The sequence below is a fragment of the Miscanthus floridulus genome, chromosome 11, assembly GCF_019320115.1.
Source record: "Miscanthus floridulus cultivar M001 chromosome 11, ASM1932011v1, whole genome shotgun sequence".
Taxonomy (NCBI): Eukaryota; Viridiplantae; Streptophyta; class Magnoliopsida; order Poales; family Poaceae; genus Miscanthus; species Miscanthus floridulus.
Window position 1 is genome coordinate 33,663,505 of NC_089590.1, and position 72,089 is coordinate 33,735,593.

The 72,089-nt window shown below is 44.5% G+C and overlaps 1 protein-coding gene and 2 pseudogenes across 1 annotated transcript; 1 reads left to right on the forward strand and 2 right to left on the reverse strand.

The window, feature by feature from the left end:
- Positions 1–6,874: 6,874 nt before the first annotated feature.
- On the reverse strand, positions 6,875–7,772 carry LOC136494828 (protein indeterminate-domain 16-like). The gene has a single exon (XM_066491004.1). It carries the CDS (start codon positions 7,679–7,681, stop codon positions 7,094–7,096), a length of 588 nt encoding a protein of 195 aa, XP_066347101.1. The 5' UTR covers positions 7,682–7,772; the 3' UTR covers positions 6,875–7,093.
- A 5,041-nt stretch (positions 7,773–12,813) lies between these two features.
- On the reverse strand, positions 12,814–14,652 carry LOC136491774 (probable L-type lectin-domain containing receptor kinase S.5; annotated as a pseudogene).
- A 7,185-nt stretch (positions 14,653–21,837) lies between these two features.
- On the forward strand, positions 21,838–23,389 carry LOC136491775 (carboxylesterase 15-like; annotated as a pseudogene).
- The last annotated feature ends 48,700 nt before the right edge of the window (positions 23,390–72,089 follow it).

Genomic DNA, 72,089 nt, shown 5'->3' on the forward strand with positions numbered 1-72,089 from the left:
GCAAAGTGTGCATCCACCTTCTCATTAGGCTTGTCATAGTCAAGTTAGAGTTCGTGCTTGTTACTCTTGGTGATCGTCATCACCTAGACGGCTTGGTGGTGATTGAGAGCTTGGTGATCATCCAGAGAGCTTGTGGATGACCCAAGCCAAGTTGTAAGCGGTTGTGGGTGATTCACCGCGATAGAGTGTCGAAGAATCAACCCGTAGAGAGCACTTGATCCTTGCATGGATCAAGGGGGAGCTACACCCTTGCGCAGGTACTCCAACGAGGACTAGTGGGGAGTGGCGACTCTCCGATACCTCGGCAAAACATCGCCGTGTTCCTCCCTCTCTATTTACTTTGAGCATTTACTTTGTGTAATTCAATTTTTGTCTTTACATTTATAAAATTGATGCTAGAGTAGGATTGGAACTTAGGTTGCAAGTCTTTTGTGCGATAGAACAATTAGAAACACTATCTGGGCACAAGGGGTTAATTGGGCTAACCATAGGATTTCATTATTGCAAAGAAATTTAGAATTAGCCCAATTCACCCCCCCCCTCTTGGGCATCTTGATCCTTTCACCGGTAATGTCGTCATCGAGCTCGGAGAAGGATGCCTTGGAGCCCATCATGTGGCTACTGGCACTAGAGTCTAGATACCACCACTGCTCCTAGTCAGCGCCCACACGTCCGAGGTGGACTTGGGCGCGTGATTCGTCGAGGTTGACAGTCTTTAGGGCCTTCCCAGGTCCTTCCACCATCGTCGTCTCTTCCTTCTCCTCGGCCTCAACATCGTGCAGTGCACAGAATGTCACCATCAGGATAGTGGCCTCATCCTCATCATCAGCTTGTGCCAGATGAGCCTCAGTCTTCTTCTCCTGCTTGCGGTTTGTGCACTCCCGTGCCTAATGGCCCATCTTCCCACAACGTCGGCAGACGTTGGGGTCGACTTGCTTCTTCTCCGAAGAAGTCTTGCCGCGGTGCTTGCCATCGCCACCGCGGATGGAGGAGGCTGCCTTCTCGGAGTTCCTCCGAGCAGCCCACTCCTATTCTGTCAGCAGGAGTTTCCTGTTGTCCTTTGTTGCTATCGCCTGCTCCAGGCGCTCGTCCATCGCCCGCAGACGGCCTGTCACATCCTCAATGGTGAGGGTGGACAAGTCCAGCATCGTCTCTATGGAGAGAGCGATCTGGATGTACTTTGTCGACACGGAGTGGAGATACTTGGAGACCGCCTCCTCTTCATCGATGGTGACGCCATGGCTCTTCAGCTTGCTGATGAGCGTCTGTAGGCGGAGGAAGAAGTCCTCCACCGTTTCACCATCCTTGAACTTGACATTGGCGTACTCCTGCTTCGGAAGCGGGGGGTCGTCGCCTTCTTTGCGCGGTCGGAACCGACGCGCATCGTCGCAATAGCCTCCCACGCCTCTTTAGCCGCGCTCTTCGCCCCCAATGGCTCCCTGTACTCCGCTAGTACAGTAGCGAGGATAGTCTCCAACGCTAACATATCATCTTCCTCATTGTCGGTGCCCTTGTCAACAGCATTCCAGAGCCGTCAGGCTCTGAGCTTAACCTTCATGGTCATCGACCACTCTCCATAGTTGGTGCGAGTCAACGTCGGCCAACTAGTGCCGCTGACCTCCCACACCGTGCGAACAACGACCTCCGGTCGTGGCTGGGCAGCCACAGCAGTGCCACTGCTGTCGCCCATCTCTGAACCGCCCGTCATCGCCAGCGGTTAGTCTGGCGACGGCGCTTGTACGGCTCTGATACCACTTGTTGGCCCATAGGATCACCGGCTCAGGTGAGTGAACCACTCACCAATCTTGCCGAGCACCCGCTAGTGTTGCTGAGCATCCACTAGCCATGCCGACCACGAATAAGTGTTGTCCGTCCCACGCACTATGGCTAGAGCTAAAGGAAGAAGGAAGAACAGAGCATACACACATAGTACAAGACACCAGCGTTGGCCGAAGCCATGTCTGGGAGATGACAAATCTGAACTCTCTTTCCTAAGTTACCGTGATAGTCTATTTATACAACTCTATCCATCTAGTCCTAGTATAGCGCACATGCTATAACAGTAACTAGATAACATACAGGGCTGACTCTGCACCGGCCTCTATATGTGGCTATAGTGCTGCAGGTGAGCCGTGCGGCGCCTGCGCCTGCAGCAGCTATAGTATCACAGCAGGGGTTTTTTCGGTGTCGCTTTCCCTTGATGTGTTCATATAAGATAGCAGTAGATTATTGGTCACCTGCACGACTGGACCCTCGCCTGCCTACATTCATTGTCACAGCATTTCGCTCTCACGAGCAGCGTGTGCTGTAAATTTTCTTCTCTTTTTGTTGGTTTGGACAATGAGGGCACATGATCTTATCTCTCTGTGCCCCCAACAGCATTAATAGCAACATGGTAGGATTTTGTTGAGCAAGCCTGCATCAGACTACTTCAGTCCATTTTCACATGTGCTCTGACATTCATTCTCTCTCTGGAAAAGAAATATTATGATTTAGTGATGATGAGTCTAGCATTTGAATGGATCGGAGTATCAGTTTATCTTCCTGTGAATGTAGACATCTCTGCTACTGCTGTACTATGGAATAATATGTATCTGTCCAGGTCAATCGTAGTTCAGGCTATCAGCTTCTTTTTGTTTGATTCTTTGGAGGGGAAAGGTACATGTGTGCTAGACTGCTAGTTAATCACCTGTTAGTTCCTGTCCTATAAATTCCAGTTTTGGATCATAGCTGCTGTCATGTACTCATGCTTCCTTTTCATATATATATATATATATATATATATATATATATATATATATATATATATATATATATATATATATATATATATATATATATATATATATATATAGAACTACTATCCTGTAGCTGGCTGCAGAATAACTTATTCTGTAGCCACTTTGAGTTACGATAATTACTATGTTAATTTACGAGATTTACAGTAACTCCTTACTAAGTGGTTTACTATAACGTTATGGTAAATATTCCCATGTGTTATAGTAACCCAACTATCGTAAATATGTATTGACATTATGGTAAATTAGTATATAAAATTATGGTAAATAGAGGTGGCTACAGAATAAGTTATTTTGTAGCCGGCTGCTGAATAGCCTCTCCCTATATATATATATATATATATATATATATATATATATATACACTTTCCTTTATTTTATGATATAACTTATTCCATATTTACATGCAATGCAAGGTCTGGTGATGAAGCCGGATCAGATGTAATCTTTTGGTGATGTCTACAGCAGTATAAACACAGAATTTCATGATTTACAAGCTGACATTGATCACCCAAAATTCTGACAGACACGGATGAAAGGACCGGGCGGGGAGTTCAGGTGATTTCTTTTCACTGAAACTATTCACGTTTGCACTGCCTTTGCACAACCGAACATGGAACGTGGGTATCAGTAGCAGGACATACACACACACACACACACACACACGTGTAGCTGCAGCACCATGCTTTTATTTGAGTAACTACCTTAGTAGTAGCTAGGTTGATTAGATTTTGCAAAAGTTGTTCAAACTTGAAACACCACATATGAGTGCTCAGCTTGACTTTGCGCATCTATCATATCCTTTTGAGGGATTAATCTCCAGTGTCGTCGTCCTAAATGTAGTTACCTAGCTCTAAATTGTAATTTACCTCGGCAAGGAAGCTGGCTTTTGCGTCAATGATAGGGTCAATAATGCAGGCGTGATTCGTCCAATCTTTGCAGGGAGAAAGACGGGGGTGGTTTTCAAAAGGCAAAAAAGAGCGAATGTGCAACATATATGGATGTGATCTTCGCAGTAGCATCATGATCTTCTTTTTGACGCAGTGTGGTACCTTCTGATGAAAGGCAATTGACTTGCATTGCGTTCTTGGGGAGCCAGCAGCATGCAGGCTTGCTGTAGGGAACTAAGCGCAATGAGAAGTGAGGGTAACTTTTGTCTGGAGCTCCTTTTGTGGTAATGCATGCCTGTGGAGGGCATTGGTCCCAGGTGATGACGCAGCGATGACGACCGCCGGCCAGCGACTTGGGAGGTCAGTCAGATAGATAGATAGATACCTATTATTAGTTCCAGCTTGCATGTCCCTCTAAATCTTGCTCTTTTTTTCTTTTTCATTTCCAAGACACCTGGAAAATACTCTAGGTGCTAAAGTTTAGGGGTGTCACAGTGTTCGGATAGTAATAATAAAATAAATTACACAAGTCCTCAGTAATCCACGAGACGAATTTATTAATCCTAATTAATCCGTCATTAGTATATGTTTACCGTAGCACCACGTTGTCAAATCATAGACTAATTAGGCTTAAAAAATTTGTCTCGCAAAATAGTCGCAATCTGTGCAATTAATTATTTTTTAGTCTATATTTGATACTCCATGCATGTGTCCAAACATCCGATGTGATAGGGACTAAACTTTAGGAGGAGAAACTAATTCATGCATGTGTCCAAACATCCGATGTGATAGGAACTAAACTTTAGGAGGAGAAACTAAACAAGGCCAATATAAAGCCCCTTTTGGCACGGCTCATCTAAAACGGCTTCACCGGTGAAGCCAGAAAAAATGGCTTTTACCGGCTTCTAATTCATTTTAACCCCGGTTTACAAAACGGCTTCGCGCTACAGTGCCTCAATTTACGCAAAATAGATGAAGTCAAAGCCGGCATAAGCGGTGCCAAAGAGGCCCTAAAGCTGATGCTGCTTAGCTTGCAGGTATGCTTGAGGGGCTATAATCATAGACTCCTAGTATGTAGTGCCTGCAAGAGCTGACCTGGGTAGCAGGTGAATGAAAGGTGAGTGAGCATGCGTGTGTTTAGTTCCCACCCTAAAATCTAAAAAAGTGTTACAGTATCCATTACATTGAATCTTGCGATATATGCATGGAGCATTAAATGTAGACGAAAAAAAACTAATTGCACAGTTTTGTTGGAAATTGCGAGATGAAAACGTTTTGAGCCTAATTAGTCCACAATTGAATACTATTTGCCAAATAAAAATGAAAGTGCTACAATATCCCAAATTCCCAAATTTGGACAGGTAAACACGCTCCATATAGACGAACGAAGAGTACTCTGGATGCACATGGGTTCCCTGCACTGTGGTTTCAGTGCTGAGAGCCCCCTGACCCCTGATAGCAGATAGTACAAGTACTGTGCGTGATTGTTCTTTTCGTCCCCGTTTGGTCTGGTCTGGTCCGTTGATGAAAAGGCCGGCCGGCACATGAACAAAGCCAAGGCAGCCGGAGGGCCGGCCAGCAACCACCTCTGTTCCTGATCGATCAACCCTGCCTGATCCATGATTCGTCCGCCTCAATCATTTGCTACCGCCTGCTTGACGCCCGCAATGCACGCAGCGTACGTTACGTATAGCAGGACATATATATATATATATATATATATAGGGAGAGGCTATTCAGTAGCCGGCTACAAAATAAGTTATTCTGTAGCCACCTCCATTTACTATAATTTTATATACTAATTTACCATAATATAAATACATATTTACGATAGTTAGGTTACTATAAGACATGGGAATATTTACCATAACGTTATATTAAATCACTTAGTAAGGAGTTACTATAATCTCGTAAAATAACATAGTAATTATCGTAACTCAAAGTGGCTACAGAATAAGTTATTCTGTAGCCAGCTACAGGATAGTAGTTCTATATATATATATATATATATATATATATATATATATATATATATATATATATATATATATATATATATATATATATATATATATCTGCTGGCTGCTGCATCGATATCCATGCCTGCATGCACCTGTGTATTCACCAGAACAGGATTATCCAGCATGCATGCGCTCGGATACGTACGGTGACCTCATCCATCGTCTCTGCATCTTCTGTCACCATATCAGTATCTGTTTATGCACGTACAATGCAGTTTTCTTTTTCTTTTTCTTTTTTGCAATCACAAGGGCACATATTCTTCTATTGTGCACCGTTGTATTGTCTCTCTCCTGCTGTGCATATATCTCGATATATAGCCAACAGGGTACAGAGGAGCTGAGATCACAAAGATTTTACTTCCTCAGCTCCGTGTACGTACAATATGCTAGCAGTAGCAGTAGTTATGTCAACCACCGGTGTAATGCATGTGTAACCATGGGAGAGGTATATATGTAGGAACTGCTGTGCTACATTATTCAGTTCTGAACATCCATTCAACTGAAAGCATGGAAAGAAAACTGTTGTGCTACATTCAGCTCTCTCCGTGGACATGACATGTGTGGTTATTACGCTCGCATGCATGTGTAAACACCATCTTCTTTGATCTTTAGGCCAGGTACAGTTTTTCTTTTCATTTTTCTTTGACATTACAGTGTCCAATGTACAGTTTAAGATCTCGAGTGACATAGCAACCATGCAGCATCTGGTACCTCACGGTCGACTGGAATTAGCAGTTTGAATACATGCATGCAATGCAGTCTGACTTGGCTGGTTTCCTTGCTCGCTCTAAACTCAACCAAAGCATCATGGGCCGGAACACTAATTTCAGTCAGACTGCGCACCTCAGAACAGGTGTTCCACTTCCACTCACGTTGTAACACACGAACAGAAAAAACAGATCTATATCTATGTTTTACAAAATATATTTATTTATATATAAACAAAAAAGGAACTCCACAGATTAATCTAATTAAGCCCATCATGGCATGGGGGTGTAAACCGCCATAACTCAACGTTTGTTCCATAACGCAGCTGTTCGGCCTTTATTTGTTCTTTCATGAAGCTTCTGTAAACTAAGAAGGTAATCAGAGAGAAGGAAGAATTTGCTCGTTGCATTGATGATAAGAAAGCGTGCATCAGACATAGGAACCAGACGGTCGATGATCCTGGATCTCAAGCTGAACATGGCATGGCATTAATTTACAAGAGCAGGGGGCAGAAAGCTTTGAAGAAAGAGAGTTACAGCAATGGTGGCGGCAACTAGCCATATCTATCCACCGATCACAACACGGTCGAACGGGAGAGAGGCAGGCACCCTTACACTTCATCAACAAGTGTAGTAGGAGCTAGTACACTAGTTATGATCTGGAGAGAGTAGCAGGACTAGGGGTGGAAGCGCTGCATGCAGGCGTGGCAGGTGATCTCCAGCGCCGCCGCGGACGACGCGGCCGAGCCGACGAGCCGCCTCGCCGCGATCTGCTTCATGCGCTCCACCCGCTCCACCTCCTCGCGGGCGCGCTCCCAGATGGCCCTGGCGCGCGCGAACTCCCGCTCCGCGAGCTCCAGCTCCCGCCGCGCCAGCTCCCGGACACGCTCCGCGTAGGCGCGGTCGGCGGACGCCATGCGGGCCTGGTCCGCGGCCTGCTGCTTCACGGCGCGCACGTCGGCGGCCGCATGCTGCTTCTGATGCAGCCTCGCGCTGGCCGGCGCCAGCACCGCCATCATCCCCGGCGCCCTCCTGACCTCGTTCGTGGGTGGCGATCGCGCACGCGGCGGCGGCGGCGCCGGTGTTGGGGTTGGGGCCACCGGAGGCCTCGGCCCGATGCTCATGGACAGATCGAGGTCCAGCTGCGGGTGCTCCACCGCGCTGCTGGCTGGTACCGCCGGCACGTCACGGAGGACGACTTGAGCTGCAGGCGCAGGGTGGAGGAGCAGCTGAAGCTGGATCTGTCTCTCACCTTGCTCCTCCATGGAAGAAACCAAGAGGGGGCCGGCGGACGAAGTGGCCACGCGGTATTTCTTGCTTGCTGGCCTCCTACTCCTTTGCTAGGTAGGTGTGGTGTGTTTGTTTGCATTGTAATATTGCTGCGTGTAGTATGGGTGTCTATATGTATATCTTCTCCTCTGAGAGAGATGGAGGAGCACTAGCTTGTGAGCAGATAGATGTGATTTTACCAGGATGCCCCTGTGATTAGTACTCCAATCTGAACCTATAGCTAGCTAGACAGCTAGTTAGGGACATCCATGGTTTAGGCAGCTGCTGATTTTACACTGTGTGGTCCAGAGAAGAAAGGCTTGGACAAACAACCATGTGGATGCGGCTAGCTGCATCAAATCTCTAATTAATATATGGCTACCATACTCTTATCGGTCTATATATATGCAGCAGTAGTAGTAATTCGCCTCTTTCCCTACGTACGTATATGCGATTAGCGATTTCGGTACTTTGTGTATAACGGTCGAGAGAATTTGTCGTTTGCGTACATGATAGGTATTCCCTTCGTCTCAAAATAAGTATCCATATAGTATTCATACTAGTCAAATTTTCTCAAGTTTAACTAGGTTCGTAGAAAATATTAGCAACATTTGTATCTCTAAAAAAGTTTATTACAAAAATATATTCAATGAGCTATCTAATGATACTAATTATGTAATATATATATATGTGTGTGTGTGTGGAGAGAGTATATTCAGTAGCTAGCTATATAATAAGTTATTTTGTAGCCACCTCCATTTACGATATTTTTTATCCTTAATTTAAGATAAAGTGAATACGTTTTTACGATAATTATGTTACTATAATACATGGGGATATTTACCGTAACATTATAGTAAACCACTTAGTAAGGAGTTACTATAATCATGTAAATTAGCATAATAATTATCGTAACTCAAAGTGGCTACAGAATAAGTTATTCTATAGCTACTAACTAGTTGCAGATTAGTAGTTCGCCACTGATCTTGTGGCTTCATGACCTGGTTTAATGTTTCCTTTATTTTTGAAAATATAATTCAGTTGTAAGGACAATTCATATAACTATGGATAGGTTATAAAATATATCCAAAAGCCTCAAAAATTTCTAGAGATGTGTTAAGATGAAAGGAGCTCAAATAAAATGTCCAAAGCTCAATAAACAAGTATTATTATAAGACTAATAAAAAAGTATTGTAAGCTTCAAGCAATATCAAACTCAGTGCAAGAATGGAGCTCGAGCGAAGCTCAAGACACTGATGAGATCATGTGTTGTGTTTTTAAGTTTGTAGCAGAGCGCCATGCGACAAATACCTTAGCGTGTGCCAGCACCGGAGCTCGTGGGCGAGCGCCCAGGGTAGCTGAGCCTTGGGTCCGCCACGGATTTCAAGTAGACCCACAATAAAAATAGGAAAATATGGAAGCTTGAAATGTACAAGAATAATCTATAATAAATAAAAGTTTAGGAATATTGTATGTTGTCCATCGCTAATGGTAAATGAATGGTATTATAATTTTTTGAGAATTATGTAGTACAACGCAGACAATCACACCGCACACATACTCACGCAGACAAATCATCGAGATTGATGAAGTCATCACCTATCGACGGGAATGTCGCCTACCACTGAAAGCACAATGCCGATAAATCCTAAAACATTCGTTGTCACAAGAAGTTGAACCTAGGACCTGTGGTGCTACTAAGGCTCTTGTAACCACTAGGCTACATGCCCTTTCACAAATGAATGGCATTATGGATTGAAGTAAGACCCTATTTGACGTGGCTTCAAATGGTTCTCCTCCTTGCATGCTACAATCCATAATGCCATTCATTTGTGAAAGGCCATTTTAGTTCATTTTAAGAGGAGAAAATAAAACGACTGCTTGCTATAGTTAGAGTTCTACAAAACTAAGACTAATACATGGCTTGAAAGGCCTAACTTAAAGAAAAAAGCATTTAAGGCTCAAAACTCGTTCACAAGCCATGCAAGAGTGGCACACAATGTATACGCAGACAAGACCCATTCATACTGTTTTCAACCTATATACCTAAAAACTCAGAACAAGTTTAATAATGCCTTCAATTGGTAATGCAATTTGAGAGTATGTGACCCCTTATCCCACCCCCCAAATGACATGCCAAGACAAATTTAGGGATCACTAGTGAAGAAATTCGTTCTTATCAAAATGTGCTAGAATTTTTTTTTTATTTTTTTAAAACTAGGGTTTTTGTTTCTTATCCCCCTATGCAGTCTCTTCACTTTTTATTATGCATGCAAGACCTTTTTATTTCTATCTCACTGAATGCATGCATGACCATTGATGAGCTGAGGGAGGGATCTGCCGACCAAATCCCCAATGGGGCACAGGGGGGGAGCTCAAGATGTTGTTTCATGGCAGCTTTTGTTCCACGTGCTGCGTGTCTAGCTTTACGGGTTGGCAATGGCGCAATAATGCATTGCATGCATGCACATGTTCTCCCGCGCGCGCGGCGCGAGCGAGCTTGGGAGAATTTTCATGCATGCCTGCTTGGGTGCATGCTGAGCGAGAGCTTTATTGGTAGGCCTAGGTTGTCCGTCCTGTAAAAAAGATAGAAACCACACAAAGGTAAGCCGGGTGCCCGGGTTCGAAAAGTGATGAGAGAGATGAAATACACTATTCGGCTACAGGCAATGGACCTTCTTCTTTGGAGCTTGCCTCGTTGCCTTTGCTCTTTTGCAGCTTCGATCTACTGCTTTGCGTATTGGGATCATTCACTAATTGATGTGCGAGTGGTGTTCTTGTTTGTCTCTATATATGCTTGTTACCGATGGATCTGCTGGCCATGGCTCTAATTAATCTCTGCTGCTAACTTCATGCAGGACACAATGAACAGCAGCAGCAAACAGTAGACAATGATCTCCTGCTAACTTTTTGGAATGTATAAATGGAAAAGATAAATAAGTGTGTGTGTGTGTGCACTTTGGGATGTTTTTATATTATATATATATATATATATATATATATAGCTAGGGTATGTATATATATAAATATAAAAACATCCCAAAGTGGTAGAGACTGCATTGCCCCCAGCTGTTAACTCACCACTCTTGTATTGCATCAATCAAGGTGATCGATCGACGATACTAGTAAAAAATCAACAAGCCCTGCGGCAGGGGCCATAAAAAGATGCATGATTCTATTTTCCCTGGGGATCTCTGCTGCATGCTACACCGGCCGTGTGTGTGCTCTTGCGCAGGGTGGTGTTGCGTTCTCCTAGAGAACACACCTTAGTGGCGAGAAAAAGATGGAGGGTGAGGTGACTTCAAATCAGTCACTAGCTAACGGCCCGACTGGCTGCTGGCGCCAGAGCCAGACACCTCTGCATGAAATCATCGCATGGCGTCTGCATGGGGTAAAGCAGCTGCCTCTTTTTGCCCGGGAGATGACATCACCATGTGTAGGCCTTGTCTGCCATGGGATAGATTAATTTTGGGAGAGATCCTGGACCCTTGCGGTGTTAGCAACCTTACAAACCTCAGCACAGCTGATTTTGGTGAGACCCTCATGTTAATTAGCTAGCTAGGGATCATGAATCTAATTAAACCTTTTTGCAAAAGTACGGTTTGTCAATTCCGATTCATGCATATATATGGTTCTCAGACATGTGTGGATGATGACTGCGAGTGTGGGACCATAGTTTAGTTATCCTGCGCGCTGATGAAATTGAGAGAAATTAAATGAAACTGATCTATTGTTCGACATAGATTACAAAACAACTCTGTTTGAACTACCGAACAGTGAACTGAAATAGAGTACATATGTACTTTTTTTTGTTATAATACAAGACTTTATGGGCTATATATATCTTTATGGAAGAAATATACTACATACAGGAGGTCCGAGGTCCTGTCAAGAGCTTACTGAGCAAATAAAGTGATGTCGTTGGTTATCAGGTTACAGAGAATATAGCATGCCAAATCCCACTTTTGGGTGCACGCAGTAGCTTTTGGTGGCACTACCCCAGTTTTCGACATCACTACCGGTTCAAAATCCCCCTTCACTGCTAGATTTTGAACCGGCAGTGGCATACTAGCAGTGATGTGGGGTTGACATCACTGTCGGTGCTTATGAACCAACACTGACGTGGTTTTTAGGAAATCCAAAAATCAGGCCGAAAAAATAAGGATTTTTTTTAATTTCTGGACAGGCCCCATTGGACAGCCACACGGTCGTGCATCGCAAGTCACAAGTCACGCGATTTTTCGCGTGAAAAACACACGCTTCGCGGCCACCGGCGTTCGAACCCCTGACCTCCAGTTTCGTGTCTTCAGCCCCTAACCGCTCCACTTGCAAGTTGTGTGTGTCCGAATGAGATTTTTCTCCTAGCCAGTTTATGTTCATCTAATTTTGAAATAAGTATTTAAGATCCTAAACAAATTCAAATGAAAAATTTGTCAACTATAAAGTTTTATAACTTTTTGAGATATGCAGCTTTTATTTTGGTAGTTTCTCCATCCGAGGTCGTTTACAAAATTTGAATTTCAAATTTGAGAAATTGAAGCATTATTTTCCATGACAAGATGATTTCAAATCAAAAAGTTATTACCTACAAAGTTTTATAACTTTTTGAGATCTACAACTTTTGTTTTTACTGTTTGTCCATCCAAGGTCATTTAAAAAATTCAAATGTCAAATTTTTAGAAATCCAAACGTAGTTTTTCTTGACAAGATGATTTCAAATCAAAAAGTTGTCAACTATAAAGTTTCATAACTTTTTGTGATCTACAACTTTCATTTTGGTAGTTTCTTTATCCGAGGTCGTTTACAAAATTTGAATTTTAAATTTCAGAAATTCAAACGTAGTTTCCCTTGAGAAGATGATTTCAAATGAAAAAGTTGTCAACTACATAGTTTCATAACTTTCCGAGATCTACAACTTTTATTTTGGTCATTTGATCATTTATTCATTCGACATAGTGGTAGTAACATTGTTCACAAATGTTACGTATCCTTTTTATAGTTTATGAAAGAGGTATATGCATCGTAGGCCCTTGAACTTGTCTCATGGTGCCACTTAGGTCCACAAACTCTCTAATCGTACTTCTAGCACCCTAATGTTGTTTTTAAGTATGCCACTTAGGCCCATAACTCATCGGATCAAGGTTTTTGCCGATGTGGCGGGGACAGAGCGCACGTGAGCTGCGCGTGAGCCTGGTTTGGGCGGCCACACGAATCGGGGCTTGAACAGTGGCACCTCGGGCGGCAGCGTGGCCTTGGTCAGGACCTGCAGTACATGCAGCATGGTGGGCCGGTCACCCGGGTTGGGACTACTGCACGCCAGCGCGAGCAGCAGCAGGCGTCCGGCCTCGTCGTGGTCGAACTTGTCGGCACCGAGGCTCTGGTCCACGACGCTGAGTAGCACGCTGCGGCCGTGCATCTGCCACACCCAGTCCGACAGCAGCGGGCACCAAGGGTCGCAGGCGCGGAGCGCAAGCTGCCCCGTGACCACCTCCAGCACGAGCGCACCGAGCGCGAACACGTCCGTCTCCTGCGACGCCTTGTGGCCGACGGAGTACTCGGGCGCGATGAAGCCGCACGTGCCGGCGACGTGCAGGCCGGTGGAGGCCTCGCGATCGTCATCGAGCACTCGCGTCAGGCTGAAGTCACCCAGCCGCGCGCGGAAGGACGCGTCCAGCAGCACGTTGCTGGCCTTAACGTCGCGGTGCACCACCATGCGGGTGTACTCGTGGTGCACGTAGTGAAGCCCTGCCACGACGACGTTGGGCATGTACTCATACACCAGCAGTAGTTGCCCTTTCTTGTAGCACCAACCTGACACAGAAATGCAAGCGATGCAGTGCTCGTTAGATCAGATTGGAAAAAGAACAAGACGCATCTCATCGTCCAGTGGACATCACTGCACGTTCGCACGTAGCTTCCTGGCGAGGAAGAAGGCGGCGACGCCGACCGCGACGACGGTCACTGGCACGACGATGACGACCCACATCATGCTCTTCTTCTCCGGGATGACCTTGATCGACAGCGTCCAGTCGAGGATGCAGTTGAGCTCGAAATCGGTGCTGGTGGACGCGGTGAAGCCGATGTTCACCTTCTCCAGGACGTGCTCGCTGAGGTCCAGCGGCGAGTCTAGCACTGGGGACGCCGGCTTCGGCTCGCCCCGGACGCCCATGTACACGAACACGTGCCGCGCCGCGCCGTCGTACTCGACCCAGGCCGTGTAGTTGGTGGGGTTGCTACTGTTCATGGCGATGCGGAACGCCGTTAGGTTCGCCGTCTTGACGGACACGACAGAGCCGACGTTAAGGCCGACGTGGTTGTCACTGGGATCATAGTCCTGCTTCATGGTGTTGAACTCGACGGCCACGAAGCGGTTCCTCACCGGGGTTGGGTTGGCCTCGAGCGTGGCGTTGGTGAGGCCGAGGTAGCCACCGTAGCTGCCGAGGGGTGGCTCATCGCAGGACGGCACAACGATGAAGGTGAGCCCCTCGCCGAGCCGTGGCGACGAGTCTGGGAGGTGGAACACGTTGATGGAGAAGGTGTTGTTGAACGACACGACCTGGACGCGCGGGGCCGTGGCACTGCCACTGCCATTGTCGATGCGGCACCACATGGTGAAGCGGCGCTAGAGGAGCATGGAGTCGGACTTGTTGACCATGATGTCCTGGTAGTTGCCGACGTTGCCGGTGTCCGGGGAGACCTGGATCGCGCCCTGGTAGATGCAGGCCTCCCTGCTGAACGCCAGCTCCTTTTGCTCCCACGAGTTGCCCTCCTGGAACGACGTGTAGTTGTAGGTCTCCACCTCCAGCGCCGGCAGCGGCTATAGCTGCCTGTGCTCTGGCTCCTGCACGCGGCAGACAACAGCGTAGAGGCAGAGCAGCGAGAAGACGAGGAGGCAGCCTAGTAGAGGTGACAGAGCAGAGCGACCACATCCACGTCCACGTCCACCGCCGCATGCAGCAGGCGCCATGACCACTCACGCACGGCTCACGTGCGCTCTGTCCCCGCCACGTCGGCAAAAACCTTGATCCGATGAGTTATGGACCTAAGTGGCTTACTTAAACAACATTAGGGGGTCAGAAGTACGATTAGAGAGTTTGTGGAGACAAGTTCAAGGGCCTACGATGCATATACCTCTTTATGAAACTATAAGAGAGATGTAAATTTTATGAACAATGTCACTACCACTTTATCGGATAAAGAAATGACCAAAATAAAAGTTGTAAATATTGATAAGTTCTACAACTTCTATGTTCATGACTTTTTTAGCTGAAATCATTTAGTGTTCCCAAATAACATTTGAATTTGCCATTTTTTGAAATTCAAAATTCAAATAGATAAAACACAGTCACATATAAAGATGGATAAAATAATAGCTGTAAGAACACAATAAATTGATAGAGCATGATTTTAGAATTTTTAGAAAAAAATCATCAAATTTAAAGTAAGTATGAGGGAGAAAGACTAGTTACAAGTTTTAGCCAGAGATTAAAAAGAGAAATGAGAGTTCTTCGATAATTTCAAATTTTAATTTCAAATAGCATTTTGAAGTAGTAAATAATTTTAAATAAAAAAGTTACCAACTATAAAGTTGCATAACTTTTCGAGATCTACAACTTTTGTTTTGGACGTTTCTCCATCCGAAGTCATTTGAAAAATTCAAAATTTTAATTTTAGAAATCAAACATAATTTTTGTTAGATAGATAATTTCAAATAAAAATATTTGAACATTCAAATGATCTCAAATTAAAAAAAATAAACTAGAAAGTTGTAGATTTCATCGAGTACTACAACTTTGATATAAAGTTCATCCTCATCGGACATCATATGAGAAACTTATGAAATTTTCTTGTAGCATATCACTGTCGGTTCAAGCCACAAACCGACAGTGATAGTATCAGTGTCGGTTCTTGGCTAAAACCGGCAGTGATGACCCAATATTACTGTCGGTTCTTGGCTAAAACCGACAGTAAAGACCCGAATATCAGTGTCGGTTGATCCTATTACTGTCGGTTTTGGACTATCACTGTCGATTTCTTAAAATCCGACATTAATGAGGCTGGCAGTGATGTCTAATTCTGTAGCAGTGCGTAGAGCATGGTAAAAAGAAGGCAGGGCATGTAGGGTAAAAATTAAAAGGGAAAAAGACTGCACAAGATCCAACAAGTGCATCCGAGTGCGTGGGTTTTGCTTTATGTGGGGGAAAAGCTGGGATCAAAGGGAACATGGAGCATGTCAGGCCACCATGAATATATGTATACATACATGCATGCATGTAAGCTCTACCAAGGTCAGCTTTTTTTTTTGGTTTTGGGGGCCCTTGTGCTCTCCACTAACTTAATTCTAGCCTGCTACTACTGCTAGTCTGCTACTGCAATATAATGCTGCACCAATATATGCCACTGCTACTGATCTTACCTAACCAATGTCACTGCTACTCGTGACCTGGTTATTATTTTATATACTGGTATATATGAGAACTTGAGGCAAAGAGCCTCTCCTTTTGGACAATGATTTATGCATCATGGTCCTTCAACGTTGCCCAACAGCAGCTTGACCACACCCAGTGAAAAGAGAAAGAGAGCCTTTGGCCATTAGCCATATAGCATGAACAACCAGACTCCCATCTACAAGACAAGGGTTTTTGCCCATTTCCATCTTGGACTGTTCTTTCACTTTCCTATGCCTAGCTCTCTCTATCCCTTGCTTTTGCACTTTCAAGGAAACCACTGCTCCAAAGCCACTACTTTTGGGCACATCACAAGCCTGCACAGTACAAGTTCCTGTGTGAGTTCATGTAGGGTGTGGTGTGTTGTCAACATTTGCAGGCTTCACAGTTGCTCAGTTCATTGGAAAAGGAAGAGAGACGCTGACCTTACACTGTCTCAAGTTAGCCTTATATATATCTTAACCTGAGTGAGGGCCAGGATGCTGGTCATAGGGAATGTGCAATATGTCACGTTCAAGCGTTGGGCAGCCAGCTCTTATATCCTAAGGCCTGATTTGAGAAAAGAATTGAATATAATACATTATCATGATGAAGGTAGTATCATGCCACGTGCTCCCTCCGTCCCTAAATGTTAGTCACCACAATTTGCGTGTCGATAACTTTTACTCGATTTGTAGAAAATACGTGCAACATTTCTATCTCTAAATAAATTTATTAAAAAACTAGATTCAAATATCTATCCAATGATACTAATTATGTATCATAAATATTAATATTTTTTAATATATATTTAGTCAAAGTTGTTTCTCGGAAAACAAAAACGACGGACATTTTTAGGACGGAGGGAGCAGTACCTAATTACAAACCAAGGTTGACACAACAAACAAAGAAGTAACGGTGAAAAATATCACTACTACATAAAAACCTTAGAGCCTCTACCTTTTTTCCTACAACGGTTTGATCAAAACGGTTCTCTTGGCTGGGCGAGGCGAGGTGAGGCAAGGCCAACCTCGCTCACAACCAAGCGTGCCCTTAGTTCACCCATTTCAATAGTTTGGTACATGGATCTTAACACTGGTACAGAGAAGGCCTTTACTTTCGGTGGGGAACCCCCTCTAGTCTTGGTTGCCCACCCGGGAGCAAGCATCCGGGACTAAAGGGGATCCTTTAGTCCCGAGTCAGGAACCAGGACTAAAGGGAGACCTTTAGTCCCGGTGGGTAACACCAACTGGGACAAAAGGTGCCTCCTGACATACCACGAGGTCGGCACCCTTTAGTCCCGGTTGGTAATACCAACCGGGACTAAAGGTTATTTTTTTTCTTTTCTTTTTATTTTTTTGTTTTCTTTTCAAAATAGGTTTTCGAAATCGTATTAGTATGTTTCGGTTCAAGCACAATGAACGTATTAAATGACACAATTCAAGCATAGAACTATATATATATATATATATATATATATATATATATATATGCATGCATATGTGTATTTTACAGTTGTTGTGATATAACAATTTTCCTCTCATCCTCTAGCTTGGCTTCCATGGCAATGTTGGGTCAAAGTAGAACTCGCCCTTGGAATCGATAACCTGGTCATTAAAAAATCCGGCTATAGACTCTTGAATTGCTTTGATCTGATCTTGTCGTATGACCTTTTCCTCCAACCATCGATTGAATTAAAGGAAAATAAATTAATATATGTACATATATATATATATATATATATATATATATATATATATATATATATATATATATATAAACATAGTAACACAATCAATAATAATAATTAAATAAATATATAGTGTATTTTTAACGTACTTTGAGTCTATCTGTAGGAGTTCTTTGGGAGAGCTCCTTGATAAATTTGCAAACATAATAACCACAGTAGTTGTTCCACTGTTCCTGCCTCAGACACCATTTTACGAGAAAAAGATTTGTCATCCAATCTGGTGATCCGGTGAAAGCTATATGTTTAATTAATAAAGATGATGCGATTTAGGGGACTTACTTTCAAAGGGATTACATTGAGTGGCGCTTTGCATTTTCCCATGTGTTGCTTCTCAATAAAGGTTTTCCAAACACTGCCCAATAAAAAATTTGCCACGTCATCAGATATAATTAATCATCATGTTTGTGTGTATATATAGTTGCTAGAGATACCGAAATTACCTCTAGATAATATCTATCATATCTTGGTAGTCTTGTTGTCGTTTTCTCATCGAGTCATAGATTATCAAGTGACTTTTCACCAGATCGATGTCCATCAATATCCAGTGATTGCTGCATGTGTTTATAGGATATAACGCATAACACTCATTAATTAACTAGAATCAACATATGAGCCATTAAGGATGATCGACATTATTAACACTCACTTGAAGTTGTAGGGAAAGAGTATATCCTTCTTGTGGCGTTGGTTCACTAAGAAGTTCATGAGGTTACTCTCTGACTCAGACTTTCAATTAGGCTTTGGAGTAACTGGGTCTTTGAATACTATATGGGGATCAACAAAACCAATTTCATTGCAGCCTTTCTTTCTGCACTCTATCATTGTAAATCTACATATATATAGTACTTGTTAGGATAATTTATATGCATATACACACATATGATGAGTTTAATAATAGATTGAAAGAATTATTACTTACAGGCAATAGCAGCTAATAATAACTTTGTCCAGAGAGGTCAGGTGGCATAGTTGATGAAATTCTGCAAAGTCAACATACATAACATCATCGCCACGGAACCAATGTTCGTCTCTAATTCTGACACCAACGCAGAAGTATCCACCGATAGACACCTGCATGTACCACTTATTTAGCAGGTACATTTGCGTCCCCAGATCACCTAAGGCTTGAGGGTTGTATAGAGTCTGGCCTAGTACAAATTTTTTCTTCCAAATATCAACCTCTGCCGCACTCTCAATGTTTCCATCACCAAACATATGGTAAAGGTCGAGACCAGTCTCTTCAATAAATTCACCAAGGTAATCCAAATCGATATTCGGAGGTATGTTTGTCTGATGCATTAATCTTAAATTCGAACCATATTCATTACCAACAACTAGCAGGGGGACTGATTGGTGCGATTGTTGTCCGAGTTGTGCAACTCCTTTCCCTGCCCGCTTCTTTTTCTGTGCCGCCTCAATTGACTTGGTGAGAGTACGGTCATAGTTCGTTAACGTTGCTTTGGACGACTTACGAGATTCCCGCTGTTGTTGCTGGTAAGAAGCCACCTTTTTTCTTAGAATATCTAGAGCTATGAAGAAGTACGGTTTCTTCGGGTTACTCCTTGCTTCTTGATCCTTTTTAAGTTTGTCATAGAATCTAGACATATCTTTTTTATATGCATCAGTTACTTCTTCCTTCTCTTCAGATATTATTTTGGAAATAGCCCTTGGTTTCACGGTGGCTTTCTTTGCCGACGGGGGCTGGTTCTTCGTTTGCGGGGCTAGCCTCTTGCTAGTACTTGGCTTCTTGGTAGGTGGGGGTGGGGGAGGCGTTGGAGACCTCCTTCGAGGTGGTGGCAGCGGCGTTGGAGACCTCCTTGGAGGTGGCGGCTGTGGCGTTGGAGACCTCCTTAGAGATGGTGTGGATGCAGCCTCGCCTTCCAACACATTGTCATCGTACAGAGCACTATGATGATCTAGCGATTGAACAATTAGACTTAGGTTGGGGGAGGATCTGCTACAAAAAAAGGAATGACATATTATTATAAGCAGATTGTTAATTATTTAAGCCAATATAAATTAATGATGTAGTGTTTTCATCCGCACCTATGGTGAGGTAGTTTAGGAGGAGGTGGAGGCGACATCCCAGGAATGATGATGTAGCGCTTGCGCCATAGAATGAATGTCTTCTCTGCTTCTCCGAGAGTCTTCTCGCCATCACCTCTAGGAATGTCAAGAGGCAAATCACTAAAACCTTTTTCAGCTTTATCTACCGAGATGGTAGCATATCCTTCTTGGATTATATTCCCATGAATCCTTGGTGTCTTGGTTCGGTTGATAGGATTAACAAGACCGATAGCCACCTTGATTGTGGAATTCCCCTTCGGAATGTGTAGCTCACATGATGTACAAGGTTCAGTGATGTCATCCACAGGGAAGCGTAGTCCTGTGTCCCCTTGATTTGGTATCTCCGTGGAAGCGCAGCTGCTTTTCAACTGAACAGATTGGCTAATGTTGATTCCTAGCTCTGATGCCTGCTTGCTTGCACTCACTGCTATTTGCACTTGCCTTCTGATTTCCTCCTGCATTCTCGCTTTAAGGTTTTTTCCCGCTCCTGTGCTTCATGCACCGCTTCCTCCAACCTCTGGAGCTGCTGTGCCTCTTCTTCCTTCTTTCTTTGGCGGCTTCTGTAGGAAGGTCTGTCCTGAGGGAATCCATGCTCCCACGAGACACTTCCTTTGCCTCCAGTTCGGCCACCGTGTTCAATAGTCCCGATGGCGTATGTCAGTTCATCCTTCTCTCTGTTGGGCCTGAACGCACCATTAGCAGTAGCTCTCTGAGAATAAAACAATCTTTTTGCTGCTTCTTGTAGTCTTGCACCATAAACGCACTTCCCTGTCTCCTGGTCTAGTGTTCCCCCATGAGCGAAAAACCAATTCTTTGCACGCTCTCCCCACTCGAGTGATTCTGGTGTGATACCCTTGGCAAGAAGGTTTGCTTCCATTTTGTTCCACTTCTTAATGGCAGTCGGGTAGCCACCTGATCCCAAGTTATGGTGGTATGTCTTCTGTTGGGCATTACGTTGGTTCTTTATCACCCGACTCACACCCTCTTCCGACGTCCTATACTGTACAAACTCATCCCAATAGGGCCTCTGCTTTGAGATCGGGCCTAGGACAGTAAAATCTGGTGCTATGTTCTTCTTGACATACGTCGTGTATAGGTGTTTCTTCCAAGTCTAAAACTAGGTGGCCATCTTCTTCATTGCCCAATCCCTAACTTGCTCCTTCAATTCATCACCATCTATTATATCATCATAACCATCTATTTGGAGCGTGAAATGTTCCAAGACATCATTCCAAATTAACGTCTTGTCACGATCGGAGACAAAACTGATATGAGGAGCATTGGTCTTCTTCTTCCATTCGCGGGTACTGATCGAGAGCCGGTCCCGTACAAGGTAACCACAGTGGTGCACGAATTTCATTTTATTTGGCCCCCCCAGTTCGCCTATATCCACATTGAACTTCGAGATGATGAAGCGGCCCTCCAATGGCTTTTTGGGACCTCGAACATTTTTACTCTTCGTTGTAGTTGTTGATGTCGATCCAGAGGGCTACAAAACATAAACATTATTTTTAATGTCATGAGCACACATAAGACATATGATAATATAAATATCTAATAATAAAAAATATATACTTGGCCAATATGTTGTTGCTCATTTTGTTCAAGAGCTAAGTACTGACTCCCGTCATCTGCATCCTCTTGCACGTTATTTTTAGCACCATCATCGCTGGCAACTTGAGTGCCAGTGTTGATCAAATTCATCATCAACTCCTCCTCATCAATGTTTCTCAAGTTGGCCATCTAGCTTCAAAAAACAAAACCAATATATAGTACATCAAATCTTTGCTTACATGCGTAAAATCTACGAACAATATGTATTATTAAATCTTACCCCTCGGTCACGGATGCAATTCGCCACACTAGGGTGAACTGCGTCGGTACTAGGGTGAATTAGGGCTATACATAAATGGCCAAGGGTGAATTGCGTCGGTGACTAGGGTGAACCACATCGGTGACATCAACAACGTGGTTCACCCTAGTCACCGACGCAATTCGCCCTAGTGTGATTGTTTAGCGTTAACGATAACGATAATACGAATGTTGATCGACTAGGTCACAAGAGAGGGCGGTGTGACTAGAGTGGCGGTGCTCCGCTCCATCGTATATATGTTTGTACACATGGGTGAACGAGGGCGGTGGTGCTCCGCCGTATAAACCCTAAACCCTAGGGCAAACGAGGGCGGCGGTGCTCCGCCGTATAAACCCTAAACCCTAGGGCGAACAAGGGCGGCGGTGCTCCACCGTATAAACCCTAACGAGGGTGGTGGTGCTCCGCCGTATAAACCCTAAACGTCGTGGAGCTAGCCAAGGAGTGAACTTCTTCTTAGTGATCGTGCCGCACATCGTGGACAACTGCCTCAGCATCGTGCAGCTTCTTAGCGATGGCACCATGACGCGCTCCATGAAGTACTCTACGCTCCCTCTCTAGGGCGAGGTGCCATCCAACCTGCCCGTCCAATGGAAGGATGTTGTCTACAACACCGCGCACGCACTCTGCCTCTACATGTACAGGCCCACCGACGACAACACGATGACGGCCAATAATAAGCTGCCGGTGCTCATCTACTTCCACGGCGGCGGCTTCTATCTATGTAGCTTCGAGCTGCCCCACTTCATGCCGGCACGCTCAGGCTCACCGCGGAGCTCTCGGCGCTCGTGCTCTCCGCCGACTACCGCCTGGCGCCCGAGCACCGCCTCCCCGCGATGCACCGCGACGCCGAGGCCATCCTGTCATGGCTCCATGCCCAGGCCAAGGCCGACCCGTGGTTGGCCGACGACTCGGCCGACCTGGGCAGGGTGTTCATCTGCGGCGACTCGGCCGGCGGCAACATCACGCACCACATCGCCGTTCGGTACGGTAGTGGGCAGCTCACCCTCGACCCCATCATCCGGATTGCCGGGTGCGTCCTGCTCTGGCCCTTCTTCGCCGCCGAGGAGAGGACGGCGTCCGAGGTGGTCGGCCTTGTTGACGAACATGGCACAGCACTGTTCGACCAGGCGTGGCGCCTGGCACTGCCTGTCGGCGCGCGACCCGGCGGCCAACCCGTTCAGGCTAGATAGCGTCCCGCTAGACGACGTCGCCTTCCCACCGCTGCCCATCATGGACCCAGACCAGGACATGCTTCACGACCGCATACAGGACTATGCCGCTAGGTTGACGGCGATGGGGAAGCCGAACTTGCCGTGTTGCCATGTTCAAAGGGGGCCAGGGCCACGGGTTCTTCATCTTTGACCTAGAATGCGAAAGCCGAGAGAACTCACCTCAAGACTGCGGAGGCGCGTGCGGTGGAGGGCTCGTCGGCGCGAGGTGGGGTGGCGACCGGCGGTGGTGCAAGGAAGAAGAGGAGAAAGGGCGGCTGTTCGACGAGAAAGAAGAGGAGGGGATCGATCTATGCCAGGCACTGGCGCATATATACCAGGGAGATTTACTCCTGGTGCCAGCCAGCAGCTGGGAGTAAAGGTCCTTTACTCCCGGTGCATGTTACCAACTGGAAGTAAAGGTTCCTTTACTCCTGGTGCTTGTTACCAACCAGGAGTAAAGGTATACCTTTACCTTTACTCCCGGTTGGTAACACGCACCAGGAGTAAAGGGTTTTTTTTTGGCGGGCCACGAAACTGCAGCCCACCTTTACTCCTGGGTGGGCTTCCCACCCGGGAGTAAAGGTGGGCTGCAGTTTCGTTTCCCGCCTGTTTTGAGCAATTTTTTTAATAAAATGCAATAGTCTTGTTAAATACATAGTAAATTAAATAAAAGGCATAAAATTATTTTGTTAAAAATATGGTTTTTTTTCTTTATTGCACATTGGAAAAATCTATAACCTAACTTTTTTTTATTTTTTGTTATAATTATAAAACATAATGTAACTAATATTTATTATTTTGTTAATGCAAAAATGTAGTGTTTAATTAAAATTATTAAAACTATTGGTTTTGGATAGGAAATTTGTTTTCACATCATTTTAATGTTAATATTTTAATTTTTCATCACTCAATATCCTAATTTAACTTTTTGAGAGAGAAATCCCACCAAATCAAACATTGATTTAATTTGAAACATGACATAATAAACATCTGAATTCACAATTATTACATAATATCTCAAACACACACTACATTAAATCACTATATCATCAAGTGGGCACAGCAGTGAACTTCTTCTTTACGTATGTCCCTTGGTTATGATCGCGTCGTAACCATGGAGTGTCCTCATCATTTACCAAGATGCTAGGGTCTTTGTTCACTTTGAAGGGCGGAATTCAGTCATCCTTTTCATAATCTTCTGACATGTCCGACTTGTCCTCAATTCCCATGATGACTCTTTTCCCTGAAAGAACTATGTGGCGCTTTGGCTCTTTGGTTGAGTCATTATCGTTTTTCCCTCTTTTTGGTTTGGTAGACATATCATTGACATAAAAAAACTAATTCACATCCTTGGCAAGGACGAATGGTTCATCTTTATACCCAATATTACTAAGGTCTACTGTTGTCATTCCATACTCGTTGTCTACTATTACCCCGCCTCCGGTCACCTTGACCCATTGGCACTTGAACAATGGGATCTTCAAAGTAGGTGCATATTCTAGTTCCCATATTTCATCTATGCGGCCATAATATGTCTGCTTATTCCCATTCGGGTCTATGGTATCTATGCGGACACCACTGTTTTGGTTGGTACTCCTTTTATCTTGGGCTACTGTGTAGAATATGTTCCCATTTATCTCGTACCCTTTGTATGTGATGATATGCCATGATGGTTGCATAGCCAATAAATACAGTTGCTCATGGATGCTCTCATCACCTTGATATTTTTTCGCAACCAACCGCTGAAAGTTTCTATGTGCTTACGCGTAATCCAAGCTTCAGTCTTCCCTGGAAACTCGGATCGTAAGAGATCCTTATGTGTCTCAATATACGGATCTACCAAAGAGGAGTTCTATAGAACTGTGTAGTGCGCTTTATTGAAATAATCATCCTCCGTACCAATATATGTTTTCCTCCCTAGTGTCCCCTTTCCGCTTAGTCTCCCCTCATGTCTCGATTCAGGAACACCAATCGAGTCAAGGTCGAGAATAAAGTCAACACAGAACTCAATGACCTCTTCTGTTCCATAGCCCTTGGTGATGCTTCCTTCTAGGTGAGCATGATTGTGAACATATTTCTTTAGGACTCCCATGAATCTCTCTAAGGGGAACATGTTGTGTAGGAACACAGGACCGAGAATGAAAATCTCCTTGACTAGGTGAGCTAGGAGGTGTGTCATGATATCAAAGAAGGAAGGAGGGAACACCAACTCAAAGCTGACGAGATATTGAACCACATCATTCTGTAGTTTAGCTAGATCAGTTGGATCAATTGCCTTCTAAGAAATTGCATTGAGGAATGCACATAGCTTCACGGTGGCTAAACGTACATTTGGAGGTAGAATTCCTCTTAATGCAACTAGAAGTAATTGCGTCATGAGAACATGATAGTCATGGGACTTTAAGTTACATAATTTCTTCTCTGGCACATTTATAATATCCTTTATATTCGAGGAGAATCTAGATGGTACCTTGATGTTGTTTAAGCATTCAAACATGATTTCCTTCTCCTTTTTGCTTAGAGTGTAGCTGGCAGGACGTAGGTAATGGCGTCCATCATCTGTCTTCTCTGGATACAGGTTGTCTCTTTCTCTTAAACAACGTAGGTCCTGTCGTGCTTCAAATGTGTCCTTAGGCTTTCCATACACACCCATGAAGCCTAGAAGGTTCACACAAAGATTCTTCATCAGGTGCATCACGTCGATCGAGCTACGAACCTCTAGGTCTTGCCAATAGGGTAGGTCCCAAAATATGGACTTCTTCTTCCACATGGGTGCGTGACCGTTAGTGTCGTTCGGAACAGGTTGGCTTCCATGTCCTTTTCCAAAGACGACTTTCACATCATTGACCATATCGAGTACATCCTCACCGGTTCGGTTGCGAGGCTTGGTTAGGTGGTCTGCCTTCCCTTTAAAATGCTTGCCTTTCTTTCTTACGGGGTGATTTGTAGGAAGAAATCGACGATGGCCAAGGTACACGACCTTTCGACATTTTTTCAAGAATACACCTCTAATATCACCGAAGCAGTGTGTGCATGCATTATATCCCTTGTTTGACTGTCCTAAAAGATTACTTAGAGTAGGCCAATCATTGATTGTTATGAACAACAATGCTCGTAGATCAATGTGTTCCTGTTTGTACTCATCCCACACATGAACACCTTCTTTATTCCACAAAATGAGAAGTTCGTCAATAAGTGGTCTCAGGTACACATCGATGTCATTGCCAGGTTGCTTCGGGCCTTGGATAAGCACAGGCATCATAATGAACTTCCGCTTCATGCATAACCAAGGAGGAAGGTTGTAGATACTTAGAGTAATAGGCCAAGTTCTATGACTACTGTTCTGCTCTCCAAAAGGATTGATACCATCTGTACTTAAAGCAAACCTTAAGTTTCTTGTGTCATTTGCAAACTCCGGGAATTCTCTATCGATTGCTCTCCACTGGGACCCATCAGCAGGGTGTCTCAACATATTGTCTACCTTATGGTCTTCTTTGTGCCATTGCAACAATTTTGCATGTTCTTTGTTTCTGAACAGACGTTTCAAGCGTGGTATTATAGGAGCATACCACATAACCTTGGCAGGGATTTTCTTCCATGGACGTTCGCCCTCAACATCACCAGGGTCATCTCGCCTGATCTTATACCGCGATGCATGGCATACCGGGCATGCATCCAATTTCTTGTACTCTTTGCCACGGTACAGGATGCAGTCGTTAGGACATGCATGTATCTTCTTGATTTCTAGCCCCATAGGACAGACAACTTGTTTTGCTTCGTAGGTAGTGGTGGGCAATTCATTGTCCTTCGGAAGCATCTTCTTTTGGATTTTTAGTAACTCTCTAAATCCCTTGTCAGATACACCATTTTTTGCCTTCCATTGCAGCAATTCTAATGTGGTTCCCAACTTTTTCTATCCTGCATCACAAGTTGGGTACAACAATTTCTTGTGATCTTCTAGCATCCGCTCGAACTTGATCTTCTCCTTTTCACTTTCACATTCTCTTTGTGCGTCACGAATGACCTGACAAAGATCATCAGCAGGCTCATCTTCTGTGGGTACCTCTTCTTCAGCTTCTCCCATTGCAGTATCATTGAAGCACGCACCATCGGGAATAATATCATTGTCGTCCCATTGTTCTTCTTCACCTTCTTCCATTACAACGCCGGTTTCTCCGTGCTTCGTCCAACAAATATAGTTTGGCATGAAACCCGACTTGAACAAGTGTGAATGAAGAGTCCTTGAGCAAGGATATTCCACCGTATTCTTACATATGGCACATGGGCAGCACATGAAACCATCACGTTTGTTTGCCTCGGCCGCACGTAACAAAGAATGCACGCCGTCAATGAACTCTTGGGAGCGGCGATCAGCATTGTACATCCAATGCCGACTCATCTGCATTACATGACATAAATACCATATTAAAACCTAGATCATAATTAATTATTTATACAACATGCATGCCACCACAAAAGGTACAGATTTATGAAAGCATCGCTACAATGTAGACAATCCCAACTACCACTAAAAGAACTAAAGCTAAAATATATTTTAGGAGCACAAGGATTTCACGACCAATCTCAACTAAAACAGACAGATCCCCCGATTGTGCAACATCTTTGGGCTTCTTCGGCTGGATCACTGCCTCATTAGCCGCCGTATCTACCTGTTGTGAAAGATATTTTTGCATGAGTTCAACATACTCTTCCTCCCAGTAGAAGCCTGAACATCGTCCACTGCCATCCCACTGAAATTAATACAAAAAATTAGAACTTTAATCACAACCATCTTGAAAATAGGTATAAACTAACCATAATCATAAAATACGTTAAAATAACTCACATTGTGATCCGAACACTTGTAGAAGATACGACCATTGTTGGGACCCTCCTTCACTCGGTACTCCATCACAATCTTCGTCTCATCACGACACTTGCCGCATGGAATGAGAGGGAGGCCCGACCTAAGTCGCTTTGGAAACCCATAAGAGGCCGAGGACCCGGAAACAGTTGCCATCTACTCTCTATACTCATTTTTTAATACACTATAAATTTCTCATTTTATAAACAAATAAAATTAAAAAACTATAAAATTATCTATATCTCTCAATAATGAAGTGTGCTATGCATGCTAGAAATAAAAAGTGAATAATAATTTTAAATACCTACTTTAACCTTTCTTCATCCAAATATGCAAACTATAAGTTATTTTGAGCTCAAATTGTTTACAAATAAAAAAAACACCATAAAAAGAATATATATATATAGTGAACAATATGAGATAAGCCAATGATGAAAAATGAGAGTATGAGATTGGTAACCTTTACAACTGAAGAATCAATGGAGAAATCGAAGAATGGATGGAGGAACAATGGAGGGAGGAAGCAAGAACACTAGTGTAGTGAGCTTGAAAATATGCTGAGCTCGGGCTCGGGGAGGAAGAAGGAGACGGCCGGTGTGGGGGTATTAACCCCTATACCCTTAAGGATAGGCTTGGGCCGGCCCGGATCAGTAGGTTCGGTTCACCAAAAGACTACACGCGGCCTGGCCAACCTATTCAGAGTCCCACGTAAGGAGTCAAAATAGATTTGGCGACCAAGCAAGATCCTTATCCGGCCATGTATGGCAATTGTAACTGGCTAGGATTAGTTTCCAGATCTGTAACCCTGCCTTCCGGACTATATAAGGAGGGCAGGGGACCTCTCTAAAAAATATCTCTCATTGACATACAGCAATACAATCAGACGCAGGACGTAGGTATTACGCCTTCTTAGCGGCCGAACCTGGATAAAACCTCGTGTCCGTCTTGCGTCACCGTCTTGTTTATGGCTTGCGTATCTATCTGCCGACAATCTACTACCTTGGGCATACCCCTAGGTAGACTGTCGACCGTATTTCATCGACAGTGGCGCGCCAGGTAGGGGGTGTGCGTACTGCTCTCCAAGCAAACAAGATGGTCATCATCTCCGGCTCCATGGCTACGCTGAACGGCCTCACGTTCACCGTAGGCTAGATCACCTAGACTACCGGCTCCGACTACTTCACCGCCATAACACCGGAGGAGGCACAAATTAAGTCTGCGCTGACCACTGCTTCACCTGCATCGGCTACAGCTCCGACCACGACGGATACGGCTCCGACCACGATGGATCTAGCTCCGACCATGGTACATCTGGCTCCGACCATGCCTGCATCATCTTCAGCCATGCCGATAACTCGTCATCCGCTTCACCGCTACAAAGGGAAGCAAATCGACAACACCGACCTGCTCGACTCCATCGATTGGGTCGGCACCAAACTCGCTGAAACCCTAGCTCTGGTAAGTACAATTCAAAGTCAACCTAATGAGCAGGTAACTGCTCCCCACAACAGATCTACCCGACCAGCTCGGACCAGTCGTCATGCACGACTTGGTACAGATCTCGTGGTCATATCTACTCCTGAAGGGCGCTCCGTGTAACAGAACCGACCAAATCATAAGAACGTAAGTACAAAAACAATCACCGAAGCGATCAAATTCCTGTACTTAAGCTCCCATAATCCCGGTAGTCCGGAAATCACGAAGGATTTCAACCAACTCTCGACATACAAACCAAGATCATAATGATTCAACACAACACATCATCTGTTACAACATTTCACAAGTAGCATTCGGATTACATCCATCAGAGTTGAATTAGAATATTACAAACCAAGTTTGAGTGTGCGGAAGCAACATAGTTTAGCACAAAACATCAAGGTTTTCAAATACATTGGCAAGTCTGAGTCATGTCCCACAAAAGCATTATCAGGTACGAGAACTAGTAGAGACCGCGCCCAACGGTCTAGTCTTCATCCCCAGCTGGGAGAAGGCAGTACTTGCAGCAACCAAAGTAGAACTGGTCATCTGCAACAGGTGGGAGATAAACCCTGAGTACGAGAAGGTACTCAGCTAGACTTACCCGACAAGAACAGAAATAAAGACACCAAGGATCATGCAAGGCTTTTCAGGTGGGCTAGCTTGACACAGTTGTAGAAAAGAGCTTAAGATTATGGTAACCAATTTAAACTTAGCATCAAGCTTATCATTATTTACCTGTCCACTAGATTAGCACCTGTACTAGAGCACTCACTTATTAGGAGCAAACAATATTAACCATAGCAGGTATAATAAGGCTGTCATCATCATATCATCATTTCCGAACCATTATGTTATTAAGTGTACCTACATTGGAGATAAGCCCGTCAAGTTCTCACTAACCGGGAGAGACGGCGATTCGAATCGAATTACAACTCAGCTGAGGGGGTATTCCTAACTCTCACCCTGGCATACTTAGCAAGGGTAGCCGTGGGTTACCTTTGGTACAACTCAGGAACCAAATTCGCGGGTTCGATCAGCGCCAGCGCTCTTAGGGATTACCCTTCTGCCAGGACGATCAGGACTTTTAAATCACCTGCCCTTGGACTCACGCCTACGGCTCCCTTCCGAGGCGTACTTTATACTTATCGACTCCCGGCCTGAGTTGAGCTACTCGGCTTCGCGGTCGGTCTCCAGACCCGGCCAACTAAGAGAGAGGCATGCGTTCAACATGAACAGGAAAGGCTCCAAGAATCAGTCCTTAAGCGACGCAGACGGAGTCACTGCAAACTAGCAAGCCTCCGTCCGGTCTTCATTTCAAATTAAGACTGGTTCTTTTCCACGATAGCAAATATAGCCAACCGTGCCACATGTATATTCCTATATCTCGCAGGTGATAGGAAATCACCCGACTTCTACCGCGTTTAAGCAGGGCTAAGCACTACTCGAGCCTGAGCTACATAGGATTTAGGGTAACAATATCTGGACAAGGAATTGGGTAACCAATGCAGCAAGTGTTTGCATCCAACACCTAAACTTAATGCAACAATATATATATGTAACAATAATACTATACTGCATTTCGGAAATTAGGAGGCTTAATATGCTCCGGGGCTTGCCTTTCACAAAGTTGCAAGGACGGTGATCCGGGCACTCAACGGCGACCTCGTCTGGCACTTCTCCTGAAGGCTGCTCCTCCTGAATCTCCGATGTCGGCTGCTGCTGCTCGCTCAGTTCCTCGAATTCCAGCAGGGTTACTCCTTCCGGTACACCTATTGCATGCCGATGCAAAAGATAAATATCATGGATGCATAAGGAATGACATGATGCTCATGATGAATGGACCACAGTAAGTGTTTACGAAAGTATCACTGGACACTCGTTTACCGAGTAATTGGCTCTATTCAAATCACTTTAAGCATGTATCTACTTAACTTAAAGACAAGATCAACTTACCTAACTTGCATAACCTAAGATAAAGATGCTCATCTTCAGTTAAAGGCCTAACACCTAGGAACATTGCCACAACTTAGAAATAATAAAGGTATACATAATTTAACATTTAAGTTTCATATGCATACAAGTAGTCCCTTAATTAAATCACAACTAAAGTTCTACAACTCCAAATGACTTGCATGAGGACATTCTGGAAAGCTTATGAAATTCTCTACAAAACATTTGTAAACATCAAAGCATGATTCTTATGTTAACTAAATCAATTTCCAGCAAACCTAGAATCTGTCCAGAATGACGGGGTTACTAACTTAATTATTTAATGATTGTGCAAAAGCATACTTTGATCAAACCAAGTTTACCAACTTGTTTTGCATACCTAATAAACATCAGAAAGTATAGTGTCAACTTCTAAATAAATTATTTAATACCCTTTTCTAATTTATCTAGTTAATTAGGTGATTAAAGCAATATATAGTAAAACTATTTATAAAAATCTACAAAAATTACAGTAGCTATCTCATGCTGCACATAGACCATCATAAAAATTTCAAAGCCATTGAGTAAGTATAACAGTCTACACAAAAATGATAAGGCATACTGGCTTAAAATGGCATAATTAAGAAATCCTAATGAAAAGTGTCAAGCAACAGATTTCACATTTTTCCTAGCATCATTCTAGCATAAGAATAGTACCCACCAAATTTTACCTTTACTGGATCTATAGAAAATTATGAAAATTCACACAAGATCCACCCATTAATAAAAGGAAATTCTATAACTTAAAAACTACACATGCACTGGCTCTGAAATTTTAACCACAGACTCTACTAAACCAACATAGAGGACCCACAAAATTTCATAATTTTTGGACCACAGAAACTCAAGATAAAATTCAAACAAGTTTGCATGCTTCTAAAAACACATTTCAAACTCCTATTTAATTCATCCTATTTTTCTAAAACATGTGCTCATATACTATTTTTGTTAAATACTAGACAATACTAGGAACTCAACAAAATTAGAACCATGGCATTTGGATCTATATACTAAGAAATACAAATTTTTGAATATCAATACAAATCTGTGAAATAATAAAACAAAATAAATAAGGAAACAAAACTCAGCCACAGCTGGGCCGGCCCGAAGAATCACGGCGGCCCGCGACTCACACGCTGGCGCGGCCCAACGCAACGCGGCCCATGCTGGGCTCCCGCCTGAGCCTCAGCGGCTGACAAGGCGGACCCGCTCGTTAGTGAGCGAAACAGGGGAGGAGCGACGGCCGGTGGCGTAGCTCACCGCCGGTGGCTTCTCCGGCGAAGGTAAGGGTTTCTACGTGCTCGCCTCATCCTAGCGGACCTAGGGGAACCCTCATTCGTAGCTATTGACGCGACAAGGAGGGGTGGCGATGGCCACGGCGGCGCTCGGCCACGGCGTGGCCGGCTCCGACGATGATACGGCGTCGTAGCCCTAACGGGTGGCTCGAGGAGCTTCGGTGGTGTTCCTATGACCTAGCACGAGCCAGAGGAAGGAATGGGAAGACGCGGGGAGAGCTGGCCGCGTGGAGCGTCATCTCCGGCGAGAACAGCCACGGCGGCGGTGGAAGGGAATGTCGAATTCGCCCTTACCACGGCACAATCGACCTGGTTGAGGGGTGGGGGTGGCAGAGGGGCTCACGGTGAGGCTACAGGCAGATGGTGCAACGCGTTTTCGCGGTGGCGTGCACGTACAACGACGGCGATGCTCGGCCGGTAATGGCGGAGGGCTGCTGTGGCGTGGCGCTGCGTGCGGTGAAGGCGAGAGGGGGAAATGGCGAGACGCAGAGAGAGTGGCGAGGCGTGGCTTTCATCTGGAGCTCAAGCACGCGACGTGGAGAACTTGGTCGAGCATGGACGCCACGCGGCGAGACGCTCCTGCGCCGGTTGGCCATGACGGACACTGTCCATTTTCTGAAAACTGGCGATTCAGTACTTGATGACAGTGACTGTCAGCGACATTTCAACGTGTCAACACGGCTAAACCATTGATCTATTGCAAAAATAGTATACATGAAAAATGTAGGCCTATCATCCATCTACACTTTCGCTTCAAGGACCAACACCTAATTTGTCGTGGATCCGAAGTTACATGAAGCCAAAGTGAGCTTGATGCAACTGAAAACGTAACTATGACTTAGAAAAATTTCTAAGTGTGGAATCAGCATGAAATACTGACTTGTGGGCCATGTTTGAGCATGTTCCACACATTTTCATGAGTTGGCCATAAAACAACTTTTGTTCCTTGATAAATTAGCTACAACTTTGGTAAAGAGTGCATAGCCATGCGAAGTCTCTAAGTTGGACTTTTGAATCAGTCAAACAATGAGACTCCTAGGGTCAATTCTAGTCAAACATGCAATTAAGGGCATTTTGGTCATTTTGATCTACATGAACAATGTCCAAACAAGTAACCTAAGTGTAGTTAAGGTGTAATAGACCATGATCAACCATTTTACAAAATTGTTATACCACTTCTAATGATCACATGTGATAAAGAAAGTAAAACAAGTAATTCATTCATATGTTGCAATGAAATGTCTCACATGTTTCAAGACCTTGTTGTCATTTTATAATTGCCACATTACTACCATGTTGCCATGTTTCAAGGTATGAGAGTTTCATGTTGCATTCCCATGTTGCACTACTACCACTCTAAGCAATCAAGCATGAAACACATACAATTTAAAATGTTGCATACGTATGTTTCAATGATAATGGCATGATGACATGGATAATGCACATGTTTATGAAATGACATGCAATTAGTAGAAGCCAAACACCTAGGGTGTTACAGCCCTCCCCCCTTAGAAAAATCTCGTCCCGAGATTTGGAAAGCGTACCATTTAGTATAGAAAGTTGGATGATTTTCCTTTAAATAATCTTCCCGCTCCCAGGTTGCATCCCGTTCACTATGATTACTCCAAACTACCTTGTATAATTTAACTACTCGTGTACGAGTCACTCTTTCTTGAGTATCCAGGACTTGCACGGGCTTTTCTTCATAAGAAAGATCAGATTTCAAGTTGACTTTCCTTGTTGCTATTCTCTCCTCAGGAATACGAAGACACTTCTTAAGCTGAGACACATGGAATACCGGGAATATAGCTCCCATCTCCCATGGTAGATCGAGCTTATATGCTACTCTTCCACTTTTCTCGATAATGCGGTAGGGCCCAACATATCGAGGCTCAAGTTTCCTTTTAATTCCAAAACACTTGACTCCTTTCATAGGGGATACCTTGAAATACACATGATCACCTACTTCAAACTCAATAGGTTTTCTTCTCTTGTCAGCATAGCTCTTTTGTCTAGCCTGTGCGGCAGTCATATTCTTCTGTATAGTTCGGACTTGCTCTTTGGCTTCTTTTACAAAATCAATACCATAGAATCTTCTTTCTCCGGGTTCCACCCAGTTCAAAGGAGTTCTACACTTGCGGCCATAAAGAGCTTCAAAAGGAGCCATTTTGATACTTTCTTAATAACTATTGTTATAAGAGAATTCAGCGAGAGGTAACCAGTCTTCCCAAGAGCCTTTGCAAGAGATAAGACAAGCTCTAAGCATGTCTTCAAGAATTTGATTAACACGCTCGGTCTGTCCTGATGTTTGCGGATGATAGGCAGAACTGCGGATTAGATGAGTGCCAAGATTCTGATGTAAGCACTCCCAAAAGCGAGCCATGAACTGAGGTCCTCTATCCGAAACAATGGATTTGGGTACACCATGGGGACGTACCACTTGTTGAAAATAAATCTCAGCATAATTGTGAGGGTGATAGGTAGACTTGACCGGAATAAAGTGAGCAGATTTAGTTAGACGATCTACGATAACCCAGATGGAATCACAACCCTTTTTGGTAGTGGGTAATCCAACAATAAAATCCATGCTAATTTCTTCCCACTTCCAGCCAGGAATAGATAGTGGCTGCAATAGTCTGGGCCTTATGTGAATAGCCTTGACTCTGCAACAGTTATCACACCTTGCCACATAAGCTGTGATTTCTTTCTTCATCTTGGTCCACCAATAATACAGCTTGAGATCTTGATACATTTTACTGCTACCAGGATGGATGGACAATTTTGAAGAATGGGCTTCATCCATAATTTGATTTCTAAGTTCTTTATCTTTGGGTACCACAAGCCTATCATTAAACCAGAGAATTCCCTTGTCATCGACTTTAAAGTGCTTGGTCTCTTTCTCTTTCATTTTCCGCTTGATGTGAAATACACCCACATCCGTCTTCTGGAGCTCGATAATTCGACTTCTAAGAGAGCAATCCACAGTGATATTGTGGAGTACTACAGGATGAAGGAGGTGTGCCAGATGAAAGTCTTCACTAACTAAGGAATTGCAATGGGCCTTTCTGCTTAAGGCATCAGCAACCACATTTGCCTTACCAGGGTGGTAGTGCACTTGAAGGTTGTAGTCTTTGATCAATTCTAACCATCGTCATTGACGCATGTTCAACTCAGGTTGAGTAAAGATGTACTTGAGGCTTTTATGGTCAGTATAGATGTTGCACACATTACCCAGCAAGTAATGTCTCCAAATCTTTAGGGCATGAACAACTGTGGCTAGCTCTAAGTCATGGGTAGGATAGTTGACCTCATGCTTTCGGAGCTGGCGCGAAGCATAAGCAATTACTCGACCCTCCTGCATAAGAACACACCCCAAACCGGTGCCACATGCGTCACAGTAGACATCAAAAGGCTTCTCGATGTCAGGTTGTGCCAATAGAGGAGCAGAGGTTAGTAAGGTCCGCAAAGTGTGGAAAGCCTCTTCACACTTCGAAGTCCACACAAACTTCTCATCCTTTTGCAGTAGCCGAGTCATGGGCTTGGTGACCTTTGAGAAATCTAGGATAAAGCGACGATAATAGCCAGCCAGACCCAGAAAACTTTGGACTTCTGTGACCGTAGTAGGTGCCTTCCACTCCAGGACTTCTTGCACCTTAGTAGGGTCAACCGAAATTCCATCACCAGATAATACATGACCAAGAAAAGGTATCTTGTTCAACCAGAACTCGCACTTGCTGAACTTGGCATAAAGCTGGTTATCACGTAACCGAGTTAAGACAATTCTCAGGTGTCCAGCATGCTCTTCTTCATTCTGAGAATATACCAGGATATCATCAATGAACACGACGACAAATTTGTCCAATTCCGGCATGAATACAGAATTCATCAGGTACATAAAGTGTACCGGAGCATTTGTCAACTCGAATGACATGACGAGGTATTCGAACAAGCCATAACGAGTAGAGAAAGCTGTCTTAGGTATATCTTCAGGACGAATTTTGATCTGATGGTAGCCAGACCTCAAATCGATCTTGGAGAATACCTTAGCCTTGGAGAGCTGATCAAACAGAATATCGATGCGAGGAAGAGGGTATTTGTTCTTGATAGTAACAGCATTTAGGGGACGATAATCCACGCACATGCGTAGAGACTCGTCCTTCTTCTTCACAAATATAGCCGGACAACCCCAAGGAGAAGAACTAGGCCGAATCAACCCTTTCTTCAATAGCTCATTCAACTAACTCTTCAGCTCAGCCAACTCATTGGGTGGCATTCTATAGGGCCTTCGAGAAATGGGAGCCATACCCGGAATGAGTTCTATCTTGAATTCTACATCACGGTCCGGAGGTAATCCAGGCAAGTCATCAGGAAAGACATCTGGAAACTCATAGACAACCGGTAGATCCTTAATGGCATTGGCTAAGGTAGCATTGGTTGTACTGTGGATAGCAATATCACGAGGTAACTGCACTAGAAAACCTTTCTTATCCACAGGATCCCTCAACATAACCACACGGGTTGATGTATCGATCAACACTCCATTCCCGCTCATCCACTTCATTCCTAGGATTACATCGATTCCTACCCTGGTAGAACTACAAGATCCACAAGGAACTCTCGATCCCCGATCTCAATCTTTACATCTTTAACTACTTGGTTAGTCATGATATTATTCCCAGCAGCACTAATACAATAACCCCCCTTGACAATTGTAATCACATTCATCTGATGCTTAGATGCAAAAGTAGAACTCACAAAGGAATGCGAAGCACCCGAATCAAAGAGCACAACTGCAGGGTGATCATTAACAAGGAACTTACCAGCGGTGACCACTTCACCAGCAGGAATTTCCTCCACTGTAGTATAGTGAACATGCCCCTAACGGACGTTTCCTTGAGCATTCTTGGGAGGATGGGGACATCTATTTGCCCAATGACCAGGCTGGTTACAGTTCCAGCACGGCCTGTTTGCTGGTGGAACATTGGAGCTACTCTGCCCAGATGTATTCTTCGGCAAGGAAATCGTATACCCCTTGCGGAAACTGGTTTTAGCTTGGTTCTTCTTCTGAGGTGGGCGGTACCAGACATTAGCATTGGGTGGATGGTATGGGGCCTTAGATACCATTGGAGCCTTGGACTGGGAAGCACCAGCCTCAAAGTTCCTTTTACGGTTCTTGGAAGCAGCATATATCTTGTCATTGTTCTCCTGAGTCAGAGTGTCACTGATAAACTCGTTGAAGGTGACACACTTGCAGTTGCCCATTGACTTCATCAGTTTTGGGGAAAGTCCCCTCTTGAAGCTAGCTATTCTCTTGGCGTCAGTATCGACGAACTCAGGAGCATATCTTGCCAGGTTGTTGAACGCCTGGAGGTACTCATTGAGACTCTTATTGCCTTGGGTGAGCTTCATAAACTCAGTATGCTTAATGGCCATGAGACCAGGAGGGATAAAGTGTCCCCGGAAGGCTGCTTGGAACTGGTTCCAAACGATCTCAACGTTAGCAGGGAAGGTGGTCCTGTGATGGGTCCACCAGATGCCTGCAGGGCCTTGGAGCTGGTGTCCTGCATACGTAGCCTTCATGCCTTCAGTCAAACGGAGCAATCCAAATCTTTGCTCTATCGTGCTCAACCATTCATCCGCTTGTAAGGGTTCTTCTGCCTCACGAAAGATAGGAGGCTTTATGTCCATGAAGTCCTTAAAGCTACTGTACTGGTTCGGCTCGGGTCCCTGGCGGACATGCCGATCCTCACGGTTAGCCATCTGGTGCATAGCCTCAGCTAGCATGCGCTGACTTTCCACAACTATCTGCATTAGCTCAGCTGGTGTGGGCGGTGGCGGAGGTGGTTGTTCCTCATTTCCCATGCCACGACCGCGACGAAGGTTATGAGCCATCTGCAAAAGGTATAGCCAATGAGCACTGACGATGTGGAAATTTTTGTAGATGAACTGTATGATTATGCCAAACTAAGTCCATTAGAGGGAATGCATTTAATAATCAACAGAGGCACAATCATTCATCACAATCACCCAACTCATCAAGCGCATCAATTGACATATAAATGCAATGAACTTAACCAACAACGAGATCCATAGACCGCAAAAGGTGAAATTCATCAAATGCTCACATACGTGGAGCATAATACGTTCGATAGGTTACATCCAAGCCATAGTGGTTCCAACTTACATCAAAGGTAACATAGGGTTCGATATTATATCCCAACGATTAACTTGCTACAAAGTTACTCGTTCATGCATGAGGAGCAACAAAAGACTAGATCTAGCGCATTAGCTCAGTAGTAAGCTAAACTATGCATCGTCCTCAGAGTCAGTGTCGAGGATCTCTCCTCCATCTTCATCATTAGGAGGCTCTAACTCCTCATCAGGTGGAGCATCCTCAGGTCCATTGACTTCCATGTCATCATCACCTTCAGCCATGATGACACCAGAACCCATCTCATCCTCATCAGGTGGCAGGATGGGGTGAAGTTGATTGTGCAGTAGGTGAACCTCCTCATGGAGATTGTCATTGTACTCTTCTGCAGCTGCCAACTGCTGCTCTAGCTCAATCTGCCTCGCTCTCAACACATTCTCCTCGTGCCAGGCTTCATTCCGTTGGTTCAGCATGTGAACCAACATACGCTCACAGTTGCGGTGAGCAACTGTCAACCTCTGAACCTCCAGGTTCTCTTGATCCTGTTCCTACGTGACTTGCTCCAAACGCTGCTGAACTGCAGTCCTTTCAGCAGTCACCTGAGCCAGCTCTGCCCTCAGCCTTTCAGCCTTAGTAGTCTCAGGACGGGGCTCACGAGGAGCTAAACGGTGACGAGGCGCCCTACCTCCAGCGGACTTACGAGCAGTGCGTTTCATGTGCGCCATCTGTAGCAAAAAGTTACAACGTAAGGGGAGAATCATTTAAGGGATACGAAATTTAATTATTCGGGACCATCAATTTTAAAGGAGGGAGTAATGCAAGAAATGCCATGTATGCTTGAACATGATGCATGCACGATCCGTACGTCCTCACAAACCTAGAAAAATTTAAAGGCTAGCGAAATATACGGTGGCATACATACGTTCTCTCGTATACGGTAGCTAGTCGATCTACAACGATACGTTGTTAGTGTACCTACAAAAAATTTCATTTCAGCCCAATAATTTCCCAAAAAGCATAGAAAACAAGCAGTAAACTAAATACTTTCATACATACATCCCCTGATGCATATACTCTAGTATCACAGCTACCCGTCAGAGATACCCATAATTAAGTACTCTCATAGATACATGATTAAACATGTAAGTATGCGAGCAACCACAACTACTCTCCCCTAGACCGACGGTTGGACGGTCATGCTCTCACAACTCACACTTACCAGAGCGTAGAGGTATTTTGATCCATACATTACCACCCAAGCAGATGGCATCCATACAATAGCATGCCGTATGGACGACAAAACAGAAACAAGCAGGAACCCCCAAGTTAGTACTTTAATAAGCCACCTAAGAGTCCTTATTTGGGCATAAGGGATATGACCACTGGCAATACTTAGTATTTAATTTAGGATTTTCACAAATACTTTTGTTTTAAATACACAAATGACGTGTTTAGTGTCAAATCTTGCTCTGATACCAGCTGTAACAGAACCGACCAAATCATAAGAACGTAAGTACAAAAACAATCACCGAAGCGATCAAATTCCTGTACTTAAGCTCCCATAATCCCGGTAGTCTGGAAATCACGAAGGATTTCAACCAACTCTCGACATACAAACCAAGATCGTAATGATTCAACACAACACATCATCTGTTACAACATTTCACAAGTAGCATTCGGATTACATCCATCAGAGTTGAATTAGAATATTACAAACCAAGTTTGAGTGTGCGGAAGCAACATAGTTTAGTACAAAACATCAAGGTTTTCAAATACATTGGCATGTCTGAGTCATGTCCCACAAAAGCATTATCAGGTACGAGAACTAGTAGAGACCGCGCCCAATGGTCTAGTCTTCATCCTCAGCTGGGAGAAGGCAGTACTTGCAGCAACCAAAGTAGAACTGGTCATCTGCAACAGGTGGGAGATAAACCCTGAGTACGAGAAGGTACTCAGCTAGACTTACCCGACAAGAACAGAAATAAAGACACCAAGGATCATGCAAGGCTTTTCAGGTGGGCTAGCTTGACACAGTTGTAGAAAAGAGCTTAAGATTATGGTAACCAATTTAAACTTAGCATCAAGCTTATCATTATTTACCTGTCCACTAGATTAGCACCTGTACTAGAGCACTCACTTATTAGGAGCAAACAATATTAACCATAGCAGGTATAATAAGGCTGTCATCATCATATCATCATTTCCGAACCATTATGTTATTAAGTGTACCTACATTGGAGATAAGCCCGTCAAGTTCTCACTAACCGGGAGAGACGGCGATTCGAATCGAATTACAACTCAGCTGAGGGGGTATTCCTAACTCTCACCCTGGCATACTTAGCAAGGGTAGCCGTGGGTTACCTTTGGTACAACTCAGGAACCAAATTCGCGGGTTCGATCAGCGCCAGCGCTCTTAGGGATTACCCTTCTGCCAGGACGATCAGGACTTTTAAATCACCTGCCCTTGGACTCACGCCTACGGCTCCCTTCCGAGGCGTACTTTATACTTATCGACTCCCGGCCTGAGTTGAGCTACTCGGCTTCGCGGTCGGTCTCCAGACCCGGCCAACTAAGAGAGAGGCATGCGTTCAACATGAACAGGAAAGGCTCCAAGAATCAGTCCTTAAGCGACGCAGACGGAGTCACTGCAAACTAGCAAGCCTCCGTCCGGTCTTCATTTCAAATTAAGACTGGTTCTTTTCCACGATAGCAAATATAGCCAACCGTGCCACATGTATATTCCTATATCTCGCAGGTGATAGGAAATCACCCGACTTCTACCGCGTTTAAGCAGGGCTAAGCACTACTCGAGCCTGAGCTACATAGGATTTAGGGTAACAATATCTGGACAAGGAATTGGGTAACCAATGCAGCAAGTGTTTGCATCCAACACCTAAACTTAATGCAACAATATATATATGTAACAATAATACTATACTGCATTTCGGAAATTAGGAGGCTTAATATGCTCCGGGGCTTGCCTTTCACAAAGTTGCAAGGACGGTGATCCGGGCACTCAACGGCGACCTCGTCTGGCACTTCTCCTGAAGGCTGCTCCTCCTGAATCTCCGATGTCGGCTGCTGCTGCTCGCTCAGTTCCTCGAATTCCAGCAGGGTTACTCCTTCCGGTACACCTATTGCATGCCGATGCAAAAGATAAATATCATGGATGCATAAGGAATGACATGATGCTCATGATGAATGGACCACAGTAAGTGTTTACGAAAGTATCACTGGACACTCGTTTACCGAGTAATTGGCTCTATTCAAATCACTTTAAGCATGTATCTACTTAACTTAAAGACAAGATCAACTTACCTAACTTGCATAACCTAAGATAAAGATGCTCATCTTCAGTTAAAGGCCTAACACCTAGGAACATTGCCACAACTTAGAAATAATAAAGGTATACATAATTTAACATTTAAGTTTCATATGCATACAAGTAGTCCCTTAATTAAATCACAACTAAAGTTCTACAACTCCAAATGACTTGCATGAGGACATTCTGGAAAGCTTATGAAATTCTCTACAAAACATTTGTAAACATCAAAGCATGATTCTTATGTTAACTAAATCAATTTCCAGCAAACCTAGAATCTGTCCAGAATGACGGGGTTACTAACTTAATTATTTAATGATTGTGCAAAAGCATACTTTGCTCAAACCAAGTTTACCAACTTGTTTTGCATACCTAATAAACATCAGAAAGTATAGTGTCAACTTCTAAATAAATTATTTAATACCCTTTTCTAATTTATCTAGTTAATTAGGTGATTAAAGCAATATATAGTAAAACTATTTATAAAAATCTACAAAAATTACAGTAGCTATCTCATGCTGCACATAGACCATCATAAAAATTTCAAAGCCATTGAGTAAGTATAACAGTCTACACAAAAATGATAAGGCATACTGGCTTAAAATGGCATAATTAAGAAATCCTATTGAAAAGTGTCAAGCAACATATTTCACATTTTTCCTAGCATCATTCTAGCATAAGAATAGTACCCACCAAATTTTACCTTTACTGGATCTATAGAAAAATTATGAAAATTCACACAAGATCCACCCATTAATAAAAGGAAATTCTATAACTTAAAAACTACACATGCACTGGCTCTGAACTTTTAACCACAGACTCTACTAAACCAAAATAGAGGACCCACAAAATTTCATAATTTTTGGACCACAGAAACTCAAGATAAAATTCAAACAAGTTTGCATGCTTCTAAAAACACATTTCAAACTCCTATTTAATTCATCCTATTTTTCTAAAACATGTGCTCATATACTATTTTTGTTAAATACTAGACAATACTAGGAACTCAACAAAATTAGAACCATGGCATTTGGATCTATATACTAAGAAATACAAATTTTTGAATATCAATACAAATCTGTGAAATAATAAAACAAAATAAATAAGGAAACAAAACTCAGCCACAGCTGGGCCGGCCCGAAGAATCACGGCGGCCCACGACTCACACGCTGGCATGGCCCAACGCGACGCGGCCCACGCTGGGCTCCTGCCTGAGCCTCAGCGGCTGACACGGCGGACCCGCTCGTTAGTGAGCGAAACAGGGGAGGAGCGACGGCCGGTGGCGTAGCTCACCGCCGGTGGCTTCTCCGGTGAAGGTAAGGGTTTCTACGTGCTCGCCTCATCCTAGCAGACCTAGGGGAACCCTCATTCATAGCTATTGACACTGACAAGGAGGGGTGGCGATGGCCACAGCGGTGCTCGGCCATGGCGTGGCCGGCTCCGACGACGATACGGCGTCGTAGCCCTAACGGGTGGCTCGAGGAGCTTCGGTGGTGTTCCTATGACCTAGCACGAGCCAGAGGAAGGAATGGGAAGACACGGGGAGAGCTGGCCGCGTGGAGCGTCATCTCCGGTGAGAACAGCCACGGCGGCGGTGGAAGGGAATGTCGAATTCGCCCTTACCACGGCACAATCGACCTGGTTGAGGGGTGGGGGTGGCAGAGGGGCTCACGGCGAGGCTACAGGCGGACGGTGCAGCGTGTTTTCACGGTGGCGTGCGCGTACAACGACGGCGACGCTCGGCCGGTAATGGCGGAGGGCTGCTGTGGCGTGGCGCTGCGCGCAGTGAAGGCGAGAGGGGGAAATGGCGAGACGCAGAGAGAGTGGCGAGGCGTGGCTTTCATCTGGAGCTCAAGCACGCAACGTGGAGACCTTGGCCGAGCATGGACACCATGCAGCGAGACGCTCCTGCGCCGGTCGGCCATGACGGACACTGTCCGTTTTCTGAAAACGACGATTCAGTACTTGATGACAGTGACTGTCAACGACATTTCAACGTGTCAACACGGCTAAACCATTGATCTATTGCAAAAACAGTATACATGAAAAATGTAGGCCTATCATCCATCTACACTTTCGCTTCAAGGACCAACACCTAATTCGTCGTGGATCCGAAGTTACATGAAGCCAAAGTGAGCTTGATGCAACTGAAAACGTAACTATGACTTAGAAAAATTTCTAAGTGTGGAATCAGCATGAAATACTGACTTGTGGGCCATGTTTGAGCATGTTCCACACATTTTCATGAGTTGGCCATAAAACAACTTTTGTTCCTTGATAAATTAGCTACAACTTTGGTAAAGAGTGCATAGCCATGCGAAGTCTCTAAGTTGGACTTTTGAATCAGTCAAACAATGAGACTCCTAGGGTCAATTCTAGTCAAACATGCAATTAAGGGCATTTTGGTCATTTTGATCTACATGAACAATGTCCAAACAAGTAACCTAAGTGTAGTTAAGGTGTAATAGACCATGATCAACCATTTTACAAAATTGTTATACCACTTCTAATGATCACATGTGATAAAGAAAGTAAAACAAGTAATTCATTCATATGTTGCAATGAAATGTCTCACATGTTTCAAGACCTTGTTGTCATTTTATAATTGCCACATTACTACCATGTTGCCATGTTTCAAGGTATGAGAGTTTCATGTTGCATTCCCATGTTGCACTACTACCACTCTAAGCAATCAAGCATGAAACACATACAATTTAAAATGTTGCATACGTATGTTTCAATGATAATGGCATGATGACATGGATAATGCACATGTTTATGAAATGACATGCAATTAGTAGAAGCCAAACACCTAGGGTGTTACACTCCGCTCATCGCCGGCCAGCCTCCGCGACAGGTCTCCGGCTCTCCAAGTATGAAGCCTCGATGGAGAACTACCAGGTCTAGCCCTACGGCCTATGAAATGCTGCCTCCAACTACACGAATAACCTACAACGCCGTCTGGATCTGTGTTTTATGCACCAACCTTGGCCGAGGCCACGCAACTTTGTCAATATGATCCGGATTGAAGATTATCAAGAAAGATCCGTCCACATAGTCCAAGAGGGCGACTCCAGCTCCTCGTCTGGCATCGCATCTAATGCATCTGTCCACACCAAGCTTCAGCATCATGAAGATGACGGCGTCAAGTATGATCTGGATCTCCTAGACCATGCCTCGAGGTTTTCACAATTCCCGTCTTTCCCGCCAGGATGAGGGGATTTGATCCATGTTGTTAGCAATGACGAACCGCCAGCAGTTGGTGAAACAGAACAAGAAAGGACTACACGCAAAGCACGCAATATTGACCGGTTTAATCGATGACAAATTGAAGCCGAAGCAGACCAGGAGGTGCGACACATAAGGGTCCAGCCGTGCGACCTCAACGATGCTTTCAATAGGGTGGGGGACAAATAGGTCTTCAGGACTCCAAGTGCCAACGTAGCCATCGCCATGGCGACAATGCAACGGCTACCCAACACCCCAGAAACCCAAGCGGTTCGCGATGAAATACAAGCCTATCTGACGGCTGCCATGGCCCAGACTACAGAGATTGTAAATCAAGTCTGGGCTCCATCCGTCTCAGTCGAGTCAAGCCACAGCCGCCAGCACCCAAGTCGCTCACAGCCACTCAACCAACGTGGCTCGTGCAACAACGACCCATTAGACAACTATCAAGGCGGAAATAGTGGCCATGATGGTAGTCAGGATGACAACCGCAGTCGGGAGGACCACCGCCGCGACGTCCGAGACAATAATCGCCGAGACAACCGCGACAATCGCCGCAATAACCATGGTCGTAGGGCTAACCCATATGGCAATCGAGATCACCACGATGGCAATAACGATCTCCGCCATCACCTTGGTGGACGTGATCTGCGCGCTCGCATCAACCAGAGAGCCGACGATCAAGCATCCTATGAAAGCTATCGCCGTATGGAGTATGACACTGCCCACGGCCCGTCGGGTTTCAAGCAGTTTACTCCACACCTTTGCCAAGTCATATGGCCCAAGAATTTCAAGCTCGAGAAACTTTAGAAGTACGACGGCAAGGAAAACCCCAAATTATGGGTCATGCTCTATGAAACTGCGTGCAGATCAGCCATGGCTGACGAGCATGTCATGTCTAACTACTTCCCAGTCACTGTTGGCCATGCAGGTCACCAATGGCTGGTCAGCTTGCCGGCGAACTACTTTGATTCTTGGCAGGAGCTCAAACAAGCCTTCATCGACAATTTCATCGCTACTTGTGAACAATCGGGCAACAAGTACGATCTACAACGGATCCGAGATTGGAAAGATGAGCCACTGTGTGAGTACGTCTGGCGTTTCTCGGAGATGTGCATCAAGGTCCCATCAATCTCCGACAATGAGGCAATCGAGGCTTTCATCACTAGCCTCCGCTTCCACGACGCCCTAAGAGACAAGCTCCTCTGGAAGAGACCTGAATCGGTCATAGCGCTCCTGGCCACCGCTAAGAAATATGCGGACACCAACGACGCTAAGAAGATAATTATTGAAGAAGCAGCAAGGGTTCCACGCTCCGACCACCCCCCCACACCACGACAACTACCACAGCAACCGTGGTCGGAATGACAATTTTGACCAGCGCAACGACTCCCACGACCACCGCGACCAACGTAATCAGCGGTGTGGCCGCCGTGACGATTACAGGAGCAAGCATGCTCGAGAAGACGACGGCGAGGTCAATACCATTAAAAAGGGTGGTGGATGTCGTAATTATGAAGACGACTATGCCAAAGCATTGAAAGGGCCCTCCCAGCTCCATCCTAAGTCAAACCATACCATGGAGAATTGCCACGTTCTCAAGTCTATCTATACGCGTCAACAGGCTCCGGATGCATCCGACAAGCCTAACGATGCAGGGGAACAGCGCAACGAGGGTAACGACGACGACGATGCAGACCCTCATCACAAGTATGTCAAGCCAACTGATCGCGTGCACACCATCATCAGAGGCAAAGTGTCCATCGAGACCAAGCGAAAACGCAAGCTGCTCGCCCATGCTTGTTTGAATGTGGCCAACACCGACAACCTCCTCGCCAATCCGTGGCTCCCTCCGTGGTCTCACCGCAAAATCTCTTTCAGCGGAAAGGACCAATGGGCCGCAATACCTGAGCCAGGACGTTTTCCCCTGGTCCTCGATCCTTGTATCAACAAGGTCCAGTTCGATAGAGTACTGATCAACGGCGGCAGCTCCATCGATATACTGTTCAAGAATAGTCTGCCCGCCCTGAAGATAGCTCAGGCGGATCTCAAGCCATACGAGGCACAGTTCTGGGGCATTCTCCCTGGACAGAGCTCTACACCTCTCAGGCAGATCACGCTACCTATGCAGTTTGGGACCCCAGACCACTTCCGCACCGACTACGTCAACTTTGTGGTCGCTGACTTCGATGGCACCTACCATGCTATTCTTGGTCGCTCACCAAATTCATGGCCATACCTCATTACAGGTATCTGGTGCTCAAGATGCCTACCGAGAAAGGAGTTCTAAACCTCCGAGGCAACGTGTACGTAGCTTATACCTGTGAGGACGACAGTTTCAAAATAGCAGAGGCTCACGACCTCTCTATTCGCATGGCTGAAACCATGCTCGACGTCAAGAAGACCTCGGCCGACCTCCTAGAGATCCCAGAGCTCAAAGCTCTATGCAAGAACATCAGGTCCAAGGAGCACAAGGTGATCCAGCTGGTCGATGGTGATCCCAGTAGAATGGCCCTTATCGGGGCCAACTTGGATCCCAAATAGGAAGACACGCTCATCAGGTTCCTGAGGAGCAACGTGGATGTGTTCACATGGAAACCTGCTGACATGCTCGGTGTACCTCGGAATTTGATCAAGCACTCCTTGAATGTCAACGGCAAGGCCAAACCTATCAAGCAGAAGCTACAACAGTTCGCTCACGACAAAAAGGAGGTGATTAGGGTAGAAGTTACACGGCTTTTGGCAGCCAGATTTATCAAAGAAGTGTATCATCCGGAGTGGTTAGCCAACCTGGTTCTTGTACGCAAAAAGAATAATGAATGGAGAATGTGCGTTGATTACACTGATCTCAACAAACACTGCCCTAAGGACCCCTTCGGCTTACCTCGCATAGACGAGGTCATAGATTCAACCGCCGGTTGCGAGCTCCTTTCCTTTCTCGATTGCTACTCTGGTTATCACCAGATCGCTCTCAAAAAGGATGACCAGATCAAGACATCTTTTATCATGCCTTTTGGCGCCTACTGCTACACGACCATGTCGTTCAGGCTTAAGAATGCCGGAGCTACCTACCAACGCGCTATACAAGCCTGCCTCAAAGACGAGATAAAAGATGACCTCGTCGAGGCCTATGTTGATGATATAGTCGTCAAAACCAAGGAAGCACATACCCTTGTTGACAACCTGGAACGCACCTTTGCGGCCCTTAACACATTCCAGTGGAAATTAAACCCAAAGAAGTGCATCTTTGGTGTTCCCTCTGGCATACTACTTGGCAACATCGTCAGTCACGACGGCATACGCCCTAACCTAGAGAAAGTCAAAGCTATCTTGGACATGAAGCCACCCAAGAATGTGAAGGATGTTCAGAAGCTCACCGGGTGCATGGCCGCCCTCAGCCATTTCATATCAAGATTAGGCGAAAAAGGATTGCCGTTCTTCAAACTACTCAAAGCATCCAAAAAATTTGAGTGGTCGGAGGAAGCAGACGCTGCCTTCACACAGCTGAAACAATACCTTACATCACCTCCGGTCCTCACTGCTCCAAGAGAAGATGAAACACTGCTGCTTTACATTGTGGCTACTAATCGAGTAGTCTCCACGGCCATGGTGGTCGAGCGAGACGAGCCCGGCCATGTCTACAAGGTACAGCGACCAATCTATTTCATTAGTGAGGTACTCAATGAGTCCAAGACCAGGTACCCGCAGATTCAGAAGTTGATCTACGCCATACTGATAACCTACTACCGGGATATAAAGCAGGGACCTTTAGTCCCGGTTTGTGGCTCCAACTGGGACTAAAGGTAACTTTCCAACCCCCGGCGCAGCCACGGCCCGAGAGTAGACCTTTACTCCCGGTTGGAGGCACCAACCGAGAGTAAAAGTCTACTTTTAGTCCCGGTTGGTGGTTCCAACCAGGACTAAAGGGCCCTGCCACCTCTGTCTAGCGCGGTAGCCATTGGGCAGGGACCTTTAGTCCCGGTTGGTGGCTCCAACCGGGACTAAAGGTCTCTCTAGTCCCGGGCGCAAAAAATACCAGGACTAGAACCCATTTTAGCCAAGGATCAAAGGTCTGTTCTCTACTTGTGTAACATGTACGGTCAATTACCTTCTTGTGGATAGTTAGTGGTCTAGGTTAGAATTTGTAATTTTCAAGGATAGCCCTGTGGCCAGTGAGGAGCAAGAGGGGAATTGAAGTACATGAATAGGCTCCGAAGCCATGCCTGGATAGGCTACAGTGTGGACCATGCCATGCATTATAGTTGTACTACGCAAAGATCGGATGTAGTGTCTGTCGTACCAGTTGAACTTTCAAGCAGTGAACTGCTATGAACAGAACATATATCATTATACCTCATACAAATATGTTTTCAGCAACATAAAATCCCTCTAGTTCCTCACAACTTGGCAAAAACATTGGTTTTTTTAGCAACCTACAGGATCCCTCTAGCTGCAGCTGCTCGTCGGTGACACATCCTCGCTGGACCGCCAGGATCCGCCCGCTCGTCTCTGGATCTGGTCGCCGCCGTCGGATCTGCGCCCGCACCGCTGGCCCACCTCGCCCGCGTCACTGGCTCGCCCAACTCGCCTGCCGATCCAGCCACCATGGGCAGATCCGGCCACAATGGTCGCAGATTCGGCCACCTCGCCAGTGGATCCGGTCACACGGGCAGATCCGGCCACCACGGGCCACCGTGGTGGGGAATGGGCGCCGTGGTAGGGCCACCGCGCCCGCCGAGATGAGGTGGTGCCCACGCCCGCTGGGAGGTGGTGCCGCACCGCGTGGCCAGCTCGCCCGTGCGCCGCCCTGGTAGGGAAGAAGGGCCGCTGCCATGGTAGGGAAGAAGGGAGGGAGGAGGGCGGGCTCGGGAGGGAGAAGGGGTGCCGACTTGGAGAGGAGCGCCATCGGGATTGAGGGGCTCGAGAGAGGGAGGGCGCGGTCAGGCCTTGCGAGGAGATTGATGCCACCGCTATCGGCAGAGGGAGATGGGGGAGGAGTGGGGATTTTTTTTAATTTTAACACTTTTTGGAAACTAATTTTAAATCTAACATTGTCGGGTTTTTTTTAAAAAGCTAACACTTTTGGCCACGCCTATTGCCCTGGCACAACCAAATGCCTGTGTCGCGTCATGCATGGTGGCGCGGCAGCGGGCTGACGTGGCGACAACCGGAATCGCGCCCGGTGATGTGGCAGGGCTCTACCGCGCCACCGATCTTGGCGTGGCAGTGCCACGCCCTGATTCGTGGCACGACAGAGCCGAATAAAACCCTCATGGCCAGTCCCACTGCCCGAGCAGCATGGCCGCCTGGCCGCCGCGCCCACGTTCGCCCACGCCAGCCCCCCGCTCGACCTTCCATTGCCGCCTCCCTCCCTTCCCTTCCATTCCCCGGCCGCCTTCCTCCCTCCTCGTCCTCGTTCAAGGTAATGATGCATATTTTGTTTTTGTTTGAATGGTGGATAGGATATTATGAATGGGAGTTAAGGTTAGAAGAAAAATTATGTTTGAGAACTATGGTCTACGGTTTGAAGGAAGATATTAGTTTGATTTTGTCAATGTTAAGGGTAAATTATTTAGTTAGAAGTATGTTTACCATGTATTTTTTTGTTGCTATAATTGTCGGTTATATTATTTTAGTTGCATTGCAAATAATTATATTTTACATTAATTTGCGTTGTTTTGATTGATGTTTAATTTGAACTGTTTTATTAGATGGAAGACTTGTTTCGGGAGCAGTTATGGCGAAAACGGGGTCATCCTAGAGAATTGTACCCCGACGAGTCTAGCAAAGATGCCCCCATCCCTCCCGAACTCCCTGTCCCTAACTGTGACTATGGTCGTCCGGCCGACGTGTTTCAATCAAGACATCCGGACACAACGGCTCGTTGCTTCTACACATGCAGTCGTTTTAATGTAAGTAATTATTTCCTTATGTTTTTTTTTTCTTCATTTGTATTACTACGTTACTAATATTTTGTTGGAATTTTATTGTGTAGGCCCAGGAGAGGTGCTTTTTCTTTCAGTGGATCAACGGTGTAGACAAGTTTGACCCCAGGTACCTCCTTTTCGACGATTGGTGGAGAGGGCGACATCCACGAGAGCACTTCAAGCGGTGGGTTCCACCTCCCCCTAACCCCCCTCCAATGATGGCTAAGGAGAAGCACTTAGCCGCAGTTAGACGACTCGAGGAACCTCCTCTGTGCCATTGCGGAGACCGAGCCGTGATAAACCCTGACAATACGTTGAAGTTTGTGTGTCCAAACAAGCATAAAGTAAGTGCAAAGTATATGTGTTGAAATGTTGAGCTATATGTGTCATGTACTAATGTCATGTTATTTAGGTGTATTCAATGGCGAAGTGTCATTTCAAGGAGTGGTTATATGGTCCTAAGAACAAATGGCCCAAAGAACCTCCAAAAGCAAAGCAAAAGAAGAAAGAATGGTTAATTTACAAAGCACCGCCAGTCAAGTGCGAAGTGGTGTTAAATCCAACTACGGTCTAGTCCCTTTGGAGCTTGGAATAGGCCATTATTGTGGCTATATGATTGACTATGATGAGGTTGGTTATTTTTGTGGTAACCATAAAATCGTATTTTGTTTCTTTTGCTAAGACATATATTGTATAATTTATCGTTTGAACAGAGCACTAGGAAATGCAGGTGTGAATGTTATGATGGTCAAGCTAAGTTCTTAGATGAATTGAAGGGGAAGCAAGTAATTGCACGAAAGAGGGGATATGGACCTGACTACGTCAACCTTTTTGTTAAACATCACAAAGACAATATGTGTGAGTTTGCTAGACAGCGCGATATTTGTAACCCGATCGACGTTGGGCTTGTCAAATGGGGATTGGAGAGACGAATGACATTAGAGGAGGAGAGGGCAAGGAAGGAGGCAATGGAGGAGACAAGAGTACAGATGCAGGTCTTGAACGAGCATGTTGTTTCATTATGTGCCAGTGAGTGCTTGGAAGCCTTTTTTCGTTGCCTGATTTAAATGTAATATAGTCGCATTGCTAACTTATTGCATTTTATACATGAAGGGATTGGATGCAGGGAGGACCATGTTGTAGAGGTGGCTCATGCAAGGTATGAGGAAAAGAAGTTAGATGAGCACAAAAAGTGAGCTGGTCGCATCGTTGAATCACCAATTGTGTTGTCTGATGAGGGGGACAAGGATGAGGACGACACTGCTAGACTCAGCAAGCTCATCGCTCTAGCACAGGCGGGCTTGCAGGCGGATGAAGTTGAAGATGACACTGGTAGACTAAGCGAGTTCATCGCTCTAGTAGAGGCAGGCTTGCAGGCGGAGGAGGCTGAGGACGACACTGGTAGACTGAGCGAGCTCATCGCTCTAGCAGAGGCGGGCTTGCAGGAGGAGGATGACGCCGCGTTCTTCACTCAGGCTACAGAGGCCGCAGATGAAGTGGAGGCCGCTTACTATAGGTGAAAGGCAGATCAGGGCAATGCAGATGAGCCTAGCCACAGCAACAGGGTTATGGTTGAGGATTGGTACTCGGACGACGAGTTGCTTACTCAGTATGTTTTTGACTAAGGGTTTTTGATTGCGCCGTCTGTTAGTTCCATGCTTTATTAATGATCAATGTAGCTATCTAGTAGAAATTCCATTGTGCTGTCTTATATTCCATTTGAACTACTGATGTATTGTACCCATGTATCATGTACTTGGATTACCCATGATCGATCTTAAGTGATCACATCTATTTGTATCATGCATTCAAAATTTCTAAAATGAACGTAATCGGGTGAAATTATCTCGAATACAGCATCGTAGCCCACTGGTTCGGCCACGCCATAGCCCAGGTTCTGCCGCACCAGAGTCCACAGCGCGTCAGTGATGCGCCATAGACCACGGCGCGGCAGTGACACGAACAGACAACATCCAACTTCAATTGAGTTGTCGGTGCTGTACAAAACTACAAGTGCTGCCACGACCGTGCGCAAGTTGAAACGAACATGAAGCAAATAAATGGATGACAAGTTGCCACATAACATTTTCATTGGTTTATGAGTCTGCAAGTTTTCGATGACAATATTCATTCGACATAAGTTTGATGTAATGAACTAAGTCCTAGGAATGTAAGGATCCTTCCAACGCCTCTTGGAAACCTCGTCGTCCAGTGGAAGAAGGGGGTCGTCGTACTCCACCTCAAGAAGGGGGTACAGCTGGTGCGGCATGGGAGGAGCCATCCTATTACAAATTTATAAACAAAGGGTTAGAGTATTCAAATTAATAATATTCAGATTAACATTATGTAGCATTGCAAAATTTGTACTACTTGTTATGCAATACAAACACAATATGAAATCACCTGCTGCCCTCGTCTTCTATGCTGGCTAGCCTTGTGACCATATTGTTTGCAAACGGAGCAAAGATTCCTGCCATAGGTCTCGTTGAAGTCTCCCCCACCATACATGTCTTCATCATACCCTCTCATAGCGTCCATGTCCCCCTTGAGTTGCTTCTTCTTCCTCCTCCCCTTCCCTACCTTCATTAGATCCGGATGCGGCACATAGTCATAACCATTATAAGGTGGCCACTGTGTCGGGTCAAGGTATGGCTCGAAGCTCATCTCCCAAATACTAACGTGTTCGAATGGAAATACAAGGGTGACATATATGGCAGATCCTCATAGTTGTACCCACGAACCCTACAGGCCATGATCATATGAGAGCAAGGGGCATGCATGATCTGAGGGACATGGTGAATTGAGTGACTAATCCTTTGGTAAAATATTTGTGAAAAGCTAATACACATGCACAAGTTGGTGAACACTTGGTGGTGTTAGCACATTTACAAAGGTGAAGAAGTTGGTAAAGAAGAGGAGGCAAAACTGGGCTCAGGATGCTGCCTAGGTGGCACCACCACCCCTATGGTGGTGACCGGCTGGGAGGCCGAGAGCAGTGTGTTCCCTGAGGGCACCACCACTGGTTGTCATGTGGCACCGCCACCCCTAGGACGGTGCCCACCTGGACTTGGCCAAGCGCAACAGAAGTCAAGGTGGTCACCAAAAGTGACGGTGTACACCGCCATGGTGAGGGTGGTGCACCACTGGGTGCTGTCCGGTGCCACCGCCGCTTTTTAGTAGATAGCAGGAGAAGGCAAGGGGGTCACCGCCGTGGGCACCGCTGTGCCTAGGGCAGTGCACCACCCTATTTTTCCTGAGGGCAAGGGTTTCACGGGGTTGGCCTGGGTTGTCACCGCCACCCCTAGGGTGGTGCCACGACCACCCCTGTCCTATGACTAATGGCTAGTTTCTAGCCATTGGAATTCAACCATTGGGAGAGGCATTGCCGTGTCCAGTGCCCCCGCAGAAACCAGTAGCTTTGCTCCAACGGCTCTATTTGGCTTGGAGGCTATAAATAGAGGTGGAGCTCAAGCTTAGGCCGGTTGCTGAGCACCCTTAAGCCTTGGTGGCTTGTGTAGGTGTGATTGGATGCCCTCTAACTCACTTGTGCTTGCAAGAGTGCGATCCGATTTTCAGTGAGTGTGATTCTAGTGCGTTGCATCGTGAGGTTGAATTGAGTGGCACTAGGTGATTGAGTTGCAAGACGGTGGTGCTTGTTACTCTTGGAGGTTGCCACCTCCTAGATAGTTTGGTGGCTTGTGACTCCATTGAAGCATGTGAGAAGATTGTGCGGTGCTCTGGAGGAGGATTTGTGAGGGGGATTGTGTTCACCCCACGGGGATCACGAACAACAACTCTAGTTGAGCATGTCATTGAGCTACCCTCACTTCGGGGTAGGTTCTTATGGTACCCAACGTGCAGGCTTGGCGGGTGATGCCAATTAGCTACCGAACCACCAAGTGAGCAGTCGACACAACGGGGACTAGTGTGTTGGCAAGCACGTGAACCTCAAGAGAAAAATTGTCGTGTCATCCTTGTCTCCCCGTTGGTTTGTATTCCTATTACACAAGCTTGTATTTACTTTCATATACTTTGAGCTTGTGTAGTTGCTCTTGTAATTAGTTAGCTTGTGTAGCTTGCTAGTTACTAAAAGCATCTAGGCCCCCAATTGGGTTTTGATGATTAATGATGACATGAGATTACTATGACTAATGTTTGTTTTGCAAAGGCAATTTGAGTTATGTCATGGTAATGGAAATTAATTGGGCAATCATGGTTGTCATGCCCCTATCGATGGAAATCATTTTGGTTTTCAAAGGATGGATGACAAGGTTAAGGACGGACTAGTTCTAAGTGTCGTTTGGTGTTGGAGAGACACTTAGAGTAGTTTAGGACTTTGTTTTTTCCTTTGACCATACTATTAAGGGGGGTATGGACTAGTAGCTTAACCTAGGTGAGTCTAATGGATTAGGTGTGGTGCACACTTATCAAACTTAGCACTAGGTAGCTCAGGAATAGCCCTAAGATCGATAGAAGTCAACTTCATTCACAAAGAATTTTGAATTAGAAGTAAATGGAGAGTCAAATGACTGATCAGACGCTGGTTTGGTTGTGACTAGATGTAGCTTGGAGAGTTCGATCAGTTCATTTGATCGATAGCAGCAGGAAGAGTGTGACCGGACGCTAGACTCCAGTGCTCACCAGACGCGATGCTTGCCGTATCTGTAGCAGCGTGGATAGGTTGTTGACCACGGACCAGACGCTGAATAGAGAAATGACCGGATTTTGGGTGCCAATATCCGGTCAACATCAGTAAGATTCTAGAGAGGGTTTTTGATGATCGAACGTGTCCGGTGGGTGCTGATCAGACACAGGCCAGAGTCCAATTAGAGCAAACGGCTCTTTCTGACATGTGGACGTATTACACTGACCGGTGCGTCTGATCACCTTGACCGGAGCATCCGGTCATCTTAATACTTGCTGAGTTGGACCTCAACCATTATGTTTTGAATGGGGGGTATAAATACATATCCCACTCATCCATTTGAGGTCCCTTGTCCATTTGTTCAGCTAATAAACACCTTTGAAGTGCAAGGGAGAGCAAGAGCCTAGTGGGGTGATCAAGATTTGATAATCCAAGATTAAGGACCTCATTAGTGCATAGGGAGTAGAAAGTGTGCATCCACCGTTCTCATTAGGCTTGTCTTGGTCAAGTGAGAGTTTGTGCTTGTTACTCTTGGTGATCGCCATCACCTAGACGACTTGGTGGTTGGGAGCTTGGTGATCATCCCGTGGAGCTTGTGGATGACCCAAGTCATTTTGTGAGTGGTTGTGGGTGATTCACCATGATGGAGTGTCAAAGATTTAGCCCATAGAAAGCACTTGATCCTTGTGCGGATCAAGGGGGAGCTACACCCTTGAGCGGGTGCTCCAATGAGGACTAGTGGGGAGTGGTTACTCTCCAATACCTCAGAAAAACACCGCCGTGTTCCTTTCTCTCTTTTTATTTTGAGCATTTACATTTGAGAAATTCATTTCATATCTTTACATTCCTAGAATTGACATACTAGAGTAGGATTGGAACCTAGGGTGCAAAACTTTTGTATGGGAGAATAATAGAAACACATTCTGGACACAAGGGGTGAAATAGACTAAGTGTAGGGCTTAATTATTGCAAAAATTTAGAATTAGACCAATTCACCCCCTCTCCCTCTTGGGCATCTCAATCCTTTCAATTGGTATCAGAGCCATGTGCTCCCTACATTAGGCTTAACCGCCTAGAGCAAGATGTCCCACGGGTATGGAACCCCTTCTATCTTTGAGGGAGATGATTTTCCTTATTGGAAAAATCGCATGGAGGCATACCTAGAGGCTTTAGATGTTGGAGTTCTTAGAGCCACCTCACAAGGCTTCCCAAAACCTAAGGATCCCACCAACCTTCAAGGCGATGAAGTTAACTACAAGAAGTGGAATGCAAAGGCTAGAAACACCCTCTTTAGAGGGCTTTGCAAGGATGTTTTTAACCATGTGCGGAACCACAAAGATGCCCATACACTATGGTCGGACATTTATGCACTCCATGAGGGAACCAAGAGTGAGCATGAGGAACGCTACCACCTTGTGATGAAAAAGCTTAATTCATTTGAGATGCTTCCTAGATAAAGTGCCAATGAGATGTATTCACGCTTGAATGTTCTTGTAGAGGAAGTCAATGGGGTTGGACTCACACAAATACAACCCTCTAATGTTGTGAGAAAGATCTTCAGTGTCCTCCCCATTGACAAATATGGACATATTGTAACGGTGCTTCATCAAGGTGATCTTTCCACTGCTACTCCAACTCAAATATTGGGGAAGATCAATGCACATGAGATGTACATGCACATCACTCCACAAGATGGCTCTTCTTCCACCAAGAAGAAAGATTTGGCATTCAAGGCTAGCCAAGAGAAGAGGGGCAAAGCAAGAGTTGATCATGATAGCTCTAGTGATGATGAGATTGATGATGCAAGTCTTGCTCTCATGGTGAGAAGAACTACCAATATGCTCAAGAAGCTAAATAAGAATGGTGTCAAGTTTGATGGCAAGAAGAAGAAATTCTTCACTAGTAATAGAAGGAAGCCCATCTCTGAAATGGATTGCTATAATTGTGGGGAACTTGGTCGTCTAGCTCATCAATGCCCCAAACCCAAAAAAGATAAGTACAAGAAGAAGTGCAAGGGCAAGAAAGATGACTCGAGTGATGAAAATGATGATGAGAAGAAGAACAAGCCATACAAGAAGAAGGATGGCAAGAAGGAATTTCACAAGAATAAGAAGAATGGCAAGGCATACATTGTTGGTGATTGGCTCACGGACATTGAATCATCAAGTGGCTCATCTGATGATGAAAGTGGGAATGAGAAGGAGAAGGTGGCCGCTCTTGTGATTGATTCTTCACTATCTTCACCGACACCACTGCCGTCATCCTCTACACACCTATGCCTTATGGCCAAGGGTGAATGAAAGGTACAAAATGATGATGATAGTAGTGGTGATGATAATTCTAGCAATGATGAAAGTGGTAGTGATAGTGATGAAGAATTTGAATCACCTTCTTACAATGATCTTGTCAAGTTGCTAACCAATACACTAAAATCATTAGAAAGACAAGAGCTAAAAATGAAAAGCTAGAACTTGAGAAGGACTCACTCTTAGCAAAGTATGACATAGCCAAAACATCTAGTGTTGAGCTTAGAGAAGAAAATAAAAGTGTGTCATCCAAACTCAAGGAGATCAAATCCTCTAAAAAGGAGCTTAGAGAAAAAACATGATAAACTTGAGGGGATACATAATGAGCTCACCACTAGTTATAATTTGCTAAAAGAAGAGTACACCAATCTCAAGATTAGTCATGACAATCTTATTCTTTCTCATGAGTTATTATTCAATGAGCCACATGATGCTACTAACAATGTTGTTAAGATTGATATAGCTACATCATGTGATGACTTGATTGTTGCGAGCATTGAGCAAGGTTCTAGTAGCAAAGGCAAGAAAGTGGTTGAGTCCAACAACTATGATGATTATGTCAAGCTCAAGAAAGATCTTGAAAAGCTATCAACCACCAACACAATTGTGATAGAGAATCTTAACAATGATTATGATATAGCCCTTGAGAATTAGATGCTTAAAGAAGAGAACAAGAGAGTCAAGATGGAGAAAAATTATGATGAACTTAGAGAAGAAAATAAGAAGCTCAAGTTGGAGAAAGAACATCTCAAGACCAGTTTGAGCAAGTTCACAAGAGGCCAATATCTTCAAAGTGAGCTACTCATGAACACCGTAATGAAGTTGGATAGAAGTGGTATTGGGTACTTGGAAAATCAAGAGAAGAAAGCTCAAGCTCAACATCAACAACAATACAAGTCAAAGCCTAAGCCAAAGAGATGTTTTGAGTGTGGACAAGAAGGTCACTTTGCTCATGAGTGTCAAACTCCACCACCACAACCCTTGCCCAAGCATGCTAGACCCTTTGCCTCCAATGCTCACTACATGCTTAGAAAGGATTCTAGTGGAAAAATGAAAGTCACGTTCTTAGGTCCACCTAACAAGAATAGGCCTAAGTAAATTTGGGTTGCAAAGTCACTAGTTGAGAAAGTCAAGGGCCCTCATCAAATTTGGGTCCCTAAACAACAAGCTTGATCTCTTGTGTGTAGGTGAACTACAAGATCGGTGGAAGTCATTTAGTTATTGATAGTGGTTGCACTCAGCATATGACCGGTGATCCTCATATGTTCTCCTCACTAGATGAAGAAGTAGATGGTCAAGAAAGGATTAGATTTGGTGATAATTCAAAGGGCAAAGTTTAAGGAATGGGCAAAGTTGCAATATCAAATGATCATTTAATATCAAATGTGCTATATGTTGCTTCATTGAGTTTCAACTTGCTATCCATTGGTCAATTGTGTGATCTTGGCTTTCAATGTTTGTTTACCGAGAATGAAGTGGTTGTGTCAAAGAAAGATGATGATCAAGTTATATTCAAGGGTTTTAGATACAACAACCTATATTTAGTGGATTTTACCTCCAAAGATGCCAACTTGAAGACATGCTTATTTACCAAAATATCACTTGGGTGGCTATGGCATAGAAGACTTGCACATCTTGGGATGAGCTCACTCAAGAAGCTAATGAAGAATGAATTGGTGAGAGGTTTGAAGGATGTGAAATTTGAGAAGGACAAGCTTTGTAGTGCATGTCAAGCCGGCAAGCAAGTTGCAAACACTCATCCAACAAAAGCTTACATGTCAACAACAAGATTGCTAGAGCTTCTTCACATGGATCTATTTGGACCAACAACTTACAAGAGTTTGAGAGGCAATCTCTATTGTCTTGTGATAGTTGATGACTACTCTAGATATACTTGGGTGTTCTTCCTTCATGACAAGACTAAAGTGGCTATATGTTTCAAGAAGTTTGTCAAGAGAGCGCAAAATGAATTTGAAGTGAAGCTCAAGAAGATTAGAAGTGACAATAGAAAAGAATTTGACAACACAAACATTGAAGCATATTGTGATAAAGTAGGGATCAAGCATGAGGTCTCTACAACATACACTCCTCAACAAAATGGTGTAGTAGAGAGAAAGAACCGGACACTTATCACCCTTGCAAGAAAAATGCTGGATGAGTACAATACACCCGAAGCTCTATGGGTGGAAGCTATCAACACCGCATGTTATGCATCCAATCACCTATTTTTCAAAAGTTTCTTGGCAATACCCCTTATGAGTTGCTCAATGGCAAGAAGCCGGACATATCATTCTTTCAGGTGTTTGGTTGCAAATGCTACACCTACAAGAAGCGGCAACACCTAGGGAAGTTCCAAAGATATTGTGATATTAGTTTTCTTGTTGGTTACTCATCAAAGTCCAAAGCATATTGAGTATTTAATCATGCCACCAGCTTGGTTGAAGAAACATATGATGTGGAATTTGATGAATCTAACGGCTCCCAAGGAAAACATGAGAATCTTGAGGATGTAGGTGATGAACCATTGAGGGAGGCCATGAAGAACATTCTGGTTGGAGACATCAAGCCCAAAGATGATGTACAAGTGATTGATCCACCTTCTTCATCAAATGTGCCACAAGATGATGATAAAGATGGAAGAGTAGAAAATGAAGATACTCATGTCTCCCATGATCAAATGGTGGCACAATTTCAAGATGTTGATGCTCCACAGCCTCCCCCTCAAGTGGTTGATAGAAGAAATTCACCCCTACTACAAGCACATCCACAAGATCTCATCATAGGGACTCCTTCAAAGGTTGTAATGACTCATTCTCAAAAACTTACTTCATTTATTGAAAATCACTCGTTTGTTTCTTGCATTGAGCCTAAAAATGTAGAAGAAGCTCTTCAAGATCTAGATTGGATAAATTCCATGCATGAAGAGTTGAACAACTTCACCCAAAATAAAGTTTGGACACTTGAAGAGCGACCACAAGATGCAAGAGTCATTAGAACAAAGTGGGTGTTCCACAACAAACAAGATGATCAAGGCATCATTGTGAGGAACATGGCAAGGCTAGATGCAAAGGGGTTCTCCCAAGTTGAAGGGTTGAATTTTGGAGAGACCTTTGTACCAGTTGCAAGACTTGAAGCCATTCGTATCCTTCTTGCATATGCATCCCATCATGAAATCAAATTATATCAAATGGATATAAAAAGTGCATTTTTAAATGGTCTCATAAATGAACTAAACTATGTTGATCAACCTCCTGGGTTTGAAGACCCTAGATATTCTAATCATTCTATAGGTTGTCCAAGGTGCTATATGGGCTTAAGCAAGCCCCAAGAGCTTGGTATGAGCGTCTTTGGGATTTCCTCATTGAGAAGGGCTTCACCATTGGGAAGGTCGATACCACACTATTCACCAAAAAGCTTGATGGAGAGATCTTCATTTGTCAAGTATATGTTGATGATATCATATTTGGCTCATCAAATGAAGATTATTGCAAAGAGTTTAGTGAATTGATGTCAAAGGAGTTCGAGATGTCTATGATTGGAGAGCTTACATTCTTTCTTGGGTTTCAAGTCAAGCAAATGAGAGAGGGGATTTTCATCTCTCAAGAAAAATATACCAAGGACCTTCTCAAGAGGTTCAAAATGGATGAATGTAATCCAATCAAGACACCAATGCCATCTAATGGACATCTCGACCTAGATGAGGGAGGTAAATCGGTTGATCAAACTCTCTACCATTCTATGATTGGTAGTTTATTATATTTGACCGTATCTAGGCCCAACATCATGTTTAGTGTATGTATGTGTGCTAGATTTTAAGCTAATCCTAAGAAGGCTCACATGGTTGCCATTAAAAGAATCCTTAGGTACCTTAAGCATACACCAAGCATTGGTCTTTGGTATCCCAAAGGAGCTAGATTCCAACTAGTTGACTATTTTGATTTGGATTATGCCGGTTGCAAAATTGATAGAAAAAGCACATCCGGAGGGTGCCATTTGCTTGGTAGATCACTAGTGTCTTGGACCTCCAAGAAACAAAATAGCGTGGCTTTGTCCACCGCCGAGGCGGAGTACATTGCTGCGGGTGCTTGTTGTGCACAAATTCTTTACATGAAGCAAACTCTTCTAGACTATGGTGTAGTTCTAGAAAAGGTACCTCTCTTGTGTGACAATGAGAGCGCGGTAAAGCTTGCTAATAATCTGGTTCAACACTCTCGCATCAAGCACATAGATATCTGCCATCATTTTCTTAGAGATCATGTTGCTAAAAATGATATATCACTAGAAGGTGTAAGGACCGAGGATCAATTGGCGGATATCTTCACTAAACCGTTAGATGAGGCTACTTTTTGTTGGTTGAGGAATGAGCTAAATTGCTTGACTTTAGTAACTTCACTAAAAAATGAGCTTATGTTGTCCTTTGCATTGCATTGTAATATAAAACATGTTTAATTTTTAGTCATGCACTCAGGGCTTTTCTAACATGGTTAAGATAACCGCCAAAAAGCGTGTGAAGAAGCTTAACCTTGGATCAAACTTGATAAGCAACTAGACTTACTTTCAAGTATTGCATTGCATGTGCATGTGTGTTGCTTTGTCATTTCTTTTTTGTTATCTTTTGAGCACCTACTGTGTTTATCCACAAATAGGGAGAGCATTTGAAGCTACTATTGGTCATAAAACTCTCTTGTGTGGTTACATGGTGCTCCTCGCTCCATTTGTTGCCTATTTTCTTAAAAATAATTATAGCCAAATGCAAATTATTTAGATAAACTTGAGGGTTTGAGAGAGGTCTCTCATATCAGTCCCAATTGGTATTTATTCCGGTCTTATTGAAGTTTAAGACTTGATTGGGAGAAAGCATCGCGAATATAGGAGGAGTATCTATAGTTGAAGAGGGACCGGACGTAGGGACCGGACTCACCTACTACAGTGTCCGGCCAGTAAATTAGGAGGAGATACAGTTGCTGAAGAAAGACCAGAAGATGAACAGTATTTCACGTGCGTCAGGTGTGAAGTTGAATCCGCGTCCAGTCAACATGAGGAAGTTAATAGAAAAGGATCGGACTCAGAGCTGCGTCTGGTCACAGTGCATCGGACGCATCCGAACGCCATTTGGGCATTTTTGAACCTCTCTGTACTCGACCGGATTCTGGTTTTCTATGTCCGATTGTTTTCACCAGCGCATCCGGTCACTTCAACTCATGTGGATTAGATCCATTTCTTCTATAACTATCACAGGGGGGGCTCATTTATTTCACTCCACCGCCGCGCCCTTGCCTGCACCTCTGCCGCCATGCTCATGCCTGCACCTCTGCCGCCGTGCCTGTGCCTACACCTCCATCACCGCGCCCGTGTCGCCTACATCACGCTGCCGTGCCACCACACGCATCTCGCCCATGCAGCCATCCTCACCCACTGCCACGTGCTCGTGCTCCACTGCACCGCCGCGTGTTCACGCACCACCATGTCACCGCGTTGCCATCCTCTCGTGTCGACGGTTTTCCAGCACCGTGACTCCTTAGCCACTGCACTGCTTTGTGTCACCAAACCCTAGCCCTAAGGGTAAGCCATCTCCATTGCCTACCATGTGTTCAATGAATCATCTCAACCGGCCTCGATTTCTATTCAGATTCCTCTCTCGGCCGTATGACCTTGCAGTGCTATTATTGTTCTCGTGTGGTGTCCCTGTGATAAAAAAAACTTATCCCTTCGCATGTCTCAGGATTGTTCTAAGGTAGCAAGCCATATTCGCTCATTACTTTCCTACTGCTTGCTTTCCATTAGGTCATTCGCTTCCTTAGTATATAAAGTTGCTTATATATATACCTCCTATTCTATCGTGCAGTCAGTTCGGGCAGTGAGTCTACTTGGCAGTTGGGCAGTTGATAGATTTACTCGGGGCCAAGCCTGTGAGTATGGATTGAGGCCAAGCCTCATGAGTGTCAGTTGGCAGTTGTTCCTTATCAATGGTAGTGATTCTTGTTAGCTTTAGAGATTGCTCATTGTAAGAACTTCAGGAGTGGTCCCGACGATGAGGATCCAATGCCTCTGCCTCGCCTGACTACTCAACAAAAAGGAAAGGCGAAAAAGACTACATAGAAGAAGTGCAAGAGAGATGATGTTGAGGTAGAGAGAGCAGCAGCAGTGGTAGTTGCCGCAGAGCGAGCCAAGATAGGTGGATCTGGTAGTGGCATTCGCATAGGCGATCAGTTGTCACCAGCTCATAGGGCCGCCATCGAGAGGATTGAGGCTAGTCTTGGTAGTCCACCTAGGACCATCATACTTGGATGATGGCGTGTCTCTTTAGAGGAGAGTTAGACTCAGGGGGTGATTGAGCAACAGACATAGTCGATAGAGCAGACAGAGGACGCTCAGTAGGGAGAGCAGGTTGAGGAGATAGAGCCGGTAGCATAGCCACAACTTTGATGCTCTAGTCGCACACACTCTTAGGTGTCATTGAGGCCTCAGACACAGAGGTAGGGCTCTCATCCACTTCCCAGACCATAGGGTCTACCTCTGGTGGTTCACCTTGACCTGAGGGTAGCCATAGCTAGACAGGTGCAGTAGCTATGGTTCATACAATTTGAGGATTGGTTTCCACCAAGGCGAGGTGAGCGTGCCTCAAAGCACTTCTACACTATGTTGCAAGAGGACTTCTATAGTGAATATCTCAACAGTAGTGTTGCCTTCAGATCTCGGTGGGTTTGCTCCTTAGAGTCTCTAGTTGTAGCTGTAGGCGAGCAGATCTGTCCTCACCTCACTTATCTACTAGGCTTGTCAGATGTCCTTAGATGGGCTGGTCGATATGTCCCATCTTGGGTCCATGAGTTCTACTCCTCCTTGTGGATTGACCCGAGACACAGGTTTATTCATTTTGCTTTCTAAGGGCGTGACTATAGGCTATAGAGCTCGAGGGTCAGAGAGATACTAAGGATTCCAGAGTCACCTATTTGTCTTCATGAGGCATGGTATGGATAGACAGAGCCTCCAAGATGCCCTCATGGTGGACTTGTGCCACCTACAGATCTTGTCAGACCATGCTTCATAAAGCCATTTGGCAAGGGGTCAAGCAGGACACCACATGACCTTACACATATAGCTTGGCTCCTTAATGCTATTATGAGGAGGACGCTGCTTTTGAGGATGGGCTACCACAAGGGCCTGACTCAAATTCAGTTGTGGCTGGTGCATTACCTAGTGTCCAAGACTATCTTTGACATTTGGGATGTGATGCTTTCAGAGATGGAGGACACACTAGTAGAGGGCTTTAGAGGTCACCATCAGCTGCCTTATGCTCATTGGATCACTTTCTTACTCCAAAAGGCAGTTACACACAAGTCCCCAGAGATAATGGCAGAGTGGACAGGTGCTACTACTAAGTTTCCATAGTATGACATGAGCTAGATGCTATGTCATAGTCATGTGAGGACACCTCGCTAGCTGAGTTATCGCCCAGAGGTACCAGAGACAGCAGCTTAGTAGGATGAGATCATCAGGGGCATCGTAGAGATAGAGGAGGAGGAGCTTGATGCATAGTAGGAAGATGAGGTCGAGACCGACCCAAGTGACAGCTCAGACGATGACTATCAGCCGATTCCATAGATGGCACCTTGTCCACACAATAGAGAGGCCAGTGGCTCCAGCTCAGCTCCACCATAGCCACCGTAGATAGACCTGGCACTTCTAGTTGTACTTGAGTGGATGAGGCAGGACCAGGCACGTGAGGCATAGGAGACTGTCGCTGCACTTGTTCAGGTTCAGGCACAACAAGATGAGTTTCAACGGTAGCAGCAGGCCATGCAGCAGCAGCAACTTATGATTCAGCAGCAGTTACTTAGCTTTATGCAGCATGTATTCACTGCTATTAGGGTTGATCCTCAGCAGTCTACATTTTAGATAGGCCAGCCTGCCACCACCACTCTAGTGACTCTAGTTGTATAGCCTAGTAGACTTCCGAGTTAGAGACAGCCATCTCCTTAGTTTGCCTCACCTACAGAGCAGGTGTCTTAGTGGTTTGCTTCACTAGGGATAGCTTAGGGTCCGCACTTTACTCCTATTTTTATGGGCTTCACTCCGACTCAAACTTCTTCGGCGTTAGTGATGGACACCCCAGTCTCTAGGAATCTTGGCGCTACCTTCAGTGAGCTTACAGGGCAGCCTACACCTCTAGTGTTCTGAGTCTCTATGCCTACCATAGCTGCTCCAGTTACTAGGACTACCGAGATGATTTTGTCATCTGTTGCATCATCCGAGCCACCTCAGACAGTCACTCCTACACTTGAGGCTTCAGCGATAGTGACAGTGGCAGATGTGGCTCCTCTTCCTATAGAGTTATTGGCCACACCAGTTACTGACTAGACCCAAACTACTTCACCTTCACTTCCAGCTACAGAGGGTTAGACCCCTTAGAGTTCAGGGTTGGAGGATGATGCAACTCAGTTCTAGATCTCTCAACTCACCTCAGTGCCCGACTTGACTGCTCCTGTCTCACCATCCGACCTTTAGGTTTGGGTGCTTGACGCCAAAGGGAGAGAGGGACCGAGTATGTTAGATTTAGAGGGAGCGTGTGAGATGGACTCGATTCTTTTGGTCTTTCATGTGTGATACTGCGTGCATTCATGTTTACTTTCTACATTGTATTATATACATGTGATGGTGAGACTTATGTGACATGTGTGCTCTCTACATTGTTTTATATATGTCATGTCACTTAGTTATGCTCATTGGTTTTGCTTCCATGTTTTACTCTGATTCAAATGAGCTTTACTTCATGTACTCATACTTAATTAATATCTTTTGAGTACACCATGTTGGCTTGGGTCTTATAAGCATGCCTAATCCTTTTGTTCTTATTGTCAAAAGCTTATATGAACCAAGCATGTTGAAAACCTCACTCATCTCTTTTACATACTCGAGGTTGTGTTGTCATCAATCACCAAAAAGGGGGAGATTGGAAGCATCTAGGCCCTAGTTGAGTTTCGGTGATTAATGATGACACGAGATTACTATGACTAACATCTATTTTGTAGAGGCAATTTGAGTTATTTCATGGTAATGGAAATTGATTGGAAAATCATGGTTTTCATGCCCCTATTGATGGAAATCGTTTTGGTTTTCAAAGGATGGACGACAAGGTTAAGGACGGACTAGTTCTAAGTGTCGTTTGGTGTTGGAGAGACACTTAGAGTAGTTTAGGACTTTATTTTTTTTCCTTTGGCCATACTATTAAGGGGGGTATGGACTAGTAGTTTAACCTAGGTGAGTCTAATGGATTTGGTGTCATGCACACTTATCAAACTTAGCACTAGGTAGCTCAGGAATAGCCCTAAGATCGATAGAAGTCAACTTCATTCACAAAGAATTTCAAATTGGAAGTAAATGGAGAGTCAAATGATTGATCGAACGCTAGTTTGGTTGTGACCGGATGTAGCTTGAAGAGTCCAGTCAATTTATTTGATCGACAACGACAGTCAGAGTGTGAACGGACGCTGGACTCTAGTACTCATCGGACGTGATGCTTGTCGTATCATAGCAGCGTGATAGGCTATTGACCACGGACCAGACGCTGAATAGAGAAATGACCTGACTCTGGGTGCCAGTGTCCGGTCAACATTAGTAAGGTTCTAGAGAGGGTTTTTGATGACCGGACGCGTCCGGTGGGTGCTGACCGGGCGCAAGCTAGAGTCTGATCAGAGAAAATGGCTCTTTATAACATGCGAATGTATTACACTGACTGGTGCATTCGGTCACCTTGACCAGAGCGTCTGGTCATCCCGATATTTGCTGAGTTGGCCTCAACCATTATGTTTTGAATGGAGGGGTATAAATACATATCTCACTCGTCCATTTGTGGTCCCTTACCCATTTGTTCAGTTGATAAATACCTTTGGAGTGCAAGGGAGAGCAAGAGCATAGTGGGGTGATTGAGATATGATAATCCAAGATTAAGGACCTCATTAGTGCATAGGGAGTAGCAAGTGTGCATCCACCTTTCTCATTAGGCTTGTCTTGGTCAAGTGAGTGTTTGTGCTTGTTACTCTTGATGATCGCCATCACCTAGACTGCTTGGTGGTTGGGAGCTTAGTGATCATCCCATGGACCTTGTGGATAACCTAAGTCATTTTGTGAGTGGTTGTGGGCGATTCACCACGACGGAGTGTCAAAGATTCAGCCTATAGAGAGCACTTGATCCTTGTGCGTATCAAGGGGGAGTTACACCCTTGTGCGGGTGCTCCAACGAGGACTAGTGAGGAGTGCCGACTCTTCGATACCTTAGGAAAATATCGCCATGTTCCTTTCCCTCTATTTATTTTGAGCATTTACCTTTGAGCAATTCATTTCATGTCTTTATATTCCTAGAATTGCCATGCTAGAGTAGGATTGGAACCTAGGGTGCAAAACTTTTGTATGGGAGAACAATAGAAACACATTCTAGACACAAGGGGTGAAATGGGCTAAGTGTAGGGCTTAATTATTGTAAAAAATAGAATTAACCCAATTCACCCCCTCCCCTCTTGGGCATCTTGATCCTTTTAGTTACCTTCTTGATTGTATAGTATAGAAGTAGCTCCCTTTCGTGGCTCACTTGGTTTTAGTAACCTTGTTAGTCACATTGCTTAGTTTGTTTAGCTAAGTAATTTACGCTCTCTAATTTGTCTTGTGTAGCTTTGTTATTGAGCATTGCTAGTGAGCTTAGATGCTTTATGCTTTTGCTTACTAGATTGCATAGGAGCTCCCCCGGTTCGCAAAATACTAGTGTATAGGTTTGTGTGACCTTGCCACTGTAATTGATTAGGTGAGCTCTAGCTAGCTCGGCACCTTAGTTGCATAATTAGGATCTTTGTAAGGTGCTAGAGAACATAGATAGAGGGGTGTAGTCTTGGCTAGACCGATAGTCTTAATTCCGCATTTGTTTCGGTTAGCTGGCATAATTAATTTTTAGAAAGGACTATTTACCCCCCTCTTGTCCGCCATCTTAATCCTACATGTGGTATCAGAGCTTAGTCTCTCATTTGTGGTCTTCACCGACCCGAGAGTATGGCGTCTAGTGGGATAAATGAGTGTGACACACATATTTTTGATGGCACACACTTTGCATAGTGGAAACAACATATGCTTGATCATTTTCATGCAAAGGGACCTAAGTTTTGGTAGGTTGTCACAAGTGGTCTCATCCATGTCTTGGACCAACAAAATCTAACCAAAGCTCAAAAGGTTCTCTTTGAACTTGATTCCGATGCTTATTTATTTCTAATGGATGCTTTGAGCTTTGAGTTATTTTACAAGGTGAACCACAAAGGAACTGCCCATGAGTTGTGGGAATCAATCAAGCACACCTTCGGTGACTCCTCCACATGGGATGATGGCAAGTTCAAGAAGGAGGATGAGCCCAAGGAGAAGGTGCATGAGTGTGTCGAGCATGACCACAATTTGGTGATTGTGGAAGATTGCTCCACCTCATGGTCAAATGATGATGATGATGATGATCATACCACTAGATCACTTGACAAGATTGATGAGATGATGCCACAAGTGATGCAAATGATGATGCTACCCCATGCACACTTGATGGTAATGATGATAGATCATGCCTAGATGACATTGCTTCTACAAGCTCTCCATCACCACATTGCTTCATGTCACAAGGTGACATCAAGGTATCAAATGCTAATGTGGTTGATCATGTTGATTCATATGATGAGCGTGTTAGTAGACTTGCTAGCATGACCATGTCTTTAGAAAATGAGAAAGCTAAAATATTGAAATTGGAAAATAAAAACTCATTTCTAAAGAACTCATGTGAAGAACATAAGAAATTACTTGATGTTCTTAAATCTTCACATGGTGAGCTAAAATTAACTCATGAGACACTACTTGCATCTCATGAAAAATTATTAGAACAACATGCTTCTCTCATTAAAGTATTTTCAAAGAAACTTAAAAATAATGAGAGCTCATCACATGAGTCAAGTGATCAATTGCAACATGTGACTAACTCTTGTGATGTAGGGAAAAAGCATGTATCCACCTCTTGTGATGATTTATTAGAAATACCATGCTCTTCATATTTAGATGCTTGTTCTTCTTCTATGTCTTGTGATACTAACCTTTTGAAGGAGAATAATGAGCTCAAGAGAGAAGTGAAGAAATTAAGCAACAAGTTAGAGAGGTGCTACAACACCAAAATCACCTTCGAGCACAAGTTGAGCAACAAAAGAAACTATGGTGATATGAGTGGCATTGGGTTCAACAAGAGCAAGACCAAGGGGAAGAGAAAAAGAGAGAAGGATGAAGAAGCTACTACAAAAGAAGCTCTCTCATTCCATATGCTACAAATGCCATGAAATGGGACATCTTGAAAAGGGTTGCCCCAACCTTGAGAAGCTCAAGTTGAAGAAGGAAGAGGAGAGGCTAAAGCATGTCAAATGCTTTAAGTGCCGCACTTGGGGACATTTCACCTCAATGTGCCCAACCAAGCAATTGGTGAAGCAACAAGAAGATCCTCAACCAAAGCTACAAGTTGAGCAAGAGAAAACACCCCAAGAGCAAGTCAAGATCAACCATGGAGATGGTGGTGACTTGAAGAAAAAGATGAAGAAAACAAGAAGGGGTGGAAAGGCAAGGCATCCAGTGCAAATTCAAGATGCCAAGATGATGAGCAAGACACAAGATGAGAAGAAGATGTATGCTCACATCAAGTGCTTCAAGTGTGAGGATATGGGACACTTTGCCTCGAGGTGTCCTATCAAGCTTGAGAAGAAGGTTCAAGCAACTCAGGAGAGGCAAGGCAATGAGAAGCAACACATGAGCAAGAAAGAAAAGGCTCAATCAAAGAGAGTTTGCTACTCATACCAGGAAAGGGGACACATGGCACATTCATGTCGCCTAGGGAACACTCCTAAGCCTATTTCAATTGATGATTCTATGCTTAGGAAGGATGGCAATGGTACCTCATTGGTTGCAATTGCAAAACATCCCGCTATTCATACTAAGGCTATGCCTAAGTATGTTGCTCCTAACTTAAGAGGACCCAAACTAGTTTGGGTACCATCAAAAAGTAGATGATTGATTGTAGGTACCATTGGCATTGGAAGCTTGATTCAATTAATTTCATATTGATCATCATATGTTGAGTCAAGTTGTGAAGCCTAGTGCACATCCAAACCCAATGCCATGATAATTGAGTGAAGTCCAAATGAGCTACAACATACAAGTGCTATAATTCAAGTTGTGGTGATTTATTGGAATTATTTGTTGGCTTCCAAATATATGAGTAAAAGCTTGCTTTTGGATGATTATGAGCTAATCAAGGTATATCTCTTGTTGATCATTCCATTTTGGGTGCATATGAGTTGATTGAGTTAAATAAATATGCAATGTTGCTTGCTATAAGATGATTGAATGGATAAATGCTTAGTAATCAAGTTTGGATTAATTTGAGTTGGATAAGTTTATAATATGACCTTTAGTAAGTGGATTGAATGGATTTATGTCTTGTGAAAGTGTTCAAACAAGTTGATTTCAGGTTTGATTCATATTTGATGAAGTATAGCTCATGTGAAGAAATCTGTCCTATATTTGAAAATCTGAGCTAGCTGTGATCTTAGCCATGTTTGAGTGATCAAATCTATTTGGATTGGCTTAAAATTTGTTATGCATGCTCTATACTTATGGTATAAGATGATGCATGAATTTCATGAGAATTGAATAAGACAGGCTTCGGTTTTGGAGTAGATCTTGTCAGCTATAATGCAGCAGTTTTCAGCATGTAGCAGTGGTGGAAGAATTGAAATATGGTAGCAATATAGGGGTCAAATTAATCTAAAATTTTTACAGGTCCTATATAACTTAGTGAATCACATCTCCACCAA

What these genes read in the sequence shown, in the direction of transcription:
- LOC136494828 (XM_066491004.1), bottom strand. Translation starts at nt 7,681, where the DNA reads ATGGAGGAGCAAGGTGAGAGACAGATCCAGCTTCAGCTGCTCCTCCAC.